We start from the raw sequence: 72,089 nt of genomic DNA, 5'->3' as shown, positions 1-72,089 counted from the left end.
GCATCCCTGGGCTATTCAAGCTTGCGTAATGACGTCCGAACTGATGATCGAACTCCACATGGTATGCCGAACGAACTGAGAAAGTTCCAGATCTCGTATAATGCCACGCCACAAAATCTTCCATAGTTTCAACATGGAGGGGGATTTGAAGTATTCTGTGCACATCCACTGGTGAGAAAACACACTATGCAATAGTGCCTCATCCCACTGTCCCGTGTGGGGGTCGATTATATCTTCCACCTTTGTTATAATTCCTACTCTGGGGGTAATAAGCTTCCTGGTTTCGCTAGAAGGGATCCAAGGGTCCTCCCAAATGTTAATTTGGCAACCAGTGCCCACTCGCCAGATGCAACCCCTTTTGAAAGTTTGTATCACAGCAACAATACTTTGCCAAGTAAAAGATGAGCCTTTCTTTGGACCAGCTTTGAGGATATCGCCATTAGGATAATATTTTGCACTCAGAACACGTGCACACAAAGAGTCAGGATTTTGAAGAAGTCGCCAACACTGTTTTGCTAACATAGCAAGGTTAAAACTGTGAAGGTCTCTAAACCCCATGCCTCCCTTCTTCTTTGGGACACATATTTTCCACCATGCAAACCAATGCATTTTCCTTTTCTCCTCTCCATCGCCCCACCAGAAACCCGATATTTCATCAGTGATTGATTTATCCCTTTCGGTAACTTAAACACAGACATAGCATAGGATGGAATTGCCTGCACCACAGATTTTAGGAGAATCTCTTTACCTTGCATTGATAAAGTCTTTTCTTTCCATCCCTTCGTCTCTAGCACACTCTGTCAACTAGGTGCTGAAAACAGTCACTACGGTCAACCCCAACCATAGTTGGTAAACCCAGATAATTATCTGACAGAGCTTCAGTTAATATGTCCAGCATTCCACAAACACTCTCCCTGTCATTTACTCTGGTATTAGGACTAAAAAATATACTGGATTTTGGGGTACTTACACGCTGCCCTGAACTAACACAGTACATGTCGAGAATTGATACGTCTCCAACGTATCTATAATTTTTGATTGCTTCATGCTATATTATATTCTGTTTTGAATGATTAATGGGCTTTGTTATACACTTTTATATTATTTTTGGGACTAACCTATTAACCGGAGGCCCAGCCCAGAATTGTTGTTTTTGCCTATTTCAGAGTTTCGCAGAAAAAAGAATACCAAACGGAGTCCAAACGGAATGAAACCTTCGGAAACGTGATTTTCGGAACGAACGTGATCCAGAGGACTTGGACCCTACGTCAAGACATCAACCAGGAAGGCACGAGGTAGGGGGGCGCGACTACCCCCTGGGCGCGCCCTCCACCCTCGTGGTGTTGGAAATATGCCATAGAGGCAATAATAAAATGGTTATTATTATATTTCCTTGTTCATGATAATTGTCTATTGTTCATGCTATAATTGTGTTATCCGGAAATCGTAATACATGTGTGAATACATAGACCACAACATGTCCCTAGTGAGCCTCTAGTTGACTAGCTCGTTGATCAACAGATAGTCATGGTTTCCTGACTATGGACATTGGATGTCATTGATAACGGGATCACATCATTAGGAGAATGATGTGATGGACAAGACCCAATCCTAAGCATAGCACAAGATCATGTAGTTGGTTTGCTAAAGCTTTTCCAAATGTCAAGTATCATTTCCTTAGACCATGAGATTGTGCAACTCCCGGATACCATAGGAGTGCTTTGGGTGTGCCAAACGTCACAACGTAACTGGGTGGCTATAAAGGTGCACTACGGGTATCTCCGAAAGTGTCTGTTGGGTTGGCACGAATCGAGACTGGGATTTGTCACTCCGTATGACGGAGAGGTATCTCTGGGCCCACTCGGTAATGCATCATCATAATGAGCTCAATGTGACCAAGTGTTTGGTCACGGGATCATGCATTACGGTACGAGTAAAGTGACTTGCCGGTAACGAGATTGAACAAGGTATTGGGATACCGACGATCGAATCTCGGGCAAGTAACGTACCGATTGACAAAGGGAATTGTATACGGGATTGATTGAATCCTCGACATCGTGGTTCATCCGATGAGATCATCGTGGAACATGTGGGAGCCAACATGGGTATCCAGATCCCGCTGTTGGTTATTGACCGGAGAGTCGTCTCGGTCATGTCTGCATGTCTCCCGAACCCGTAGGGTCTACACACTTAAGGTTCGGTGACGCTAGAGTTGTAGAGATATTAGTATGCGGTTAACCGAAAGTTGTTCGGAGTCCCGGATGAGATCCCGGACGTCACGAGGAGTTCCGGAATGGTCCGGAGGTAAAGATTTATATATGGGAAGTCCTATTTTGGCCACGGAAAATGTTCGGGATTTTTCGGTATTGTACCGGGAAGGTTCTAGAAGGTTCCAAAGTGGGGCCCACCTGCATGGGGGACCCACATGAATGTGGGTAGTGGGGGCAAGGCCCCACACCCCTGGTCAAGGCGCACCAAGATCCCACCTTAGAAGGAATAAGATCATATCCCGAAGGGATAAGATCAAGATCCCTAAAAAAGGGGGATAACAATCGGTGGGGAAGGGAAATGATGGGATTTCTTTCCCCCACCTTTGCCAACGCCCCAATGGACTTGGAGGGCAAGAAACCAGCCCCCTCCACCCCTATATATAGTGGGGAGGCGCATGGGAGCAGCACCCCAAGCCCCTGGCGCCTCCCTCTCCCTCCCGTGACACCTCGCCCTCTCGCTGAGCTTGGCGAAGCCCTGCCGAGATCCCCGCTGCTTCCACCACCACGCCGTCGTGCTGCTGGATCTCCATCAACCTCTCCCTCCCCTTGCTGGATCAAGAATGAGGAGATGTCTTCCCAACCGTACGTGTGTTGAACGCGGAGGTGCCGTCCGTTCGGCGCTCGGTCATCGGTGATTTCGATCACGACGAGTACGACTCCATCAACCCCGTTCACTTGAACGCTTCCGCTCGCGATCTACAAGGGTATGTAGATGCACTCTTTTCCCTCTCGTTGCTAGAAGACTCCATAGATTGTTCTTGGTGATGCGTAGAAATTTTTTAATTTCTGCAACGATCTCCAACAGTGGCATCATGAGCCAGGTTTATGCGTAGTTTCTATGCACGAGTAGAACACAAAGCAGTTGTGGGCGTCAATATTGTCAATTTACTTGCCGTTACTAGTCTTATCTTGATTCGGCGGCATCGTGGGATGAAGCGGCCCGGACCGACCTTACACGCATGCTTACGTGAGACAGGTTCCACCGACTGACATGCACTAGTTGCATAAGGTGGCTAGCGGGTGTCTGTCTCTCCCACTTTAGTCGGATCGGATTCGATGAAAAGGGTCCTTATGAAGGGTAAATAGAAATTGGCATATCACGTTGTGGTTTTACATAGGTAAGAAATGTTCTTGCTAGAAACCTATAGAAGCCACGTAAAAACATGCAACAACAATTAGAGGATGTCTAACTTGTTTTTGCAGCATATGCATTGTGATGTGATATGGCCAAAAGGATGTGATGAATGAAATATATGTGATGTATGAGATTGATCATGTTCTTGTAATAGGAATCACGACTTGCATGTCGATGAGTATGACAACCGGCAGGAGCCATAGGAGTTGTCTTTATTTTTGTATGACCTGCGTGTCATTGAATAACGCCATGTAAATTACTTTACTTTATTTCTAAACACGTTAGCCATAGAAGTAGAAGTAATCGTTGGCATGACAACTTCATGAAGACACGATGATGGAGATCATGGTGTCATGCCGGTGACGAAGATGATCATGGCGCCCCGAAGATGGAGATCAAAGGAGCAATATGATACTGGCCATATCATGTCACTATTTGATTGCATGTGATGTTTATCATATTTTGCTTCTTATTTGCTTAGTACGACGGTAGTAAGTAAGATGATCCCTTATAATAATTTCAAGAAAGTGTTCCCCCTAACTGTGCGCCGTTGCGAAAGTCCGTTGTTTCGAAGCACCACGTGATGATCGGGTGTGATAGATTCTAACGTTCACATACAACGGGTGTAAGACAGATTTACACATGCAAAACACTTAGGTTGACTTGACGAGCCTAGCATGTACAGACATGGCCTCGGAACACAAGAGACCGAAAGGTCGAACATGAGTCATATAGAAGATACGATCAACATGAAGATGTTCACCGATGTTGACTAGTCCGTCTCACGTGATGATCGGACACGGCCTAGTTGACTCGGATCATGTTTCACTTAGATGACTAGAGGGATGTCTATCTGAGTGGGAGTTCATTGAATAATTTGATAAAATGAACTTAATTATCATGAACTTAGTCTAAAATCTTTACAATATGTCTTGTAGATCAAATGGCCCACGCTAATGTTGCCCTCAACTTCAACGCGTTCCTAGAGAAAACCAAACTGAAAGATGATGGCAGCAACTATACGGACTGGGTCCGGAACCTGAGGATCATCCTCATTGCTGCCAAGAAAGATTATGTCCTAGAAGCACCGCTAGGTGACGCACCCATCCCAGAGAACCAAGACGTTATGAACGCTTGGCAGCAGCGTGCTGATGATTACTCCCTCGTTCAGTGCGGCATGCTTTACAGCTTAGAACCGGGGCTCCAAAAGTGTTTTGAGCAACACGGAGCATATGAGATGTTCGAAGAGCTGAAAATGGTTTTCCAAGCTCATGCCCGGGTCGAGAGATATGAAGTCTCCGACAAGTTCTTCAGTTGTAAGATGGAGGAAAATAGTTCTGTCAGTAAGCACATACTCAAAATGTCTGGGTTACACAACCGCTTGACTCAGCTGGGAGTTAATCTCCCGGATGACGCGGTCATTGACAGAATCCTTCAGTCGCTTCCACCGAGCTACAAGAGCTTTGTGATGAACTTCAATATGCAGGGGACGGAAAAGACCATTCCTGAGGTATATTCAATGCTGAAATCAGCGGAGGTGGAGATCAAAAAGGAACATCAAGCGTTGATGGTGAATAAAACCACTAAGTTCAAGAAAGGCAAGGGTAAGAAGAACTTCAAGAAGGACGGCAAGGGAGTTGCCGCGCCAAGTAAGCCAGTTGCCAGGAAGAAGCCAAAGAATGGACCCAAGCCTGAGACTGAGTGCTTTTATTGCAAGGGAAGTGGTCACTGGAAGCGGAACTGCCCCAAGTACTTGGCAGACAAGAAGGCCGGCAACACCAAAGATATATGTGATATACATGTTATTGATGTGTACCTTACCATCACTCGTAGTAGCTCCTGGGTATTTGACACTGGTGCGGTTGCTCATATTTGTAACTCAAAGCAAGAGCTGCGGAATAAACGGAGACTGGCAAAGGACGAGGTGACGATGCGCGTCGGGAATGGTTCCAAGGTCGATGTGATCGCCATCGGCACGCTACCTCTACATTTACCTACGGGATTAGTTTTAAACCTCAATAATTGTTATTTAGTGCCAGCTTTGAGCATGAACATTGTATCAGGATCTCGTTTAATTCGAGATGGCTACTCATTTAAATCCGAGAATAATGGTTGTTCTATTTATATGAGAGATATGTTTTATGGTCATGCCCTGCTGGTTAATGGTTTATTCTTAATGAATCTCGAACGTAGTGTTACATATATTCATAGTGTGAATACCAAAAGATGTAAGGTTGATAATGATAGTCCCACATACTTGTGGCACTGTCGTCTTGGTCACATTGGTGTCAAACGCATGAAGAAGCTCCATGCAGATGGACTTTTGGAGTCTCTTGATTACGAATCATTTGACACGTGCGAACCATGCCTCATGGGTAAGATGACCAAGACTCCGTTCTCCGGAACAATGGAGCGAGCAACCAACTTATTGGAAATCATACATACTGATGTGTGCGGTCCAATGAGTGTTGAGGCTCGCGGTGGCTATCGTTATGTTCTCACTCTCACTGATGACTTGAGTAGATATGGGTATGTCTACCTAATGAAACACAAGTCTGAGACCTTTGAAAAGTTCAAGGAATTTCAGAGTGAGGTTGAGAATCAACGTGACAGAAAAATAAAGTTCTTACGATCAGATCGTGGAGGGGAATATTTGAGTCACGAATTTGGCACACACTTAAGGAAATGTGGAATAGTTTCACAACTCACGCCGCCTGGAACACCTCAGCGAAATGGTGTGTCCGAACATCGTAATCGCACTCTATTGGATATGGTGCGATCTATGATGTCTCTTACCGATCTACCGCTCTCATTTTGGGGCTATGCTTTAGAGACTGCCGCATTCACTTTAAATAGGGCTCCGTCGAAATCCGTTGAGACGACACCGTATGAATTATGGTTTGGGAAGAAACCTAAGCTGTCGTTTCTAAAAGTTTGGGGATGCGATGCTTATGTCAAGAAACTTCAACCTGAAAAGCTCGAACCCAAGTCGGAAAAATGCGTCTTCATAGGATACCCTAAGGAAACCATTGGGTATACCTTCTACCTCAGATCCAAAGGCAAGATCTTTGTTGCCAAGAACGGGTCCTTTCTGGAGAAAGAGTTTCTCTCGAAAGAAGTAAGTGGGAGGAAAGTGGAACTTGATGAAGTACTACCTCTTGAACCGGAAAGTAGCGCAGCTCAGGAAGATGTTCCTCTGGTGCCTGCACCGACTAGAGAGGAAGTTAATGATGATGATGATCAAGGTACTTCGGATCAAGCTCCTACTGAACTTCATAGGTCCACAAGGACATGTTCCGCGCCAGAGTGGTACGGCAACCCTGTCTTGGAAATCATGTTGTTAGACAACAGTGAACCTTCGAACTATGAAGAAGCAATGGCGGGCCCAGATTCCGACAAATGGCTTGAAGCCATGCAGTCCGAGATAGGATCCATGTATGAAAACAAAGTGTGGACTTTGACAGACTTGCCCGATGATCGGCGAGCGATAGAAAACAAATGGATCTTTAAGAAGAAGACAGACGCAGATGGTAATGTTACCATCTATAAAGCTCGACTTGTCGCTAAGGGTTATCGACAAGTTCAAGGGGTTGACTACGATGAGACTTTCTCACCCGTAGCGAAGCTGAAGTCTGTCCGAATCATGTTAGCAATTGCCGCATACTATGATTATGAGATATGGCAAATGGACGTCAAAACGGCATTCCTTAACGGCTTTCTTAAGGAAGAATTGTATATGATGCAGCCGGAAGGTTTTGTCGATCCTAAGAATGCTAACAAGGTATGCAAGCTCCAGCGCTCCATCTATGGGCTGGTGCAAGCATCTCGGAGTTGGAACATTTGATTTGATGAGATGATCAAAACGTTTGGGTTTACACAGACTTATGGAGAAGCCTGTGTTTATAAGAAAGTGAGTGGGAGCTCTGTAGCATTTCTCATATTATATGTGGATGACATACTGTTGATGGGAAATGATATAGAATTCTTGGGAAGCATAAAGGCCTACTTGAACAAGTGTTTTTCAATGAAGGACCTTGGAGAAGCTGCTTATATATTAGGCATCAAGATCTATAGAGATAGATCAAGACGCCTCATTGGTCTTTCACAAAGTACGTACCTTGACAAGATATTGAAGAAGTTCAATATGGATCAATCCAAGAAGGGGTTCTTGCCTGTATTGCAAGGTGTGCAATTGAGCACGGCTCAATGCCCGACCACGGCAGAAGATAGAGAAAAGATGAGTGTCGTCCCTTATGCCTCGGCCATAGGGTCTATTATGTATGCCATGCTGTGTACCAGACCTGATGTAAACCTTGCCGTAAGTTTGGTAGGAAGGTACCAAAGTAATCCCGGCATGGAACACTGGACAGCGGTCAAGAATATCCTGAAGTACCTGAAGAGGACTAAGGATATGTTTCTCGTTTATGGAGGTGACGAAGAGCTCGTCGTAAAGGGTTACGTCGATGCTAGTTTCGACACAGATCTGGATGACTCTAAGTCACAAACCGGATACGTGTATATTTTGAATGGTGGGGCAGTAAGCTGGTGCAGTTGCAAGCAAAGCGTTGTAGCGAGATCTACATGTGAAGCGGAATACATGGCGGCCTCAGAGGCAGCACAAGAAGCAATCTGGGTGAAGGTGTTCATTACCGACCTAGGAGTTATTCCCAATGCGTCGGGCCCGATGATTCTTTTCTGTGACAACACTGGAGCTATTGCCCTTGCCAAGGAGCCTAGGTTTCACAAGAAGACCAGGCATATCAAGCGTCGCTTCAACTCCATTCGTGAAAATGTTCAAAATGGAGACATAGATATTTGTAAAGTACATACAGACCTGAATGTAGCAGATCCGTTGACTAAACCTCTCCCTAGAGCAAAACATGATCAACACCAGAACTCTATGGGTGTTCGATTCATCATAATGTAACAAGATTATTGACTCTAGTGCAAGTGGGAGACTGTTGGAAATATGCCCTAGAGGCAATAATAAAATGGTTATTATTATATTTCCTTGTTCATGATAATTGTCTATTGTTCATGCTATAATTGTGTTATCCGGAAATCGTAATACATGTGTGAATACATAGACCACAACATGTCCCTAGTGAGCCTCTAGTTGACTAGCTCGTTGATCAACAGATAGTCATGGTTTCCTGACTATGGACATTGGATGTCATTGATAACGGGATCACATCATTAGGAGAATGATGTGATGGACAAGACCCAATCCTAAGCATAGCACAAGATCGTTTAGTTCGTTTGCTAGAGCTTTTCCAAATGTCAAGTATCATTTCATTAGACCATGAGATTGTGCAACTCCCGGATACCATAGGAGTGCTTTGGGTGTGCCAAACGTCACAACGTAACTGGGTGGCTATAAAGGTGCACTACGGGTATCTCCGAAAGTGTCTGTTGGGTTGGCACGAATCGAGACTGGGATTTGTCACTCCGTATGACGGAGAGGTATCTCTGGGCCCACTCGGTAATGCATCATCATAATGAGATCAATGTGACCAAGTATTTGGTCACGGGATCATGCATTACGGTACGAGTAAAGTGACTTGCCGGTAACGAGATTGAACAAGGTATTGGGATACCGACGATCGAATCTCGGGCAAGTAACGTACCGATTGACAAAGGGAATTGTATACGGGATTGATTGAATCCTCGACATCGTGGTTCATCCGATGAGATCATCGTGGAACATGTGGGAGCCAACATGGGTATCCTGATCCCGCTGTTGGTTATTGACCGGAGAGTCGTCTCGGTCATGTCTGCATGTCTCCCGAACCCGTAGGGTCTACACACTTAAGGTTCGGTGACGCTAGAGTTGTAGATATATTAGTATGCGGTTAACCGAAAGTTGTTCGGAGTCCCGGATGAGATCCCGGACGTCACGAGGAGTTCCGGAATGGTCCGGAGGTAAAGATTTATATATGGGAAGTCCTATTTTGGCCACCGGAAAATGTTCGGGATTTTTCGGTATTGTACCGGGAAGGTTCTAGAAGGTTTCGAAGTGGGGCCCACCTGCATGGGGGGACCCACATGAACGTGGGTAGTGGGGGCAAGGCCCCACACCCCTGGTCAAGGCGCACCAAGATCCCACCTTAGAAGGAATAAGATCATATCCCGAAGGGATATGATCAAGATCCCTAAAAAAGGGGGATAACAATCGGTGGGGAAGGGAAATGATGGGATTTCTTTCCCCCACCTTTGCCAACGCCCCAATGGACTTGGAGGGAAAGAAAACAGCCCCCTCCACCCCTATATATAGTGGGGAGGCGCATGGGAGCAGCACCCCAAGCCCCTGGCGCCTCCCTCTCCCTCCAGTGACACCTCGCCCTCTCGCTGAGCTTGGCGAAGCCCTGCCGAGATCCCCGCTGCTTCCACCACCACGCCGTCGTGCTGCTGGATCTCCATCAACCTCTCCCTCCCCTTGCTGGATCAAGAAGGAGTAGACGTCTTCCCAACCGTACGTGTGTTGAACGCGGAGGTGCCGTCCGTTCGGCGCTCGGTCATCGGTGATTTGGATCACGACGAGTACGACTCCATCAACCCCGTTCACTTGAACGCTTCCGCTCGCGATCTACAAGGGTATGTAGATGCACTATTTTCCCTCTCGTTGCTAGAAGACTCCATAGATTGTTCTTGGTGATGCGTAGAATTTTTTTTAATTTCTGCAACGATCTCCAACACGTGGGCCCCATGTTGCTCCACCGACGTACTTCTTCCTCCTATATATACCTACGTATTCCCAAACTACTAGATACGGAGCCAAAAACCTAATTCCACCGCCGCAACCTTCTGTACCCGTGAGATCCCATCTTGGGGCCTTTTCTGGAGCTCCGCTGGAGGGGGCATCGATCACGGAGGGCCTCTACATCATCTCCAAGGCCTCTCCGATGAAGTGTGAGTAGTTTACCTCGGACCTTCGGGTCCATAGTTATTAGCTAGATGGCTTCTTCTCTCTTTTTGGATCTCAATACAATGTTCTCCCCCTCTCTTGTGGAGATCTATTCGATGTAATCTTCTTTTGCGGTGTGTTTGTTGAAACCGATGAATTGTGGGTTTACGATCAAGATTATCTATGAACAATATTTGAATCTCCTCTGAATTCTTTTATGTATGATTGGTTATCTTTGCACGTCTCTTCGAATTATTAGTTTGGTTTGGCCTACTAGATTGATCTTTCTTACAATAGGAGAAGTGCTTAGCTTTGGGTTCAATCTTGCGGTGTCCTTTCCCAGTGACAGTAGGGGCAGCAAGGCACGTATTGTATTGTCGCCATCGAGGATAAAAAGATGGGGTTTATTTCATATTGCATGAGTTTATCCCTCTACATCATGTCATCTTTCTTAATGCGTTACTCTGTTCTTCATGAACTTAATACTCTAGATGCATGCTGGATAACGGTCGATGTGTGGAGTAATAGTAGTAGATGCAGGCAGGCGTCGGTCTACTTGTCGCGGACGTGATGCCTATATACATGATCATACCTAGATATTCTCATAACTATGCTCAATTTTGTCAATTTCTCAACAGTAATTTGTTCACCCACCGTAATATTTATGCTCTTGAGATGGCCCACGGGTCTATTTTCCATCATATTAATCTCCCGACAACAAGCTATTTCTGGCGCCGTTTATTTCCTTTTATTTTTTACTTTGCATCTTTATTATAAAAATACCAAAAATATTATCTTATCATATCTATCAGATCTCACTCTCGTAAGTGACCGTGAAGGGATTGACAACCCCTTTATTGCGTTGGTTGCGAGGATTTATTTGTTTGTGTAGGTGCGAGGGACTCGTGCGTGGCCTCCTACTGGATTGATACCTTGGTTCTCAAAAACTGAGGGAAATACTTACGCTACTTTACTGCATCACCCTTTCCTCTTCAAGGGAAAACCAACGCGTCAAGAGGTAGCAAGAAGGATTTCTGGCACCGTTGCCGGGGAGTCTACGCAAAAGTCAAGCTATACCAAGTACCCATCACAAACCCTTATCTCCCGCATTACATTATTTGCCATTTGCCTCTCGTTTTCCTCTCCCCCACTTCACCCTTGCCGTTTTTATTCGCCCTCTCTTTTCCGTTGGCCTCTTTTTCGCTTGCTTCTTGTTTGCTCGTGTGTTGGATTGCTTGCTTGTCACGATGGCTCAAGATAATACTAAATTGTGTGACTTTACCAATACCAACAACAATGATTTTCTTAGCACGCCAATTTCTCCTCTTACCGATACTGAATCTTGTGAAATTATTGCTGCTTTGTTGAATCTTGTCATGAAAGATCAATTTGCCGGCCTTCCTAGTAAAGATGACGCTACCCATCTAAATAGCTTCGTTGATTTGTGTGTGATATGAAAAAGAAGAAATATGTGGATAATGATATTGTTAAATTGAAGCTATTTCATTTTTCTCCTAGAGATCGTGCTAAAGCTTGGTTTTCGTCTTTGACTAAAAATAGTATTGATTCTTGGAATAAGTGCAAAGATGCTTTTATCTCTAAGTATTTTCCTCCCGCTAAAATCATCTCTCTTAGAAACGATATTATGAATTTTAAGCAACTTGATCATGAACATGTTGCACAAGCTTGGGAGAGGATGAAATTGATGATACGTAATTTCCCTACACATGGTTTGAATTTGTGGATGATTATACAAAAATTTTATGCCGGATTGAATTTTGCTTCTAGAAATCTTTTAGATTCGGCCGCGGGAGGCACTTTTATGGAAATCACTTTAGGAGAATCTACTAAACTCATAGATAATATTATGGTTAATTATTCTCAATGGCACACCGAAAGATCTACTAATAAAAAGGTGCATGCGATAGAAGAAATCAATGTTTTGAGTGGAAAGATGGATGAACTTATGAAATTATTTGCTACTAAAAGTGTTTCTTCTGATCCTAATGATATGCCTTTGTCTACTTTGATTGAGAATAATAACGAATCTATGGATGTGAATTTTGTTGGTAGGAATAATTTCGGTAACAACGCGTATAGAGGAAACTTAATCCTAGGCCGTACCCTAGTAATTCTTCTAATAATTATGGTAATTCCTACAACAATTCTTATGGAAATTTTAATAAGATGCCCCTTGAATTTGAGACTAGTGTTAGGGAGTTTACGAATTCACAAAAGAATTTCAATGCTTTGCTTGAAGAAAAATTGCTTAAAGTTGATGAATTGGCTAGGAACATTGATAGAATTTCTCTTGATGTTGATTCTTTGAAACTTAGATCTATTCCACCTAAGCATGATATCAATGAGTCTCTCAAAGCCATGAGAATTTCCATTGACGAGTGGAAAGAAAGAACCGCTAGGATGCGTGCTAAGAAAGATTGCTTTGTGAAAGCGTGTTCTTCTAGTTTCTATGAGAATAAAGATGAAGATCTAAAAGTTATTGATGTGTCTCCTATTAAATCTTTGTTTTGCAATATGAATCTTGGTAATGATGGAACTGAATATAAGCCACCTTTACCTAGAAGGCGTTCCAAAAATTCGGAGTCTTTAGATCTTGATGCTAAAAATAAGATTGAAGAAGTTAAAACTTTAAATATTAATGAACCCACTATTTTGGATTTCAAGGAATTTAATTATGATAATTGCTCTTTGATAGATTGTATTTCCTTGTTGCAATCCATGCTAAATTCTCCGCATGCTTATAGTCAACATAAAGCTTTTACTAAACTTATCGTTGATGCTTTGATGCAATCTTATGAAGAAAAACTTGAGTTGGAAGTTTCTATCCCTAGAAAACTTTATGATGAGTGGGAACCTACTATTAAAATGAAAATTAAAGATCATGAGTTTTATGCTTTGTGTGATTTGGGTGCTAGTGTTTCCACGATTCCAAAAACTTTGTGTGATTTGCTAGGATTCCATGAATTTGATGATTGCTCTTTAAACTTGCACCTTGCGGATTCCACCATTAAAAACCTATGGGAAGAATTAATGATGTTATTATTATTGCAAATAGGAATTATGTGCCCGTAGATTTTATTGTTCTTGATATAGATTGCAATCCTTCATGTCCTATTATTCTTGGTAGACCTTTCCTTAGAACAATTGGTGCAATTATTGATATGAAGGAAGGGAATATTAGATTCCAATTTCCGTTAAGGAAAGACATGGAACACTTCCCTATAAAGAAAATAAAATTACCTTATGAATCTATTATGAGAGCCACTTATGGATTGCCTACCAAAGATGGCAATACCTAGATCTATCCTTGCTATTATGCCTAGCTAGGGGCGTTAAACAATAGCGCTTGTTGGGAGGCAACCCAATTTTTTTTGTTTTTTGCTTTTTGCTTATGTTTAGGAATAAATATGTGATCTAGCCTCTGGTTAGATTTGTTTTTATGTTTTAATTAGTGTTTGTGCCAAGTTAAACCTATAGGATCTTCTTGGATGATAGTTATTTGATCTTGCTGAAAATTCCAGAAACTTTCTGCTCACGAAAATAATTGTTAAAAATCATCAGAACGTGATAAAATATTGATTCCAATTGCTGCTAATCAATAAACAAATTGTATAGGTCGTCCTATTTTGGCTGAATCTTTTGAGTTCCAGAAGTTTGTGTTAGTTACAGATTACTACAAACTGTTCTGTTTTTGACAGATTCTGTTTTTTCGTGTGTTTTTGCTTATTTTGATGAATCTATGGCTAATAAAATAGTTTATAAACCATAGAGAAGTTGAAATACATTAGGTTTAACACCAATATAAATAAAGAATGAGTTCATTACAGTACCTTGTGGTGGTGTTTTGTTTTCTTTCGCTAACGGAGCTCACGAGAATTTTTGTTAAGTTTTGTGTTGTGAAGTTTTCAAGTTTTGGATAAAAGATTTGATGGATTATGGAACAAGGAGTGGCAAGAGCCTAAGCTTGGGGATGCCCATGGCACCTCAAGATAATCTAAGGACACCAAAAAGCCAAAGCTTGGGGATGCCCCGGAAGGCATCCCCTCTTTCGTCTACTTCCATCGGTAACTTTACTTGGAGCTATATTTTTATTCACCACATGATATGTGTTTTGCTTGGAGCGTCTTGTATAATTTGAGTCTTTGCTTTTTAGTTTAACACAATCATCTTTGTTGTAAACACCTTTTGAGAGAGACACACATGATTCGGAATTTATTAGAATACTCTAGGTGCTTCACTTATATCTTTTGAGCTATATAGTTTTTGCTCTAGTGCTTCGCTTATATCTTTTAGAGCACGGCGGTGGTTTTGTTTTATAGAAACTATTATTCTCTCATGCTTCACTTATATTATTTTGAGAGTCTTAAACAGCATGGTAATTTTCTTAAATTGGGAAATTAATTCTAATATGTTAGGTATCCCAGACTAGTAAAAAACTTTCTTATGAGTGTGTTGAATACTAAGAGAAGTTTGATGCTTGATAATTGTTTTTGATGATTGTTTGTTAACAGAGTATATTTTCTCCACGTGAGGACAGTAAGTAGGCAGTACCAGAGGAGCTTACCTAGCTAAGATGATTTTTTTTAAAGGGGAACATATTAATATGGAGTAGATATCAATTACAATCAGTCGCTGCACCAACAAGATGTTCAAAAACATCCAGAATGCACACTGCCAAAAATGACAATGAAAAAAATAAAGAAAAGAAAAAAAGACCTTGCCACGGTGATCAATCACCGGCAATAGCAGCACTCTAACCATCACCAAAGACAACACCCGGAATACAAAAAATTTCTCCAAAAGCAACGCCTACAGGAAGGAAACAATGCATAAGGTGTGTCGTTGCCCGATCAAAGATGATAGGTTTTCACCCTGGAGAAAGGCCGCGATCCCAGAACAATGCCTTCAACATGGCCACTGCCAAGCACAACCAATAAAGGCTAGACCTTGGGTTTCCACCCTGGAAATCACGACTCGATACTGAAAGGAGCGCCACCAACAAAGAAGTCATCCAATGCTGCCGCCCCCACTTGCAAAGGTTACTACTACAAGTCACGTACCACCAGGCTCACAGGAACTTGTGCCCAATCTGGACGGGAACATATCCTGGAAGCCAAGTCTGAAAAACTGCGTGTGAATTAAAATCTTCATCGCTTCCAAGATCCCGCCTTTTATCACTTGCAGGTCCTCCAATCACGCAATGACATTCTCCACATATGTTGATCCCTTGAAAATCTTGGTGCAGACATGTCCAAGATGTCAACAAAAATAGAGCTTCGCAGTACCCCGGTGAATCTGGTTATGCTGATGTTCTGGGTGCACCTGACCGGCCCCTCCCCAATCAAGGTGTTGAAGGAGCGCCATATACGTAAATCTTTGTTTTCCTTGGAAGGAGAAGCCCGGAACTCGCTGATGGGTAGATCAAAGACGACTGATCAACCACCATTGCCTCGACATGCTGCCACACCGGAGCCGCCACCGTAGCTCGAAGGGAGGAACCCCCAGAGACGAGGAGACTCACTACACGAAGCAGGCTCGAAAGCCCTGGCTGGCGTGACCGCAACCCACGTGTCCACATGCCCGCCTAGTAGCAGTAGCACGAGAAGCATGGCTGGGCTGCGCGTGCATGAATGTGCCAAGGGACCGGCGCCAAGGCACGCCGCAGCAACACGGGTCGTGGCGCATCAGCGGAGAGGCCCCCTGCCCTACACCAAGATGGGATCTCGCTGGAGGGGGGTGAGGGCAACGCGGTGCCGCGACAAGGATGACTTCCAAGGACACCGCAGCGTCCGCCAAACCGGGCGCAGCCGCCGGAGAGAGCCACCCGAGCCACAGCACGATGGGATATCATGGAAAAAGCGGGGAGGAGGCACAGTGCTAGACGGGGACGAGAATGAGGAGGCACAATGCTAGACGGGAAAAAGAGGGGAGGAGCCATAATACGACGGGATATCGCGGAAAAAGAGGGGAGGAGGAGGCACATGTGAGGTCCTCACCTTTTGAGGGCCGGTCTGCCTTATTTCGAACATTTATGGCATCCTACATCTTCCAGGGACGACGAATCGCCTGAAATTTGATGCCAATTTTCCCCTCGCCGAACCAAGCAACATACGAGACCCGAATGAGTTAAGGTGGCCAAACGTTGCTTACGTCGTGCGATCAATCTATTGATTCACAACCGAGACGCATACATATACTTCGGACTGGACAAACGCACCTCAAACGTCCACGGACGCACCTGGCCAGTGTCTGGGTGTCTTCATTTTAAGTCTCTATTTGTCATGCATGTAGCCATGTCCCTTTTTTTCCTATACGTCCAGTCACATGCATGTGACACTACTAGGGAAAAGCCTAGCAGTAGCGCGGATTTTAGGCCAACCAGTAGCGTGGGTGGCAGCGCTACTAGTACGGTGCTACAACTAAAGATTAGCAGTAGCGTGGATTAACCCACGCTACTGCTATATCCACTTAGTAGTAGCGCTTCCTGGAAAGGGCACTACTGGTAATTACTAGTAGCGCTTCTCGCAGCCCACGCTACTACTATTATCCCGTATTATATTTCTTTTTTATTTCATGTTGTATTCATACACCTTTATACAAGTTTTCATACAGCAGCAATTTAGAGATTGTTTTTACATCATAATGAGTTATTACATCACTAGATGAAAGAACCGTGGACTAGTTTCAAGTGGATGGACATCCACTTGAAACTAATCCGCAGTTGTTTCACCCAATGATATAATAAATATCATCATCATCATATCATTAACAACTTATCATCATAATACATCATTGTCATATAACACCTCCTCATGATCATCATTTTCATCAACGAGACATCACATAACAAGTTGGTCACTAGTCATAATCACAACTCCTCCTCCTCATCATCAACTCTTACACATTGTACCACATAATAAACATTGTACCTAGGACCTACTTCTCTCTCATAGGACCTACTACATTCTCTTAGGTAAAATAGTATAAAACAAGATAGGCCCTGACTCTCCATGATGGAGAATGGAGATTATCCTGTCTTCAATTTTTGCCTTTCACACAATGTTGCTTCCAAGTAGCTCCGTACTACTGACCATACATTTTTTCCATTCTTTGATTATCATGTCTTCACCGATTTTAGAAATCCGATATGGACATGTGTGATTCGTAGGATGACATGGCTGTATGTTCAAAACATCAAGGCGACCATTCTGAAACATCAGATGAGGCACACAATCCTTCGGGATTTTCTGTTGAAAAACATAGTAATAACTTCGTAGTTAGCAATGTAGTTCAGTTTTAGAAGAATTTATGCAAAAGATGCACGGATGTCGTAATAGTAAAAAATCTTACCATGGCATCTCCATGGATGTTACTGTAGTTCAACACGTGCACTAGTGGCACGTATTGACCATAATGTGGAGAAGTTTGATAATAGATATTTTAATTCTCAAGATCAATACAAAATGCGATCATATAATTTTTCTCCTGATAAGTTAATTCTGAGCCATCGGTGTAGTAGGTTCTGTCTACCATCTTCCGCACATTGTTTGAAGAATGAAAATAAGCTGTAAATGGAAATAAGCTGTCAACTATTTTGAAATAAACAATATAAATTAGTTAATAACTATGTTTGAGAAACTCACATAGCGGTAGAATTGGAAGCGTATCAACAAGGACCCAAATGTCCATATTATCTTGGTCGATGTCAGGATCACCAAGATCCATGGTGACAAGCATACCCTCGTAAAAATCATACATCTTGCAAAGTGCTTCCCAATTTGTGCAAACAAAATGGGTTATGCTCTGAGAATTGTACAGATTTACTTCAAAATCCATATCATGATGGGTCCTTAGGTGAATTTACTTTGTTACGAAACTTTCATGGTCTTCAAAATCCATCCTCTCCAATACATAGCGTCTTGCATGGCATGGGATAAGCTAGTCGAATTGTAAAATATAAAAATTACACGTTAAAATAGTTGAAGTCATGCTTAATTAGGAAAAAAACACTTGTCGTCGTTGCGTACCATTTCAACATCGAAGGTCTCCTGGAGCTTAATGCTGAAGCGCCGATCTTCATCCAGGTGAGGCCTGTCGCACAGACCTCGGTCGTCATTGCACCAGTCGCACTCCCCGGGAGACTTTCGTCGTCCGATGACGACATTTCCTATGTTCATAATTCAAAGATTAAACTTGTATAATTAAATATATGTACTAGAAAAACTAAATTAGATCATTATTATTTAGCACGAAGGAGAAGCGACCTCCACGACAACAGTCGGGATTTTTCGTCCTCTCATATATGGTGGAGACTCGAGAGACTTAAATTCAACCCGAAATGTCGTTTAATTATCTTTCTAGAAAATCCAGGCCACTCGATATTTCCTACATAATCTAGCACAAGTCATGCCAAAATTCACGGAAAAATCCGGCATGACCTTTGCTAAAAAAGGACATACCGAGCACCTGAAATTTGTCGGAACAGAAATTAATCAACACTCCGGCAAAACATAGGCCACTCGGAGGTGTAATCTGCAAACATGACCGGCCACTTGGGAAAGCACATATCCTATTTGCGTAACTCAAGATGTACATGTTTTTATTTGCATCATATGAGCATTCAAACTTGATGGTCATTGCATTTCAATGGTTGAAAATATGAACAAAAACATTTTGAAATATCTTATAGGACTCATATTGACATGGAGATTTGGCTGGTCTCACCTCGAGGTCGGAGGGGGTCGGTGACGGGGACAACGGCGGGGATGATGGAGGGGCTCCTTGATTTCTGCAAAAACAAAAACCCTATAAGCTATCAACTAATCAAATGCATACGCCTTGCATAGTGGGGTCCAATTTGAGCATTCAAAATAGGAGTACTTCTCCAATTTGAGCATTCAATAAGCAAAACCAAATCATAAAATAAATAAGTATTCAAATTAGCATGCATTCAATAAGAAAAACTAAATCATCTCTTGCGTCCGTACATCATCGAATATTGTCACTAATACATCTCGAATAGTATCATACATATAACATCAGTAATACAACTAAAATTCTAGCGAACGACGAGTATCGGCGCGGGCGGTGGACACCCAAAGAGAAGGAACCATCACAGGATCATAGCTCCAGTGTGATCCCTGAAGAACCTGCCAGGTATTGGAGAACCTGCCCTCCAACGCAACCATGTAGCGACGGACGTGCTCGTCCTCCTTGCTGACACGGTGACGTACCACCTATGCGGGGTCCTCAAGCCTCTGCACCGTCACTAGCCCACGCGACCGCCACCAAAGAAGGTTCGGGTCAACGACGGGCTGGCTCCTCACCAAGCTGCACCCCTCGGTAGGTAGCACCTCCCAGTACCAGCCCGGCGGAGCCCAGTCCCGGACATGGCCCCTCTGATCAAGCAGGTGTCCTCTGCCGAGTCGACGACGAGGATGCGGGATAGGCATCTTCGACGTCGATGCGGGAATAATCACTTTAACTAAAAAATAACAACAAATGTGACATGTTCAAAATATGACATGTCCACTTCAAAACGAATCAACCTAGAATACTGTTAAATACACCTAAAAATAAACTAGTTCTATTAATTTTCTTACTAAAAATAAACTAGTTCTATTAATTCAACTAGTTCAACTAAGCACTTACTATAAATGAAAATAAACTAGTTCTTAATAAAAATAAACTAGTTCTTACTAAAAATAAACTAGTTCAACTAGTTTTATTAATTTTCTTACTAATTCTATTAAACACTTACTAAAGACAGTAAAAAATAACTGCATTATACAATAGTAAAAAAACTACAGTAAAAAATAGAGATGGAGGGAGGAGGGGGTAGGAGGAGGGAGGAGGGGGAGGGAGGAGAGAGGAGGAGGGGGAGGAGGCCGGTGGGATCAGAGGACGGAGGGGGAGGAGGGGGAGGAGGCCGGTGGGATCGGAGGAGGGAGGAGGAGGGAGGGAGGAGGGGAGGGAGGAGAGAGGAGGGAGGGGCGGCCGGAGGAGGAGGAGGAGGGAGGGGGCGGTGGGAGGAGGGCTGCCGTCAGAGGAGGGAGGAGGGACGAGGGGGCGGCCGAAGGAGGAGAGAGGAGGGGGCGGCCGGAGGAGGTGGGAGGAGGAGGGAGGGGAGGAGGGAGGAGGAGGGACGGAGGGAGTACCTCGGTGGACGACGGCAGCGGCGGACGACGGGTATCGGCGCGGGCGAGAGTGAGTGAGAGGGTCAGCCGCGTCGGGAGGATAAGGTAAGGTTAGTAGTAGCGCGGGTTCGTGAAAAACGCTACTGCTACGGAGCATAGCAGTAGCGCTGGGTACGGATATGCGCTACTGCTAAGTGGGGCTAGTCATCTACGCCCCGTTCAAACATAGCAGCAGCGAGTTTTGCTAGTATGCGCTACTGTTAAAATCTTAGCAGTAGCGCGGTTTATTTACACGCGCTACTGCTAAGTAGCAGTAGCGCATGATTTTGTCCAGCGCTACTGCTAGGATGCTGTGTATAAGGTTTTCCCTAGTAGTGTGATTGGTTGGAATGGAAAGAGAGAGAAAGAGTAGAAATAATAATGAGAAAAATGATTGTCCGTCGTGTGGCCAAATCTTATGTGACTATGCATGACCATTTATGGGACGCGATCGGGCACTTCTCATATTGCCTCTGTATGTGGGCTGAGTAGATGAGTTCTGGACAGCCCCGACTAAGGAGGTTTTGAGGGGTACAGTTGGATCAACTTTCTTCTTCTTTCTCTTGTCTGGTTAGTGGTTCTGTACTCACCTGATTAATTTGAAGAGTCCGGTTGTAGATGCTCTTTCATACGTTGTCCGAGTAGAAGCTCGCTAGCTAGTCAAGGACGAGCGCTCAACTTGAGGTAGTCCAAAGTCAACGACGCCGGCGGCATCCCTGCACACCGCCGACGTGACATGCAGCAGCGAGCTTCTATTACCGTGGCTTGTGTACTAAAGCAAGCCTACTAGTACTTGTATGCATGTACGTACGTACCGCTCCTCAACGGCCTGCTCGCCGACATCTCCATCTTGTGCCCATCGTGATCGCCAAGATCGATGGCGAACGCTGGCACGTGCGCCGTCGTTTACACCAAGGCCTCCCTGAGGACCTCCTGTTTGGTTTTTTGCTTTTGATAAATCTTGCTAACTTTACATAAACTTCGGTAATGTTCAACAGTAAAATAATTAGGTCATAAGAAATGCTTAACCAAATGTGACGGCCTATTTCTAGAGTACAAGCATATTGAGCAAAATTATGAGCTTCAAAATTATGATTCCGACTCTCATGGATGAATCTACATGACTGAAACTTCATCATCCGTCCCTTGACTTTCCGCGATAATTGCACCATGTGATCCCTCTGTATGAATATCCTAAATCATTCCGAGGCAATCAGAAGCAAGACAAATATTGTCCAAATCTAGATCATCGGCCAAGCACAGAGCTTCCCTGCAAGGCTGCAAGCATAAGTTTCCAGTAGAGTTGGGTCACAAATGTCAGCGTACAATATGGCAGAAGAGCCTAGGTATATATATATATATATTTTTTTTGAGAAAAAGAAGAGCCTAGGTAAGCTGAGACCTCCTGTTTTGGGTCTGACTATATATCATCTAGATGTGAGATAATATCTCACATCTAACATAACATTACCTTCTGTTGACTAATAACTAAACAATCTCTTATATTGTTTGTTTGTCGGGAAATTTTACATCGTGACGCCGCACCGCGACCTTCCTGTGGCGGGGCGCAGCAAGCTGCGATTTGTCTTCGCGCACTGTGGCATTTTGTGCGTGCCTTGTACTGCTACTGCATGCATGTGTCGTTGTCCAGCTATTTTTTTTCTGCTTACTTGTTAGGCATTACTACAGTGAGCAGTGTCCCTTTTCTTTTCTTTTTTTTGTGATCGTACCTAGATAGGTCTAGCTTTTCTCATTTTGGTTGTCAACATCTCCCACGAAAAAGAGAGATATAGTAAGGCCTAGTTCTACAACACCTCACACAGAAAACAAATCAAATTAAATGGGAAAAAAAGTGCTAAACAACGAAATGTTAGTAAATTCTCCGCATAAAAATGTTAGTATTTAATTACAAAAAAATATTTTTGAAAAAAAATAAAAGCATTTGTAAATTTTAAAAAAGTCATGAAACTCCAAATGTCCGTGAAACTGAAAAAAGCTCACAAATTAATTGCTCATCACTTGTTTCAAAAAGATGTTCACCATGCGTTTAAAATTTTACAACATTATTTAGAAAAAAATCACAGAGTATTAAAACATTGTTCGTTGCGCATTTAATATATGTGTAGGTCGAGCTGCAAGTCAAGGGTGGAGTTGCAATTAGGATGAAACACACTACAATCCTAGTTGTGAGTCAAGGGTGGACTTGCAATTCGGACAACTACACAAAAATACGATACCATTTGCGTGTCGAGGGTGAACTTGCAACTGGGACAACAACAAAAACCAAGACCAGTTGCGAGTCGAGCGTGAACTTGCAACTGAGATGAAAAAACACGTCCTCAGTAGGATACAGGGGTGGACTTGCAACTAGGACAACTACGAGCTCATTTGTGACCCGAGGATGGACATGCAACTGGGACAACTACAAAACTACGAGCTCAGTTGCGAGTCAATGGTCGGCTTGCAACTGGGGCCCCTGGCAAAACACACACATACACCCTTAGTTGTTGAGTCGATGGTCGGCCTACAAATGAGGGGCCCTCGACAAAACACACGCGCCCTTGGTTGTTGAGTCGATAAACCCATAGAAAGACACTCCCCTCCCCTTCCCCCCCAGTTGCGAGTCAATGGTTGGCTTGCAACTAGGAGCCTTAGACAAACACGCACGCCCTTAGTTGCGATGGTTGACATGCAACTAGGGACATCGACAAACACGCAAATACACCTGGTTGCGAGTCAAAGGTCGGCTTGCAACTGGGGCCGTGACAAAACACACACACACACACCCTAGTTGCAAGTTGGATGGTCGGCTTGCAACTGGGGGCCCCGACAAACAAACATACACCTTGTTGCGAGTCGACTGTCGGCTTGCAACTGGGCCGTGACAAACACACAACACATGCACATGCACACACACACACACACACACACACACACACACACACACACACACACGTCCTAGTTGCGAGTTGAATGGTCGACTTGCAACTAGGCGCCCCGACAAACAAACACACACACACACACACCTTGTTGCGAGTCGACTGTCGTCTTGCAACTGGGGGCCCGGACAAACACACACACCCCTAGTTGCGAGTCGATGGTCGACTTGCAACTGGGGACCCTCGACAAACCCACACACACCCCTAGTTGCGAGTCGACTGTCGGCTTGCAGCTGGGGGCCAGGATAAATATACACACCCCTAGTTGCGAGTTGATGGTCGCTTGCAACTGGGGGCCCGGACAAACACACACACCCCTAGTTGCGAGTCGATGGTCGACTTGCAACTGAGGACCCTCGACAAACCCCCACACACACCCCTAGTTGCGAGTCGATTGTCGGCTTGCGATTGGGGGCGAGGATAAATACACACACCCCTAGTTGCGAGTTGATGGTCGCTTGCAACTGGGGCCCACAACAAAACACACACACCATTAGTTGCGAGTAGATGGTCGACATGCAGCTGGGGATCCTCTACAAACACACACACACACACACACACACACACACACACACACACACACACACACACACACACACACACACACACTCTTAGTTGCGAGTCGATGGTGGACATGCAGCTGTGGACCGTCGGCAAACACATACACCTCTAGTTGCGAGTCGATGGTCGGCTTGCAACTGGGGACCCTCAATAAACACACACCCCTAGTCGCGAGTCGATGATCGACATGCAACTGAGGACTCTAGACAAACACACAAAAGCACCCTTACTTGCGAGTCGATGCTCGACCTGCAGCTGGGGGCACCGACAACACACACACAGACCCTAGTTGTAAGTCGATGGTTGGCATGCAACTAGAGACCCTTGACAAATACACACACCCCTAGTTGCGAGTGGATGATCGGCTTGCAACTGAGGGCACCAACAAACGTGCGCGCACACACACACTTAATTGTGAGTCGATGGTTGACATGTAACCGCGGGCCCAAACAAACAAAAACACACACACACACACTTATTCATATTTTTTTAATGTAAATTCAAATAAGTGTTCACAAATTAAAACTTTGTGAATTTTAGTAAGTGGTCACACAGTTCAAAAAATGTTCATGTACTTAAACTATCATGAATTTGAAAAATGGAAAAAAAATAAAAAAGAGAATAACAACAAAAAGGAAAAAAAAAGCAGCTCAAAAAATGGGACAGATGAAGGGAGAGAAAGTGCCCAAATAGAGAGTGAGTGTGAGCATAAGCTAACACCAGATCCTTTGTATATGGTGTCCGTTAAGTCTTCCTATTCTCCACGATCCAGAAAATACAAGCAACGATCCTCAAATCAAAAAAAAAAGACCCACGATAGCAGGCCGGCAAGAAAAACGGAAGAAGGGGCCAACGAACCAACGGTAAGCGGCTGCACGTGACAAACAAACGGCTGACCAAAAGCTGCCTGAGATTTACATACAGGACGGGCAGAGACTTGAGACACGGACGAGGTAAACAAAACGATTAACGGCCCGCCAATATCGGTGTGCTAGATCAGCAAGACAAATACGACGCGGGTAACCACAGGATCAACCCCGTACGAATTTTAAAGACAAACAATCAAACGATGGAAGATTTAGATGTGAGATAACTATTTCACATCTAGATGTAAAATAGCAAATCCGTTTTTATATTCGTCCAAGCATAGGGACCTCACGGGCTTGCTTCTATGCGTACAGGCCAAGCTGGGCCGTTGAAGACCAGCGCCGATAAATGGCCGCAGATCCGCAACGAACAGAGAGGAGATCGGGGCTCGTACGGATCTGGAGTTCGAGAGATATTGACGGCGCAAGCGAACGCGAGCGATGGCAACACCGAGTCGTCGTCTTCGTCGGCGACGGGATGGCACAACCTTCCCGACGACCTCGTCGGCATGGTTCGCCGCAGGATCTCCTCCCCGCGCGACCGCGTGCGCCTCGCCGCCGTCTGCAGGCCATGGCACGACGCGGCGTCGCGGCTCCCGGCGCAGCCGGCCGTCCCAGCTCTCATACTCTCGCCATATGGACGTAGCAAGAAGAAGCACATGTGCGGCCCCTGCGACAGTTGGGTCCTACGCGTCCCGGGCAAGGCGGTCAGGAAGCGGTTCGTCGGTTCCCACCATGGCGGCTGGATCGCCGCCAAGGATGACCACCAGCTCGTGATTGTAAATCTCTTCTCCGGCGTCGAGGTGCCGCTCACCGCCAACCAGAAGATGATTGCTTCTATACCCACGGTCAAAGGCCCTCACAACATCAAGAAAATCATCTTCTCCGAAGACCCAGCCTCCTCCGATGGCTGCGTTCTCGCCGCCATTACACATGAAGGTAATAGTATTGCTGTGTGCAGAGTAGGTTGCCGGGACGGCAGATGGTCTGCACATCTTTGACGTGGGAACTCGTTCTGGGACATCGCCTTGTACGACGGTGAGCTCTATGGCCTCACAATGCTCTCTGAAATACTCGTCAAGATTGAAATCGTTATTAAGGAAGACAGAACGTCGGAGGTCATGGCTAGCCACCCTTACCCATCCAATCGCATGACTGGAGTTGTTACAACCCCATGTACTACGACGCTTACATCGTGGAGTTGCATGGCGAGTTGTTGATTGCGGCGAGGGAACGATGGTTGAGCGACGAAAAGTATTTCTTCAGGGTATTCAAATCAAGCTAATGGCAAGGCTCACAAGCAGAAGTGGGCACACGTGACGAATTTCGGCGAGTATGCATTATTCTTGGGTTTGTCCAGAGCAGTACATGTGCCGGTTGGTGGGCATCATGGTATAAAGAGAAATCACATCTACTATTATAGCCCTACAACTGAAGAAGAGTTGCCTGATGACAAGGTGTACTCTATAAGGACAGGGAGGTTCATATAGTATTGACGATGGTGTAGTAAGGACAGGACACTATTTAATGCATTGTTATAATCGTCCGACATGGCGGGAACGTTGTAATTCTGCCAGGTGGCTTTACCATCCGGACTTCTAGCCGAGGTACTCCGTGGCCTCTCGCCAATCTTGCTAACAACTCATATGTAACTCTTTGACAGTGTTTGTAACATCTTACTATATATCGTTTTGTCGAATTTTACTCATCCATTGTATGACATTTCATCTTTTCTCGACTCAAGAGATGCGCACCTAAAGTTTATAGGGATCACAAAACATAAAGAGAAGTCTCGACTCAAGAAGTTCAGAGCAGCGTTGCATAGACAAGCTAGTACAAGACATGATCCTGCACTAGTAAAGGTTTTTTGTATCATTTCAGTTAGTAGTTGTTCTCAGAGGTATCTATGTTGCATTACTGTTGTAATAAATAAATGCAGATCAAGTTGCAGAGAGTTTTAGAAATCAAGCCCATTCCCAGAAACTGTACATATGCAGCCAATATTGCTTCATGCTTCATGTTCTAGAGAGTTTCAGAAGTCAGTTTATGACATGGAGGGCCCGCTCGTCAGTTCCACGTGGCAAAAAAAGTAAACACCGTTACGTAAACAGTTAAGTTGACCGTTATGACCGGGTGGGGCCAACATGTCAGCTTTTTCTTCACTCTTTCTCTTCTCTGTATCGTGACTACTGCTGTCGCCGCTGTTGCTGCTGCTGCCTGCCGCTGCTGAGTGCTGCTGCCATCTCCGCCGCTGCTGTCGCCGCTGCCGCTGCGTGCGGAAGGGACAGACACAGGTGCGGCGGCGGAGGCCAAGGAAGGGAGAGCTTGAGAGTTTCAGAAGTTCTTTTTTCGTTCCTATATTTTCTAAGCAAAACGACACGATTCTATTTGTTTGTATTACGAAAATGTAGTACATCAGATGAGATCAAGAACACTAAATAAACAGATCCTTCATTCATTAATTACTAGTGATCAGGCAGTACAAACTAAAGTCGTCACCAACGCTCCCTCCAATTTACTAGTGATCAGGCAGTACAGATACATACATAAAGATAGAATCTGCGAGTGCTTGGTTTCTGTCTTGACTCTTGAGGTAGTACACTCAGGCTGCTCGTTAACAAAGTATATACTTTCCAATTTTCCATGTCCACAGATAGATACTCCCTCTGTCGCATAATATAAGAGTGTTTTTTACACTAGTGTAGTGTCAGAAACGCTCTTATATTATGGGACGGAGGGAGTAGAATTTACAGCACAAGGAGCCTGCCCAAAATCTGATCATCAGAAAAATAAATCAGTTTGTCCAAAAGATAATCAGAAATCAAAGAGTAGAAAGCATCAGTACCATTCATCATCTATTAATTCCTGTAGTAAAATGTGGTACAGGTACAAGATATGTAACTAGGAGGATGTGAATCTGGAGAGCATTTGTTTGTACAAGTACAACTAACTAGCATTGCTTTTGTGATCATATGAGGAAAAAAATGTAATTTAAAAACATCCCAATGTTGCAATAGCACTGTAGCAGCAGTGCCAGACGAGTTTTCTTCTTATTTGTTAAATCGCAAAAACAATGCGCTCCTGGTGAATCAAACTAGAACCGCTCACATTTTACCACGCACGCTTACCAACCCGCAACCAAGCCGGACATGCTAAGAAGCAACGTTTCCATTCTTTTATTCTTTTCTTCTTCTTTTTTCTTTTTCTGTTTTCTGTTTTTTTCTTTTTTCTTTTCATTTTTCAATTTTCATGTACTGTTTACAAATTTGATGAACTTTTTGTCAATCCGCTGAACTTTTTTTCAGATTCGATGAACTTTTTTCAATTATGATGAACTTTTTTCAAATTTGATGAACTTTATTTTAGATTCGATGAACTTTTTTATAATTCGATGGACTTTTTGTCAATCCGCTGAACTTTTTTCAAAATTGATGAACTTTCTTCAGATTCGATGAAATTTTTCCAAATTCGATGAACTTTTTTAGATTCAATGATTTTTTTTAGATTCGATGAACTTTTTCAATTATGATGAACTTTTTTCAAATTCGATGAACTTTTTTTTAGAATCGATGAACTTTTTTTCATAATCGATGAACTATTTTCAAATCGAATGAGCTTTTTTCAAATTTTCTAAACTTTTATTGAAGATCAATGAACCTTTTCCCTTTTTGTGAGTTTTTTTCTTTTAAATTCATCAACTTTTTGTAACCAGTGAACGATTTTTAAATTCCTAATTTTTCAAAAAACTTACATATATTTTTTGAACAGTCAATGGTCAACTTTCCAGACCTGTCAATTGGTGAAACTTTTTCCCATATTAGTGTACTTGTTTTCTTCCAATTAGCGCCGCTAGAATAGTTCTTAAGTCGTACGCTTTGCAATTAATCACTAGTGGGCGACTAGTCCAGTGGTATCCATTCTCTTGCGCGAGAGGTGCGGCTCCCGGCCGACGCACGCCATTTTTTTGTTGGTTTTTGTGGTACAGCATTTATGTGCGCTACGGGCCGGCCCACTAGTTCTTCTGTGAGCGCCAGTTCGCTTCGGGGGCGCTTAAGGCGCCGAGTAGGACCTCCCGGCAGTCATGTTGCCGTCTTCCTAGCAGCAGGGCCTGCGCTCTTGTGGACTGGACCGGTTGCTGGGCCAGATAAGCCAGGTTTCTTCTTTCCTTTTCTCTTATGTTTTTTGCTTTTGGTTTTTATTTGAATCCTTGCCACTGATTTAAAATCAAACAAGATTCAAAACCAGTGCCAAACTTCTCTGAAATATATATGTTGCCACAATGGACCTAGTCAAATGCACATTAATTATTTCAAGGCATTTTGAATTTATATTCTAATTTTTATGAATATAAATCTAAACTGAAATAGAATATTTATTTAAATTCATAGCCCAATTAATTCCTTGAAAATGTTCACTATTTTTGGATTGGATCAAAACCCTTGTCCAAATGAACAAACATCAATGAAGGAATTTATGGAATCACTAAATGCATTTTAGGGTGCTTTTCCCTTTTATTTAATTTTAGGTTTTGAAAAATTCCATCAATTCCATTTTCTTGTATTTAAACATGATGCAATGGTATTCTAGATGCAACTATTTGCTGGCAATATTCTAAGGCTGTGACACCTCCATGCTAGATCGGGATCCATGGCTGGCTGGAGGTGGCCGGGGAGGGATGGGGTTGCATGTTACAGACAAAGGGGTTTTGTGCAAAAGCCAATAGCGGAGTGGTGGCATTCTTTTTGTAAAAGTACCACCTCTAGCCTTGTGTGCGCTACATATAGTCGGACGGTCGAAAGTGTGCTCGGACCCCTGCTCCTTCGTATCTCATGAAATAAATTCTATCCAAATTTGATCCGATTTGGTATGGTAATACTTGGCTTCGTTTCCTTGTGATGTACGATCCATAGATTTCCAATCACGCGTTGCCCCGCCTCAATAAATAAATTCCCCCGGATCCTAGCTCGCCCCACCCCGCAGCAACCAAATCTTTCCTCTCCTTCTGCGGTCGCCGCTGCGTTTCTAGGGCTTCCCCAATCCAAAATTCATCCGCCCTACCCCAATCCCGGATCCAGCAGTGATGGCAACCTCGAACGCAGGCGAGAAGAAGATGATCATGCTCAAGTCGTCCGACGGCAAGGAGTTTGAGGTGGAGGAGGTGGTCGCCATGGAGTCGCAGACCATCCGCCACATGATTGAGGATGACGGCGCTGACAAAGCCATCCCGATCCCCAACATCAACTCCGAGATCCTCTCCAAGGTCATCGAGTACTGCAACAAACATGTCCTGGCCAAGCCAGGCAACGTCGCCACTCGATCCCCCGGTGCCGTTGCGTCTAACACCGTGGCTCCCGCCGCCCTGGCCGAAGACCTCAAGATCTGGGACGCAAAATTCATCAAGGTTAACCATGCCACCCTCTTCGGCCTCATCCAGGTATTATATCCTTTGATTCGACCGTTTTCTTTTTCCAGATCTACTTTTTTTCATGTTCCCCTTCTGGCACTCGGATCTAGATTGGGCTTGCGGGTCTTGCTAATATTTATATTAGATTGGACGGACTCCTCATACAACCATCAAGGTAGATTCAATTCGATTCGAATGGACTAGATTAGGTTTAGATTATACATGATTGTGCTTTATTAGCGAAGTACACATTGGCCGGCCATACAAAATCCTAGTAAATAGGTTAGAGCATCATCTTGTGGTCTGATATGTTTCACTGACATGTGTATATCATTGTTATGCGTATCCTAGGAAGCTTTATTATGATCAGTGTGAACTTACTAGATGCACTATCATTGTGCCAACAAATTGTATATTATTAACGTGCGGAAACATCAGACTACTCATAACAATATATGGTTTTTATGCTTATGCTACATATATTAATGCTTCTCTCTCGCACGATAGGTGACTTCATGTGCTGTTTTGTGTTTTATTGGCTTGTAACACATCTTAATGCAGGACAATCTATCTAATTATCCATGTTCTTGTGACGCCCCCGATTCAATCGTACACTAATCATACACGCAAACGTGTACGATCAAGATCAGGGACTCACGGGAAAATATCACAACAAAACTCTAAAAATAAAATAAATCATACAAGCATCATAATACAAGCCAGGGGCCTCGAGGGCTCGAATACAATTGCTCGATCATAGACGAGGCAGGGGAAGCAACATTATCTGAGTACAGACATAAGTTAAACAAGTTTGCCTTAAGAAGGCTAGCACAAACTGGGATACAGATCGAAAGAGGCGCAGGCCTCCTGCCTGGGATCCTCCTAAACTACTCCTGGTCGTCGTCAGCGGCCTGCACGTAGTAGTAGGCCTCCGGTGTAGTAAGAGTCATCGTCGACGGTGGCGTCTGGCTCCTGGGCTCCAGCATCTGGTTGCGACAACCAGGTAGAATGGAAAGGGGGAAAAGAGGGAGAAAAGCAACCGTGAGTACTCATCCAAAGTACTCGCAAGCAAGGATCTACACTACATATGCATGAGTATATGTGTAAAGGGCCATATCGGTGGACTGAACTGTAGAATGCCATAATAAAAGGGGGATAGCTAATCCTGTCGAAGACTACGCTTCTGGCCACCTCCATCTTGCAGCATGTAGGAGAGAGTATATGGTAAGTTCACCAAGAAGCATCGCATAGCATAATCCTACCCGGCGATCCCGTCCTCGCCGCCCCGTTAGAGAGCGATCACCGGGTTGTATCTGGCACTTGGAAGGGTGTGTTTTATTAAGTATCCGGTTCTAGTTGTCATAAGGTCAAGGTACAACTCCAAGTCGTCCTGTTACCGAAGATCACGGCTATTCGAATAGATAAACTTCCCTGCAGGGGTGCACCACATAACCCAACACGCTCGATCCCATTTGGCCGGACACACTTTTCAGGGTCAGGCCCGGCCGCGGAAGATCAACACGTCGCAACCCCACCTAGGCACAATAGAGAGGTCAGCACACCGGTCTAAATCCTATGGCGCAGGGGTCTGGGCCCATCGCCCATTGCACACCTGCATGTTGCGAACACGGCCGGAAGCAGACCTAGCCTAGCAGGCGTTCCAGTCCAATCCCGCGCGCGCCGCTCAGTCGCTGCCGTCACGAAGGCTTCGACTGATACCACGACGCCGAGTGCCCATAACTGTTCCCGCGTAGTGCGTATAGACCAAATGGCCAGACTCAGATCAAATACCAAGAACTCGTTAAGCGTGTTATTTTGAAGTAACCGCGGATGCCGACCAGGGCCAGGCCCACCTCTCTCCTAGGTGGTCTCAACCTGCCCTGTCGCTCGGCCACAAAGTATCAGTCGAGGGCCGTCGGGAACCCAGGCCCACCTCTACCGGGATGGAGCCACCTGCCCCTTCAGCCCCCATCTCCGAATAGTATCATAAGTAATGTAACAGTATAAAGTATATAGTATATGCCCGTGATCACCTCCTGAAGTGATCATGGCCCAGTAGTATAGCATGGCAGACGGACAAGAGTGTAGGGCCACTGATGGAACACTAGCATCCTATACTAAGCATTAGGATAGCAGGTAAAGGTATCAACAATTGTAGCAACAATGACAGGCTATGCAGCAGAATAGGATTAACCGAAAGCAGTAACATGCTACACTACTCTAATGCAAGCAGTAGAGAGAAGGAATAGGCGATATCTGGTGATCAAGGGGGGGGCTTTCCTGGTTGCTCTGGCAAGTAGGGTTCGTCAACAACGTAGTCGATCGGGGCACCAGCAGCGGCGTCAGTCTCGTAGTCTAACGGAGAGAAGAGGGGGGAAGAACAATGAATACAATGCAAACAGATGCATAACGATGCATGACAAGACAACAAACAGTGCTAGGCGTGCCCTAACGCGGTAGGAGGCGATACCGGCGAAGGGGGGAAACATCCGGGAAAGTATCCCCGGTGTTTTGCGTTTTCGGACAGGTGAACTGGAGGGGGAAAGTTGCGTGTTTGCTATGCTAGGGATGTGTGGCGGATGAACGGGCTGCGTATCCGGATTCGTCTCGTCGTTCTGAGCAACTTTCATGTACAAAGTTTTTCCATCCGAGCTACGGTTCATTTTATATTAATTTAAAAAGGATTTTATCTTTTTCTAGAATTAACAGAATTAATTTAATTAAAAAAGGCAATTATGACGTCAGCTTGATGTCAGCATGACGTCAGCAGTCAACGTTGAACGTTGACCTGGTCAACCTGACAGGTGGGTCCCACCTGTTAGGGACTGCTTAGCTAGTTAACAGTAGTTAATTAGGTTAACTAGTTATTAGGTTAATTAATCTTAATTAGTTACTTTAAACAGAATTAATTAAGTTAATTAATTAATTGATTTTATTTATTTATTATTATTTTTAATTCTTTTTTATTTAAAACGTTCTGGGCATGGGCCCCACATGTCAAAAGCCCATAGGCCTAGCGGGTCGGGCGTGCAGGCGACGGGCGCCAGCCCGAATGGGCGCACACCCAGGGGCGGGCAAATCCGGCGCGGCGCCGGAGTAGGGGGAGGCCAGTGGCCACGGCGTCGGCCAGGGAAGGTGCGGGCCTCGCGTGGGGAGCGGCACAGCAGCGCTAACCGGGCGGCGTGCGGCAGCGGGAGGTCACGGCGGAGCGGGACAAGGGGAGCAGGGGGCGCGGTCATGCGCGGGGCGCTGGCACTCGGCCAGGCCGCGGTGCGGCTATGCGGTGAGGCGGGCGCGTGCAGGGGAAGGTGGGGCGAGCGACGGGCATGCGCTAGCGTCAACGGGCGCTAGCGGGGCAAGGGTATGGCGAGCAGGGGGCAAGCGCGACCGGACCCTAGCGGGCGACGAGGAGCCGAGGCAGAACGCGGGCGGCGACAGCGGGCGAGCGGCGTGGGTGGCGACAGTAGGCGAGGCCGGCGCGTGGGCGCCCGGGCGGCGGTACTTGCCGCGCTGACCGAACAAGGAAAGAGGAGGAGGGGAGGACGGGGCTCACCGAGCCCTGTAGTCTAGCAAAGCGGGCTCGAGGAGGAGTCGGGGAGGTCCGGCGAGGCGGCACCGGCGACGGAGAGGACGGCGGGACAGCTCCGGCGATGTGGCTGGTGGTGCTCCGGCGGTCGACGGCGTCGTGGTTGTGGCGGCGTTGTCCAGGGGCTATGGGCGACGCGGGCGGCGCGACGAGCGGGCCGATCCCACAAGGGAGAGGCACGGAAGGTCCGGTGACGGCAGTGGTCACCGGGGCGCCGGCGAGGTGGCGCGCGGCATCGGCGTTGACGGGGTCGGGGGTGCGGTTGCCCCGATCCAGACGGGGGAGGGGAGCGAGGGGAGTGGGGGATCGAGGGGAGTGGGGGTAGCAGTTAGGGTTTCGGTCGGGTGTGGGAAAATAGGCCATATAGACCAGGGGCAATGGGGTGGGCCAGCTGGCTGCCGGTTGGGCCGAGAGGCCCAGGGAGAGGGGGGTTTCGGCCTTTCTTTTATTATTATTTCTTGTTTTGTTTTATTTTCTTTATTTTATTCTGTTTTATCTTTGTTTCCTATTGTTTTAGTTTTTTGTAAAACATATACTTGGCATCTAATTTAGTATTTCAGTTTAGTCCACTGTCACAAAAAGTCTAGTCCCCAAATAATTTAGTTTGATACTTTATTAATTAGTAAAGGCATTTAAATAATTAGGTTTGCTACTATTTAAATTATTTTAGTGCAGTTAAGCATTTCATAAAAGTTTGGTTTCACCACCATAATCACCTATGCATTATCTGGCACAACCCAAACATTTTAGTTTTAAAGTTTGAAAACTTTTACCGTTTGATTTGATTTTGATTTTGAATTTGAATTTGAATCGGTTTCGAACTAATGCGAGATTAGCAACAGTAACTGTGGTGACGTGGCACCATTAGCAGAGAATTACTGTAGCTTAATTATCCGGGCGTCACAATTCTCCTCCACTACAAGAAATCTCGTTCCGAGATTTTAAGAAGGGGAGTAAGGGGGAAAGGCCTGGTTACGATATTCTAACGGATCTTCTCGTCTTGGTTGAGCTTCTTGAAGAGGTCTATCCACTATGTTGATGTCTTCACTTCTCTGCTTCAGGTCATCATGATGAAGCCGACATCCTTTCTTAAGGATCTCCATCGTACTTACGAATAGGAAAGGGGCAGCTTGACAACGATAGAACGCTACCAGGGGTAATCACCGGGGGTTATCCCACGAATGAACATATGAGTATCTCTCGAGTTGAACAAATGAAACACATCGAGAGAAAAGTAGGACAGTGCAATAAGAAGTTTCGAGCGGATAGGCAATCGTTCATTGCCTGAAACAGAGTGTGAAAGGGGTTCAGAGCAACAGGAATAAGTATTGTGTCTGATACCAGAATTGATCACTAGGAAGGTGGCTCGCAAATTACATACGAAACGAAGCGCAAGGGATAACTTCGAACAGGGATGTACATGAGAGTCAGGTTTCGATCCTGTGGAACTGTGGGTTATGGGCCCACAATGTGGGTTAAAATTAGGAAGGGGGCTGACATGTTGCACGGTCATGATAGCAAGGCATGTCAGAGGGTAGCCTGCCAGCTATGTTGGCAACAACGTTGGTACCATGGGCGAGGGACGAAGAGAACCATTTTCCTGCTCGTTGAACGAGGCAGACCAATAGGCAAGGTTCTCGTCCATCGGTGGCTATCGGAATGTCATCAACAATAGTAACAGGGTCTTATTGATAGAGTAGTACACCGAGGTGTTTACATAAGCAGTGAATTATTACTGCTTAGATCATATAGATCACAAGAAAGATTAAATAAAATAATGGAAAGGAAAAGGGTGATCATCAGATTAAATAGAACAATGGAAAGGAAAATGTGCTTAAACACATATTTCAAGGGTATATCCTTCCCAAGGACAAGCTGAGCATGATATCCATGACAGGATATAATGTAGAAAAATCTTTAGGTAGGGGAGAGAAATTTCATGACACTACCCATACAACGGTGTTTGGATAATTGAGCAAGAATCATTTAGCATTGGGCTTCAAATGTTCTTGAAAAAAAATCGGAGTACCACAGACATGCTTCGAGATAGCATTGGCATGGTCTTCAAGCAAAGGTCGGACTTTGGATACAAAGTATCCATTAGGAACAACTTGTAGAATAAGTTTTACAATTTCCTCATGGAAGAATGGATAACCTTGCTGAAAGGAAGAACTATAACAATAGGTCCTCCGGTCAAGTGTGCTAGGCATGACATCACCTTACCGGGTCATATAAAGACCAATGTTATAACTCTTGAAAATATGCTCCAACCATCATAGCTGACTGAGATTCAGATCTGATCGGTGTTAGGAAACCTCAGACTCAGGATGCCTGAGAAGAAAAGGTGCCAGACAAATTGACGGGATGACACTGTAAGATTCTCAGGAAATGAACTATGAAGTGATTTCCGTTAACAAGAGTTCATCATTAACCCAAGGAGAGGACAAGGAGGTGGCTGATGGGCTAAGGACAATTCATCGAGATTTCCAAAAGATGGTTTTCCACACTTATGTGAACAAGGAGATAACATTCGTCAAATCAAATGATATAATGATGTATGCTCGAGGAAAACATACACAATCAAACATTGATTGAAAGGTGCACCCGAAATATGGGCTTTGGTAGCAAGATCAATGTTAGAAGGGTGATACGATATCCAATACACAAAGAACGTAACTAACGTTCATTAACTTACAAGCAATAGGGTTGCTAGAAGTTTTGACTTCACACATCATAGTTAAATGGCTGGTATCCCGGTTAGAAACAACACGGGGACCAAAATATGAATGGAGATGGCGAGAAGTATTACTATATCAAGAATTCTTAAGAGGTGGTGAAATTCTCACGACATTCTTTACATAAAAGATGGTAATACTCCAAGGTAAAGAACAAATGCTGGATAGCAAGGATCCTAAGGTATAACACGAAACACGAACAAGTTTGTGTTGGAGGGAAGGCAGTAAAGTGGCCGATGATAACACAAATCATCGAGGGAAAGGATGGTCTTTCTCATCATGAATTCAATTGATATTCTGGAAGGACTCAGAATGCTCATGATGATCACGACACATTTGTCGAGAGAGTCCATGAAGATGTAATCGATCGGCGATGACATCAAGTTAAAGGAATGATGAAGCGAAAGGTTATTGGAACCCTGGGTAAGACACAAACTCGAAATCAAGTTTGCTGTTCAAGGAGGAATGATATGACGAGGAAGATCGACGTAAGATTAGCTCACCGTCGAAGGTTGTGCTCCGTGATTAAGGACCAGGTAGCACAGTTAAAATCAGCACGATAATGATGTAGCCGAGTAGGCTAGGAATGACATGATCGAGTTCAAACTCGTAAGTAATGAAGGTTACCAAGAGTTGTTGAATCGCAGTGCGGACTCGATTCAGTTGTCGGTGTCCTTCAGGGGTTCTAACAACTCAGAACCCGTTGGAAAAATGGAATCGTCAAGAATATTATTTGATGAAGAACTCATAAGAAGTTATGTTGCTCCTGATAATCTCGAGATACCAGGGGGTAATACTCGGCGACAGATCAAAGTAGAGGTTGGACTGGGGTATTGCTCCGTAGAAGACAAGTGCTTAAACTTGTCCGCGAAATGGGATCAAAGAAGAACAATCATGGCCAAAACCACGATTGCAAAGGACCAAAACAAAATACAAGATGATTTTAAAACAAGGGAAAATTATTATTACAAGAAGCTTTCATGTTAAGTTCCACATCGGGTCCATGGGCATGAACACAAAGTTCAAGGTCGACTCCCACTTCTTCAATGCCTAACCTATCATTTACTTCTCGTCTTCGAAGAAGTTGTAGAGCAGAAAATTATCTGGTAAAACACCAGAATGGTATGACTTGTGTAAACTTTCGGGTGCATACGGTTTTAGGGAAGGTATAGGCTCAACCCATCGGGGCATCTTAGAAACATATACTACAAAGTTCAGAAGTAAATAACTCAAGCTCGAAAGCAGAGCATCGTTGGCCATATCAAAGAATAGGATTTAGCAATGACATTATGTATCAGGGAAAGAACTTCTCAAGGTTTTTGTGTACAAAGGACACTGTCGGATGAAAATTCAACAAAGGATCTAACGGTCCATAACGGAGTTGATGTGAGCATTTGCACACCACCAATGGAAGAAACAATGCAAAGGTATTTAATTATAGAAACAACTAACTACATCAAAGCTCAAAGGCAAAGGAATTAAGATTTCTAGATCAAGGGATCAGAAGCAATCGTTCTGATCGAAAATGAATAAGTTCAATAGACTTAGAAGCACAACCGATCAAGGCATTGATTGGTCAAGAACCAGCTCATATCCAAATGACGTCTGAGCCAGAAGGATAATCCTAGGATTCGACTGATGATGGTGAACATTCGCAACTTATTGAATCAACGGACTCAAAATGATAATGACAAAGGATGCCAATAAGATTACTAGACTTATGGGGTTAACCATAATGCAAGCAAGTAAGAATTTCAAGAGCAATAGGCTCCTGAGGATTTTCGGAAGATTGAATGGTATTTCGAAGATTGGTGACATACATGAATCAACTGGGGATGAGTGGATACTCGGTGAGTGCGAGAAATTATCCGTAGGGATATTCATGTGGCAAGAACTGCAAGGCAGTAGGCACAAAGTATTCTCGGAACATTAGAGAGAATTTCGGGGTATCTTGGAATAACAAGATCAACTGGGAATAAAAGTAAGAACGATAGGTGTAAGTATTTATCCATAGGGATGTTTCGGTGGTAGCGAATTGCAAAAGCAACAAGCTCAAAGTCTCGAGAGAACATCGGAGAGTATCTTCGAAATCCTTCAGTGGACCAAGTAATCATCTGGAGTAAGGGGCTCTCCGGGTGGAAGTAGTTACGAGAACCTAGAGTCGGCGTTAGTAAAATCATTTAACCCGAATAGAAGAGAGATCAGAGTCCCAGAGTATAGATCGAGGAATAAAAGATCCTAATACCACCCAATGGCGACGTGGGCCCATAAGCCGCACAGCCATGTTCTTGTGATGCCCCCGATTCAATCGTACACTAATCATACACCAAACGTGTACGATCAAGATCAGGGACTCACGGGAAGATATCACAACACAACTCTAAAAATAAAATAAGTCATACAAGCATCATAATACAAGCCAGGGGCCTCGAGGGCTCGAATACAATTGCTCGATCATAGACGAGTCAGCGGAAGCAACAATATCTGAGTACAGACATAAGTTAAACAAGTTTGCCTTAAGAAGGCTAGCACAAACTGGGATACAGATCGAAAGAGGCGCAGGCCTCCTGCCTGGGATCCTCCTAAACTACTCCTGGTCGTCGTCAGCGGCCTGCACGTAGTAGTAGGCACCTCCGGTGTAGTAAGAGTCGTCGTCGACGTGGCGTCTGGCTCCTGGGCTCCAGCATCTGGTTGCGACAACCAGGTAGAATGGAAAGGGGGAAAAGAGGGAGAAAAGCAACCGTGAGTACTCATCCAAAGTACTCGCAAGCAAGGATCTACACTACATATGCATGAGTATATGTGTAAAGGGCCATATCGGTGGACTGAACTGTAGAATGCCAGAATAAAAGGGGGATAGCTAATCCTGTCGAAGACTACGCTTCTGGCCACCTCCATCTTGCAGCATGTAGGAGAGAGTAGATGGTAAGTTCACCAAATAGCATCGCATAGCATAATCCTACCCAGCGATCCCCTCCTCGTCGGCCCGTTAGAGAGCGATCACCGGGTTGTATCTGGCACTTGGAAGGGTGTGTTTTATTAAGTATCCGGTTCTAGTTGTCATAAGGTCAAGGTACAACTCCAAGTCGTCCTGTTACCGAAGATCACGGCTATTCGAATAGATAAACTTCCCTGCAGGGGTGCACCACATAACCCAACACGCTCGATCCCATTTGGCCGGACACACTTTTCTGGGTCATGCCCGGCCGCGGAAGATCAACATGTCGCAGCCCCACCTAGGCACAACAGAGAGGTCAGCACGCCGGTCTAAATCCTATGGCGCAGGGGTCTGGGCCCATCGCCCATTGCACACCTGCACGTTGCGAATGCGGCCGGAAGCAGACCTAGCCTAGCAGGCGTTCCAGTCCAATCCGGCACGCGCCGCTGAGTCGCTGACGTCATGAAGGCTTCGGCTGATACCACGACGCCGAGTGCCCATAACTGTTCCCGCGTAGTTGGTTAGTGCGTATAGACCAAATGGCCAGACTCAGATCAAATACCAAGAACTCGTTAAGCGTGTTATTTTGAAGTAACCGCGGACGCCGACCAGGGCCATGCCCACCTCTCTCCTAGGTGGTCTCAACCTGCCATGTCGCTCCGCCACAAAGTATCAGTCGAGGGCCGTCGGGAACCCAGGCCCACCTCTACCGGGATGGAGCCACCTGCCCCTTCAGCCCCCATCTCCGAACAGTATCATAAGTAATGTAACAGTATAAAGTATATAGTATATGCCCGTGATCACCTGCCGAAGTGATCACGGCCCAGTAGTATAGCATGGCAGACGGACAAGAGTGTAGGGCCACTGATGGAACACTAGCATCCTATACTAAGCATTAGGATAGCAGGTAAAGGTATCAACAATTGTAGCAACAATGACAGGCTATGCAGCAGAATAGGATTAACCGAAAGCAGTAACATGCTACACTACTCTAATGCAAGCAGTAGAGAGAAGGAATAGGCGATATCTGGTGATCAAGGGGGGGGGGCTTGCCTGGTTGCTCTGGCAAGTAGGGGTCGTCAACAACGTAGTCGATCGGGGCACCAGCAGCGGCGCCAGTCTCGTAGTATAACGGAGAGAAGAGGGGGGAAGAAACAATGAATACAATGCAAACAGATGCATGACAAGACAACAAACAGTGCTAGGCGTGCCCTAACGCGGTAGGAGGCGATACCGGCGAAGGGGGGAAACATCCGGGAAAGTATCCCCGGTGTTTCGCGTTTTCGTACAGGTGAACCGGAGGGGGAAAGTTGCGTGTTTGCTATGCTAGGGATGTGTGGCGGACGAACGGGCTGTGTATCCGGATTCGTCTCGTCGTTCTGAGCAACTTTCATGTACAAAGTTTTTCCATCTGAGCTACGGTTCATTTTATATTAATTTAAAAAGGATTTTTATCTTTTTCTAGAATTAACAGAATTAATTTAATTAGAAAAAGGTAATTATGACATCAGCATGATTTCAGCATGACGTCAGCAGTCAACGTTGACCGTTGACCTGGTCAACCTGACAGGTGGGTCCCACCTGTTAGGGACCGCTTAGCTAATTAACAGTAGTTAATTAGGTTAACTAGTTATTAGGTTAATTAATCTTAATTAGTTAATTTAAACAGAGTTAATTAATTAATTAATTGATTGATATTTTATTTATTTATTATTATTATTCATTTAGTTTTTAAAACGTTCTGGGCATGGGCCCCACATGTCAAAGGCCCATAGGCCTAGCGGGTCGGGCGTGCAGGCGACGGGCGCACGCCCAGGGGTGGGCAAATCCGGCGCGGCGCCGGAGCAGGGGGAGGCCGGTGGCCACGGCGTCGGCCAGGGAAGGCGCGGGCCTGGCGTGGGGAGCGGCACAGCAGCGCTAACCGGGCGGTGTGCGGCAGCGGGAGGCCGCGGCGGAGCGGGACAAGGGGAGCAGGGGCGCGGTCATGCGCGGGACGCTGGCACTCGGCTAGGCCGCGGCGCGGCTATGCGGCGAGGCGGGCGCGTGCAGGGGAAGGTGGGGCGAGCGACGGGCATGCGCCAGCGTCAACGGGCGCTAGCGGGGCAAGGGTATGGCGAGCAGGGGGCAAGCGCGACCGGACGCTAGCGGGCGACGAGGAGCCGAGGCAGAACGCGGGCGGCGACAGTGGGCGAGCGGCGTGGGTGGCGACAGTAGGCGAGGCCAGCAAGGCCGGCGCGTGGGCGGCGATACTGGCCGCGGTGACCGAACGAGGAAAGAGGAGGAGGGGAGGACGGGGCTCACCGAGCCCTGTAGTTGAGCAAAGCGGGCTCGAGGAGGAGTGGGGAGGTCCGGCGAGGCGGCACCGGCGACGGAGAGGACGGCGGGACAGCTCCGGCGATGTGGCTGGTGGTGCTCCGGCGGTCGACGGCGTCGTGGTGGTGGCGGCGTTGTCCAGGGGCGATGGACGACGCGGGCGGCGCGACGAGCGGGCCGATCCCGCAAGGGAGAGGCACGGAAGGTCCGGCGACGGCAGTGGTCACCGGGGCGCCGGCGAGGTGGCGCGCGGCATCGGCGTTGACGGGGTCGGGGGTGCGGTTGCCCCGATCCAGACGGGGGAGGGGAGCGAGGGGAGTGAGGGATCGAGGGGAGTGGGGGTAGCAGTTAGGGTTTCGGTCGGGTGTGGGGAAATAGGCCATATAGGCCAGGGGCAACGGGGTGGGCCGGCTGGCTGCCGGTTGGGCCGAGAGGCCCAGGGAGAGGGGGGTTTCGGCCTTTCTTTTATTATTATTTCTTGTTTTGTTTTATTTTCCTTATTTTATTCTGTTTTATCTTTGTTTCCTATTGTTTTAGTTTTTTGTAAAATATATACTTGGCATCTAATTTAGTATTTCAGTTTAGTCCACGGTCACAAAAAGTCTAGTCCCCAAATAATTTAGTTTGATACTTTATTAATTAGTAAAGGCATTTAAATAATTAGGTTTGCTACTATTTAAATTATTTTAGTGAAGTTAAGCATTTCATAAAAGTTTGGTTTCATCACCATAATCACCTATGCATTATCTGGCACAACCCAAACCTTTTAGTTTTAAAGTTTGAAAACTTTTACCGTTTGATTTGATTTTGATTTTGAATTTGAATTTGAATCGGTTTCGAACTAATGCGAGATTAGCAACAGTAACCGTGGTGACGTGGCACCATTAGCAGAGAATTACTGTAGCTTAATTATCCGGGCGTCATAGTTCTATATCCATTATAGACTAATGCTTCTCTCTGACACCCTATGGTTCTTTTTGCCCCCTCTCAGGCTGCAAGTTACCTCAAGATCGAGGGTTTGTTGGACCTGACTTGCCAGACTGTTGCCGACATGATTCGTGGCAAAACTCCAGAGGAGATCCGTAATTTCTTCAACATCAAGAATAACTACTTGCCAGAGGAGGAGGAGAAGATCCGCAGGGAGAACCAATGGGCATTTCAGTAGAGGAGAATCGAGGTCGTGTTGAATGAATGCTTAGTACTCACCATCTCAACCTTTTAGCAGCACTATTTATGTTTTAATTGGTTGTACTTGTACTGGAGTCTATGAGGTGATTGTTAGAGTAGTCATTATGGTATACGACTTCTAGTCCAAGTCAGTTTTGTACCCCTACCCCAAGTCGGTTTGTACCCTCTTATATACTCTTGTATGCCACACCAAATCATCAATAAGCAACAATTTTATTCAGCTTTCATGGTATCAGATACCGGCCCCAGGGTTTAGGGTATGGCTCCTTCAACGCCACCGCCGCCGCCGCCCGGCTACTTCGAGCGCCGGGCCGCACTCATCGCCAAGGCTGCCAACGCCGCGGCCGCTTCTCTCTCGGCCCTCACCATAGCTCCACAAAACTACCCTGCACCCATCCTCGCCGCACCAATATCTCTTGCTGACACAATCTCCGACATCAGCCCCTACATCCCCATAGTTCTTGATCTCGCCGCCCACAACTACTACCATTGGAGACATCTCTTCGATCTCCACCTCGGCCGCTGCAACCTACGCTCGCATGTCACCGCCAACTGTCTTCCCTGCCCCGACGATCCGCAATGGTTGAAAGACGATCTCGCGATCGTCCAGTGGTTCTACACCCGCATCACCACCGAGATCTTCAACATGCTCGATCACGACGGCGCCACCGCTGCCAACATCTGGCACTCCCTCCGTCAGCTCTTCCAAAGCAACACCGACGCTCGGAAAAACGCTCTCCACACCGAGCTTCGCAATATGGTGCAAGGAGACGCCCTGGTGAACCTGTTCTGCCAGCGCGTTAAAACCATTGGCGATGAGCTCCGCGAACTCGGCGATACAGTTAGCGACTCACAGCTAATCAATATTGTCGTTGTCGGCCTCAGCGAAGACTTTGACAAGCAAGCCTCGTTCATACCGATGATACGGCCCCCTCCTACCTTCGCTGAAGTACGTTCCTTGCTACAACTCGCGGCGGAAACACAAGCTCGCAAGGACTCTCGCCCCAAGGTCTTTCATGCTGCGGCTCGTCCTCCTCTGTCGTCTACACCAGCGCCGCCTTCCAGGCCGGCTCCTGCCGCCGGGCCGTCCGCATCGTCATCTGTTGAACCGCCCCCAGGCTGGCGTCCTAGTCCGAACTACCGCGGCAAAAACCCTATCTACAGGCCGCCGCCGACTCGTTCGGTTCCGCCTACGACATCACCAGCACCGAGTCCTGCACCACCCACCAGTGCTCCATCTGCGGTTGCATGGCGGCCTCCTCATGATCCTTGGACGGGGCTTGTTCAAGCATGGCCCATGCCCTGGTCCGCTCCGTCCACCCTCGGTGCTCCGCCGGCATACTCAGGTGCCTGGCAACCCGGCCTTCGGCCGCCTACTGGTGCTCTCGGGGTTCTCAACCCCCGACAGCCGGCCAATGCCTATCACGCCGCCCCGACGTATGCTCCTTATGGTCATTACAGCACCAACGGCGGCGCCTACTACACACCTCAGCCGGCCCTGCTCCCGACGCCACCCCCACCACAGCCGGCCAATGCCTACTACACTCCCCAGCCGGCCCTACTGCCTTCACCATCGTATCCGTCGGCACTGCTTCCGACGCCACCCTCACCTGCGACGCCGAGCTGGGATCAAGCTGCCTTTCTCCAGGCCATGAATAACTTTGGTGCACAAGGAAACTCAGGTACGGATTGGATCTTTGATTCAGGGGCCTCTAGTCATATGTCTGCATCTAGTAATTGGTTATCTTCTTGCACTAAATCTCCTTTCCCTTCCATTATCCTTGGAGATGGATCATCTATTCCTATATATTGTGTTGGTCAGGCTCAACTTCCCTCTTCCACCAAACCTCTTTTACTTCGCGATGTTCTAGTTGCACCCGCCCTCATTAAAAATCTTATCTCTGTTCGCCAATTTACTTGCGACAATCTAGTTTCGGCTGAATTTGACCCTTTTGGTCTATCTGTGAAGGATTACCTAACCAAGGCCAAGATCGCTCGCTTCAATAGCTCCGGTGATCTTTATTCTCTTAATGGAGTTCCTGCCGCCACCCCTCCAACATCCATGCTGGCCTCCGTCGATCTCTGGCATCGTCGCTTGGGCCATCCCAACCCCGCCGTCTTAGCTTCTATGCTTAGTGAATTTACCATACCATGTAATAGGGACTCTCATAATTCTGTGTTTTGCGAGTCTTGTCAATTAGGCAAACATGTGCGTCTTCCCTTTAGTTCCTCTAGTTCTTGTAGCACTTATCCCTTTGAATTAATACATTGTGATTTATGGACCTCTCCCATTGCAAGTGTTTCGGGTTTTAAATACTACCTTGTTATCCTAGATGATTTCACCCACTTTGTCTGGACTTTTCCTCTACGCAACAAATCCGAGGTCCATTCTCTTTTCCTTAATTTTCAACGCTATGTGTCTGTTCACTTCTTCCTCCCAATTCGCTTTATCCAATGTGACAATGGTCGCGAGTTTGATAACATTAAAAATCGTACTTTCTTCTTACAACATGGCATCCTGCTTAGGTTCTCATGTCCCTACACCTCCCCTCAAAATGGTAAAGCAGAACGCTCTCTTCGCACCCTCAATGATATAGTTCGCACTCTCCTCATTCAATCATCTATGCCTCCCAACTTTTGGGCTGAAGCCCTACACATGGCCACCTTCCTTCTAAATATTCGACCTTCTAAAACTAAACCCAACACTACTCCCTATTATTCCCTCTTTCTTTCCCACCCCGCCTACTCCGCGGTTCGTGTTTTCGGCTGTCTCTGTTTTCCCAATGCCTATGCCACTTCTGCAAATAAATTGTCACCACGCTCTATCCCATGTGCTTTTCTCGGCTTCTCTGACGAGCACAAAGGCTATCGCTGTCTCGACCTTCACACCGGACACGTTCATGTCTCTCGTCATGTCACGTTTGCTGAGCACATTTTTCCTTTCTCACAACGCACTACTACACCATCCAACACCCCTAGCTCCGCAAACACCCCCTCTCCCCGTCCTTTCCAACTATATACTCCCCTACCTGCCGAACACAACTTATCACCACCACCATTAACACCCACCATAGCCAATCCCAACCATACACTCACCCCACCCGAGACGTCCCCAACACCCCCGACCCCTGCTCCCTCCCCAACACCCCCGGCCCCTCCTCCCACTCCACCACCCAGCCCTGCTCCCACTCCACCACCCAGCCCTACTCCTTCGTCCGACTCTTCCGCTGCGCCGGACTCACCAGTACTCACCTTACCCCCTCGTGCTATTCCTACAGCAGCCCCGATTAATGATCATCGCATGCGTACTAGGGCCAAATCAGGATTTCATCAACCCCAAGACCGCCTAAACCTTCATACCTCCGTATCTCTCACTTCTCTTCCAAAGAATTACAAAACTGCTCTACTTGATCCCAATTGGGCCGCTGCCATGCAAGAAGAATATAATGCTTTACTTCAAAACAACACCTGGCAACTTGTTCCTCGTCCTCCCAATACAAATATTGTTTCTGGCAAATGGATTTTTCGCCAAAATTTCCACTCCGATGGGAGCCTCTCACGATATAAAGCCAGGTGGGTTTGTCGTGGCTTTTCTCAGCAACAAGGAATTGATTACGAAGAAACCTTCTCTCCTGTTGTTAAACCTAGCACCATTCGCACCGTTCTTAGTGTTGCTGTCTCCTCTTCATGGCCCATTCACCAACTTGATGTGAAAAATGCTTTCCTCCATGGTTCCCTTCAAGAAACTGTCTACTGCCAGCAACCTCTGGGTTTTGAAAATCCATCCTTTCCAACTCATGTATGTCTTCTTCAAAAATCTCTCTACGGTCTTAAACAGGCCCCACGAGCTTGGTTTCAACGCTTCTCCTCCTTCATTCAAACAATAGGCTTCACTCCATCTCTCTCCGACACCTCTCTTTTTGTGTATCATCAAACTTCTGACACTGCCTATTTACTTTCTCTATGTAGATGATATCATTCTTACCGCCTCGTCTCAAAAGTTCTTAGATCATATTGTCTCTCTTCTTAGATCTGAATTTTCTATGACTGACCTAGGACTCCTTCATCATTTCTTAGGCATTGCTGTTGTTCGAGATTCCTCCAGCCTTTTTCTTTCCCAACGCCAGTATATTCTTGATCTTCTTAATCGTGCTGGTATGCTTGACTGTCAATCATCTCGCGCTCCTGTCGATACTAGTTTTAAACTTTCGGCTACCGGTGAACCCTTTTCCGATCCTACTCTCTATCGTAGCCTAACAGGTGCTCTCCAATATCTCACCATTACTCGTCCTGAAATCTCTTTTGCTGTTCAACAAGCATGTCTCTATATGCATGATCCCCGGGTTCCTCACTATAATCATGTTAAACGCATTCTTCGGTATTTAAAAGGAACTCTCAATCATGGTCTCCACCTCAATAATTCTTCTCCAAACTCGCTTACCGCATACTCTGATGCAGACTGGGCTGGTTGTCCTGACACTCGAAGGTCCACTTCCGGTTTTTGTGTTTTTCTTGGTAACAATTTGATTTCTTGGTCTTCGAAAAGACAGGTTACAGTCTCACGTTCGTCGGCCGAGGCTGAGTATCGCGCTGTGGCACATGCCGTTGCAGATACAATCTGGATTCGGCAGTTACTCTCCGAGCTACATAGGCCTATTGAGCAGGCCACTATTGTCTACTGTGACAACATATCAGCAGTCTACATGACCAGCAATCCAGTTCAACACCGACGCACAAAGCATATTGAGATTGATATTCATTTTGTTCGTGAAAAGGTTGCTCTTGGTCAGGTTCGGGTGCTTCATGTTCCCTCTACGGCTCAGTTTGCTGACATTTTCACCAAGGCACTGCCTACTAAGCCGTTTCAAGATATCTGTTTCAGTCTCAACGTCGTCGAGCCTGTCGTTGATACTGCAGGGGGATGTTAGAGTAGTCATTATGGTATACGACTTCTAGTCCAAGTCAGTTTTGTACCCCTACTCCAAGTCGGTTTGTACCCTCTTATATACTCTTGTATGCCGCACCAAATCATCAATAAGCAACAGTTTTATTCAGCTTCCAGTGGTGTCAGTTAACATATCCAGTGTTTATGCTTGCGTGAACAATTTTTTTAATTGTGGTCAGTTGTCATCACTTGTCACACATCTTAGCATTTTCCTGAGCTTAATTTATCCATTCATCTAAAGCACTCATGTCAAGCAACATTTTCTCTCCAGCCAATCCGAACCCATAATTTAGTTGTTTAACAAGACAATATGCTTTATGTCTTATCTTCAAGATAGATGACATGATGTTGCATAAACAATTTGAAACGGAACATACCCATAAATTTTTTATAAGCGGTTATTGATGGTACAACGTAATGTGGGTGGCTCATATCCTGGGAAGCCAGACGATAGACCAGCTTCAGGGCCAACCACGCACATGGGACATGATATTATCCTAGGCTGAGGAAGTCGATCTTCCAAAAGAATTTTTTAAAATCATGATGAAGAAATATGGAATTTTTTAAAATCATGAGATTCACCCAACGGGTGCTATTCCATTATTTGAAATTCTTGCTAGTACCGAGAATACTAAGAAATTCATTGTTCACAATATAAAACCATGAGGAATCTAAAATAAAGCGGAGGTTAAAAGACAACCAAAGACAGAATAACCTCTTAATAGAGAATATATCGTTTTCAAACGATCACAATGATAACTCTCAATTTTGTCAAATATGTGGTTATATAAATATCATACCTATGATTCCCAAACCCTCAAACATATGGTCAAACCACACCACAAAGTTATTAATAAGGCAAATAAGTTCATTGGGATAAATTGTAAAATTTGCAAATATACAACCAGAAAATATTCTGGTAAATGATTATTCTCAAATCTTCATCTGAAGGAGAACCAAAAATCTAGTGCAATAAAATGATGGTGAATTCCATTGCATTGATGATATGCCAACTGAAATAAATTGTACTGCAGAGATATCATATCGCCAATGCAAGTGTGTGGTTATTGTACCTCTTGTTTACTGGTAAGAATATTGGGGAAGATGGTGCGAAAAGGTGTCTCAGCTCGAGACATTCAAGCTAGAGCTATATGAGACTGCAATAACACAAGCCGCTTTAGTTAGCAAGCATTTGTTTGCTATTGGCACCATTTTCTATGCATCATATCAGAGAAAATGCAATGTGAAATGATAAAAATTACCGAAATGTTGTGCAAAAGCAATTTTGCAACGGCAGTTTCCAGTATAACTTCTGAAAAATCCTCGATCCAATATGCTGGCAACATGAATGAGTTTGTGGCTCCAAGCGAAATAACCACATAAACCCTTATAAATTTTTCACATACATTGAACAGCACAAGCAGTTTTGTTAAAAAAAACAGGAAAGGTGTTAGAATAAAACGCTAATGCATGATCATAGACAACACATCCAGACACAATATTTGTTAACGAGGTTCACCGATATGGCTACATTCCGGGGCATGACTACGGGCGCTTTTCCCCAAGATACCGCAACACCGGTCGTCTGGCCGCCGGCACAAGCCGTCGGCTCCTCCGCGTACCTGCTGCTATCAAGTCGTCATAGGTTACAACGTTTGGTGCCCCTCCGTATATAAGAGGCCTAAAATACAGCGTGTCCGACTTCTACGCGACTCGTACCTAACCACACAAATTACAACTCCAAATCCACGTAACCCTTTGCGTACATAATAATATTCGTCACAAATATAACAAACTCCACCTTGGCAAATATTCTCCACCACCTAAAGGTCGTCCATACTCGAACCTCCATGTACTCCGGACTTGGGTTGTTTTCTTTGTAGCTTACTGAGAGCTACCCGACGGGTCAGGCCCGCTGCCACCGTGGGACTCCACTGCTACTCCTGCAGCTCCACTCTTCATGGCTCCACCTGCAATAGTGCTCCCTTGCAACTTGTAAAGTTGCGAAGCCGTCCTCTCTCCTATCATCACGGTCACCCCATTTTTCATTATTTTCATGGTCTTCTTATCTTGATTAGCACGGAATTTCATACCACCATCATGAAGAACACCAAGCGAAATTAGATTCCTTCTTAGCCCTAGCACATGCCCGACTCCCCGAAGCATCCGCTCAACTCCGTCAAACATCTTGATTTTGATGTCAACTATTCCAGCAACACGATAACCTCTGTCATCGCCCACTTAGGCTAAACCGAACTCACCAGACTTGTACGAAGAGAACCACTCCCTGTTGGGTGTCGCATGAAAAGAGCAAGCTGAATCCAACATCCACGCTTCACTTTTGATTGACCGTCAGTCTGATACTACGAGAACATCACTACTGCTGTCTGAGTCATCACCATAAGCAGCCGCATTAGCACTTGCCCCACCCTTCAGTTCTGGGCATTCCCTCTTTATATGTCCCCAATCCTTGCACCTGTAGCACTGCACCTTTTTCTTCTTTTTCGTCTCCGCCTCTTGTCCCTTCTTGAGCTGATAACCTTTAATTGCCAACCCCAAACCTTGAGTACTCTCCTTTTCTGCAACATTCTTTTGCTTCCTCAACTCATATCCAAGCAACGCTGCAGTGACTTCCTCATTATTGACGGTTGTCTTTCCATGTGTCAATGTAATGACTAAATGCTCATAGGACAGTGGCAACGAAACAAGAAGAAGTAGTGCCTTATCCTCGTCCTCAATCTTCACATCCAGATGCGCTAGATCCGTGACCAATTGATTAAAGGCATTCACATGCTCCACAAGATCCAACCCCTCCTGCATCTTCAGCCCGTAGAACTTTTGCCTCAAATACAGCTTATTGGTCACTGACTTGGACATATAACGACTTGCAATCTTATCCCAAATTTCCCTAGGAGAATCTTCGTCCATGACATGATACATGACCTGATCTGCAAGACAAAGCCGTATGGTAGCGGCCACCTGCACATGCATATCCTCCCACGCATCGTTGTTAACCTTGGCCGACTTCGTCTCCTGCAAGCCCTTCAATATTCCCTCTTTTCATTTTTATTTGAACCGCTCATGCATGTATCCCCTTGACTCCTGCACTAACACGTACTGCTGATTATTTCCTTCCTTGCGCGATGCATGCCATCCACGGAGACCTGCTGCTGCACGCAACCAAGTGCTTGGCGCGTCTCTCATACGCAGCACAGTAACTTTCCTTCTCTTGACCCGCTCGCTTCGGAAAAACTCGCTGCAAATTCTGACGAACAACTAACGCCGTCTCTGATCTTGGTTCTCGCCAGCAATCTGTTCAGCCCTGTCGCACGTACTCACCAACGCCAACCCTGTCGCAACAGTCGCCACCTCACGCATCTTCCGTGCACGAGCCGTGCCATACCTTGGCCATCCGCGTCGTCGACACAATCCGTCGGCAGTGCCGCGTCGCCGCCTTTGTACAACACCGAACGCATTATCTCAATGCTCTCACACTCCGATCTATCCGACCGCCCTCACGTCTGGTCACAAGTCTGATCGCGAGCCGAATCCGTCATCTCCGCAACGTCTTCAACAGCCACTACGCCAGTCCGATCGCCATGTGTAGCCGATCCTTACCGACCGCAGCCCATTGAACGTTCCAGGCCTCCAGCCCGTAGTGTCCGACACCACCGACCTCGTCCGCGATCGCCGCCATGCTCCACCTTGCATCAATCGGACGTTTCCTGGCACCCGTCAAGCATGATCCTCGTACCTAAAGATGATCTTCCGCATAGCCTTCTCGCAACCTTACTCATGATACCACTTGTCAGAATAAAATGCTAATGCAAGATCATAGATGACACACCGCGGAACGATATTTGTTAACGAGGTTCACCGATATGGCTACATCCCCGGGGCATGACTACGGGCGCTTCTTCCCAAGATAACGCAACACCGGTCGCCCGGGCGCCGGCACAAGCCGTCGGCTCCCCGCGTACCTGCTGCTATCAAGTCGCAATGGGTTACAACGTGTGGTGCCTCTCCATATATAAGAGGCCTAGGATATAACGTATCCGACTTCTACACGACTCGTACCTAACCACACCTATTGCAACTCCAAGTCCACGTAACCCCTTGCGTACATAATATTCGACACAAATATAACAACGTGTTGCATGCCTTCACTCATGGGCTAACGTGGGTACACACGTTTGGCCAGGTCATGTGCGTGTGTTGTTGGGCCACAATGCCAAGTCGTGGGATGGCACGATTCATATGCTGTCATGGCATAACTTTAGGGTCTCGACTCTGTTTGGAATAAAAGGAAGACAGCGGAAAGCAGGGGAAGTTGCACGGCACAAAATCAGTTTCCTTGTGTCGTTCTGTTGTGAGCGTCTCTCACAACACCAATATTGCATGGAATTGTTGTTTCTCATCTAACACCGAGGCTCTGATGGGGGGCCAGAGCTGACTCAGCAGCCACGTGGCTGTGAAGTGGGTGAAGACTTTCCTAATCCATATCCCTATCATTTCTTTCTTACAAACAAATGATATTGTACTATGAGCTAGGGCGGGAGGGGGGGCATGGCCCCCTCTGGCCCCAACTAAGTTTTGCCACAACACACACTTAACATTTGCAGATGGGAGCAATCTTCCGTATGCAAGGAATTGATCAAGCTTTTATGTTCAAGCTCATCGTCAACAATCGAGAATTAATGATCAAGGATGTTCGGTTGATGCCAGAGGTCATAATTTTTGCACCAAAATTACTCACAACTAATATTTGTGGAGTCTAGGGTTTTTTGTGAGTGATTAAGCTGTTGAAGTTGTTGATTTATACTTTGAGTTTCATTGCAATTTGGTCCAAAGTAAACAGAGATTGAGGTTTCTTGGCTACTTTCCTCACACAACCCCACCATGATTGGTTGATCCACAACATCTTCCATGTGATATGCCAATCTATGGTTGGACTTGATCAAGCTTGAAAAATCCATGCTTCGTGGACTTGATCATGAGAGCCCTTACTGCCAGTGTCCATAAGCATGCTTGCATAACTCCAGTTCATTTCTTATCAGTCTCATGTCGTTTGAGATTTTCTGCCATGACCACTGCTTTGTTTGCAGTTTGCAGGGATTGACCAGCCTTTAGTACCACAACCATGCCAATCTTTTTGTGTAACAAGAAGAAGAGCAGCCTCCCCCGTTTCTCTTTGTGCAAGTTGATTTCAAAATTCCTGCAAGAATATCCAACAGACAACATATGTATTTTGTAGCAGCTTCTTAATGCTATATTTTCATATACTGCTATGTGCTGATTTAGGTGCACATGCGTATGGGAGCTTTGGCCGGTTTGTAGACCTGAGGGTCAATCAACTGAGACAAACATCATCATTATCTGAGCTTTTGCAGGTATGATTTTTTCTTGTTCACGTCATAACATCTCAACTTTTATCCAGTTACAACTTACAAGTAATATCTTGTTGACGACTCAATGGCTCACAAAAGAGACTCCTCCCTATTCGTGATTTACATTGGCTCTACAGTAGCATGTCAAATCCTTTTCCATCTAAGATATAATTCTCACAGCAAGGTCTACATGTTTGCGCAGCAAACATGCAGAGTTCTCGATGAGCACGAGCTCCACCGGAAATGACATGCCCAGAGCTTAGCATATGCTATCCAATGGCTTTACCTGTTTATGCATGATCCATGGCTCCGCTGCATGCTCATCCCAGTTACTTAGGAATCCTCACCAGAATAAATGTTTCTAATCTCTATCCTCGCGGCCTCGCCTCATTGGTTCCTGGCTCTTGGAGTTCATATTTTTTGTCAATAAGTACTGTTTCTGGAAACTAATCGTGCAGTGCATCTTTATGTTGTGCATATGTTCCGATCTTCAAAATTTTATAGCCGTAAAAAGGAAGAGCAGGCTAGTAAGGGTGTTTCTAACCGATCCCCTATAACCGGTTAGTGGAGTAAAATTTCGATTTTACTCCACTAACCGGCACCTAGCCCATCCCCAATCCGCCGTTGGTGGAGTATATTTTTACTTCGTCCCTAATTTTTTTTTCTATTTTTACTCCATTAGTTGGCGGCCGAGTAAAATGTTGCGCCCTCTCTCTCACGTCCGCCCCACCACTGCATCTTCGCCGGCGCGCCTCCCGCTGGCCCCGCCGCTACCTCATTCCATCCCTTGCCATCCACCACTGTTCTGCCCGTCGGCCAGCCCGTTCGGCCCCCATCACTGTCGCCGGAATCATGGTGAAACGCTGCCGCCGTCGCCATTGTTGATTGGTCCGATTTCTTTTGAGTTTCTTCTTCTCTAGCGGCCACCGCATCTCACCTTGCTTGTGCACCGCTGCAGGTCATCCGCCGCTCGCCAGTTCGGTCTAAGCCACGCCGGCCGGCTTGTGTACCATCACCGTGACCCTCTCTACTCTTTTGCACATGCTATGCGGGTGAAATGATGATACCATGCCAAGTTCCAACATTTTCAGAGTTCATTTTGTAGTGATTTTCAATTTCACGGTCATTTCGCTCTCTAAACAAATCGGTAAATGACTGAAAAACAGCAAATGATGTCAGAACGTGTTGGAAATTGATGACGTCGCTTTGAATGCTGCATACTGAACCCAAAATAGTCTGGACTTCAAATAAGTTTAAAAAACATTGAAGTGCCGTGTAACAGATGAGTCCTCGTCCGAAACCCTGATACTCCGAAAGAGATTGTCCAGTTTGTACATGAAGTGCGTCCAGTTTTCGCTGTGACCCTCTATACTCTTTTGCACATGCTATGCGGGTGAAATGATGATACCATGCCAAGTTCCAACATTTTCAGAGTTCATTTTGTAGTGATTTTCAATTTCACGGTCATTTCGCTCTCTAAACAAATCGGTAAATGACTGAAAAACAGTAAATGATGTCAGAACGTGTTGGAAACTGATGACGTCGCTTTGAATGCTGCATACTGAACCTAAAATAGTCTGGACTTCAAATAAGTTAAAAAACATTGAAGTGCCCATGTAACAGATGAGTTCTCGTCCGAAATCCTGATACTCCGAAAGAGATTGTCCAGTTTGTACACGAAGTGCGTCCGGTTTTCGCCGTGACCCTCTCTACTCTTTTGCACATGCTATGCGGGTGAAATGATGATATCATGCCAAGTTCCAACATTTTCAGAGTTCATTTTGTAGTGATTTTCAATTTCACGGTCATTTCGCTCTCTAAACAAATCGGTAAATGACTGAAAAACAGCAAATGATGTCAGAACGTGTTGGAAATTGATGACGTCGCTTTGAATGCTGCATACTGAACCCAAAATAGTCTGGACTTCAAATAAGTTTAAAAAAATTGAAGTGCCGTGTAACAGATGAGTCCTCGTCCGAAACCCTGATACTCCGAAAGAGATTGTCCAGTTTGTACATGAAGTGCGTCCAGTTTTCGCTGTGACCCTCTATACTCTTTTGCACATGCTATGCGGGTGAAATGATGATACCATGCCAAGTTCCAACATTTCCAGAGTTCATTTTGTAGTGATTTTCAATTTCACGGTCATGTCGCTCTCTAAACAAATCGGTAAATGACTGAAAAACAACAAATGATATCAGAACGTGTTGGAAATTGATGACGTCGCTTTGAATGCTGCATACTGAACCCAAAATAGTCTGGAGTTCAAATAAGTTTAAAAAAATTGAAGTGCCCGTGTAACATGTAAAAATATACATAAAAATACATTGATTATCATTGATCTTTTTGTGTACAATCTGAATTGTTAATATGAGTCCTCAACGATTTAGAAACCGGTGAAGACTCATATTGCGACCACAAATTCTACACATAGAGTTCAATGAAGACCAAGTGCTTGTGATAGTTTGAGAAGTAACATATTTAAGGTGGTAAAAATCTTGCTAGGGGAGCGAGGTGGGACTAAAAACAGTCTGCCACAACATCTTTACTACCGGTTCATGCCACGAACCGGTGGCCAGCCCCTTTAGTACCGGTTCGTGGCATGAACCGGTACTAAAGGTTCGCACTAAATCGGTACTAAAGATCTCCTCCCGCCTAGCCGTTTGAACCGACACTAATGGACACATTAGTGCCGGCTCATATGCAAACCGGGACTAATGTGTCTCACATTTGACCCTTTTTCTACTAGTGCCCAAGTGTTTGAAGAATTGCCTAGGTGATTTTTCTTTTGTTTGTTTCTCTTTGAATCGAGCCGTTCGGATTGAACCGAACCATTTGGATTGTAGATGAGGAGGTTGAGGGAGATGGCGTTGGAGGACTCGTCATCATCCGAAGAGGAAGAAGAAGACGATGACTTTGGCACCATTTTAGCCATGATTATCAATGATGATGTTCGGCGGCAATGGAGAGGGTCACAATTTGGCCGCATACACATCAACCGTGATAGAGCAGAGGCCATGCAAAGATTATGAGAGATTACTTTGATCCAAACTGAACCTATCCGGAGAAGTACATTCGCCGACACTTTCGGATGCACACAAGTCTTTTTCTGACCATTGCAAAAGCCGTTGAGAGATATGATGACTTGTTCAAGCTCTGGAGAGATGCACGGGGAGAGATCAGTGTAATACCTCTGATGAAATGCATTGCGTCTGTTCGAGTCATGGCATATGGGTGTTCTGCCGATGCAATTTGATGACTATGTACACATTCGATGACACAATCTTGGAAGTTGTTTGAAGGTTCACCAAAGTAGTGATCGCTGTCTTTGGCCCGGAGTACTTGAGAGCACCAACCGAGGAAGACACCCAGAGGCTAATGACTGAGAGTGAAGCAAGAGGATGGCCAGGATGGTTGGATCACTTGACTGTATGCATTGGACATGGAAAATTGCCATGCAGGGTGGAAGGGTCAGTACAAACTCCAAGCCTTTTCCTCTGTTGAGGTCTCAGAGGGACCCCCTCGCCCCTCCAACCAACCTTCTCTTTCTATCTTTGTGCTGATCATCATTTTGTATACTGAGCTGAACGAGAAAACACCTTTCTTATCAGGATACCACGCCCAAGAATCAGGAACATCTCGCGTGCACACGGGTATTTTCAAAATCTCTTCCGCGTCAACTGACAAGAATATGCTCCTGACTAGCTCCAGGATGCCATCGCTGGGAGGAGTAGTTCATGTACAATGCGTGGGGGATTAGCAACCAATGATCAAATCGGTCGGCGTGAGGCCTTTTTTGGTACCCAGATGTCAGACCATATGTTTGTGCTCTATGCATTGCCAATTCTGCTAATGATCCCTTGCTTCATAATATCCCTGCCTTCCAAAATTGCTCTCCAAATTTGTGATGGTCTAGAACCCAGCTCTGTGGAAAGAATAGTTCCATTGGGAAAATAAGAGGCCTGCAAAATCCTGGCACTCAAAGAAGTTGACTCCAGAAGAAGTCTCCACGCCCGTCGTGCCAATAACGCCAAGTTAAACAGCTCCAGATCTCTGAAGCCCAAACCTCCTAAATATTTAGGTCTAGTCATCACCTCCCAGGACACCCATGCTGGTTTTTGTTTGACTTGTCTGCATCCCGACCAAAATTTGCGGATAATGGAATTTATATTTTCACACAGCCCCGTGGGGAGTTTGAAACAAGACATTGAAAATACTGGAATAGCCTGTGCGATGGACTTAATCAATACATCCTTTCTTCTTGCAGATAGCAATTTGCCCATCCATCCTTTTACCTTCTCCCATACCCCGTCACTCAGATATTTGAAGGTTCCCTTCTTGGAGTGCCCCACATCCGTAGGCAGTCCCAAATATTTATCACTCAAAGATTCATTGGGCACATGAAGATGACCTTTCACTGCATCTCTTACTATCTCAGGGCACCCTTTGCTGAAAAAGAGTCCTGATGCTGCACAATAGGTCTTTAGTAGGTTTGATACCTCTTTAGCTCCATTAACACTTGCCCTAAAAAACAGCAGGCTATCATCCGCGAATAATAGGTTGTTTATCGACGGTGCCGTCGGTGCCCTTATGATACCTATTACGTCTCACTTCTCGTGTCGGCGCGTTTGGGCCTGCCTAGAAATGAGGTCGTTGCTCGGGTCCGGTTGCTTGTGTCATTGGATTTGTCCTGGTTTTTTGGCTTCTGCTGTCTAATTGTGTGGACGGGCCCGGTTATTGCTCATTTTTTTTCTTTCCCAAATGGTAAGTGCCAAATATGTGGCACAAAGTAACACCGTCATGACGTTTTTATAACTAAACTTGTCATACCAAAAAACCCAAAAAATTAAACTTGTCATCCAAACAGAAAGTTGCCATGCTTCACAACTAAAGTTGCCATCAGAAAACGTCAGGGTGAAATTGCTTCATGCCACATGTGTGGCACTTATCAGGATCCTTTTATTTTTCTATGTTTTTCTTACGGTATTCTTTTTTATTGAATTTTTCTTCCCTTTCCTCTTTTTATTATTTTACGGTATCCAATGGTTTTCATTGTTAATTATTCTTTGTTTTGTATTTCTATACATTTTCCTTTTTTCTTGGTTTTCAAGGATCATTAGTTTTTTTTATTTTTCTAAGGCTTTCTTCTATTTTTCTTTTTCCTTTTTTGTCGAAGTTGATTCTAGCATATCCTTGGTACGCTACCCTGGGGAGGTGAGTAGATCGGAGCGGAAACGTGAGACCAAATTAACCAGGTTCAGGCCCTCTATATGAGGTAATACTCTACCCTTAATCTTGTGTATATTGCAACTGCGGTGTACAAATTACCCATATTACCGAGAGATTCTAGCTTGTATTGTTCTATGTATCAACTAACTCAAACCTGATTTATATAAGATATCGAGGCCCCAAGGGTTACACGAAACTAGTCGGCTACGTTGATGGAGGGGAGTCCTGCATGGCTTCGGCTTCCTTTTTTTGAACCACAAGGCCTGTAGAGTTTTCCTTTAATATGGGTCATGTGCTGGCACGATGGCCCAAGGTTGAAACCGATGTATGGAACCTCGGGTCGGCCTACTTGGGACGACAGCTAGAGAGGTGAGGCAGGCCATAATACCATCAGTAGACACCGATCCGGTCTTCAAGCTTGGTTGCATCCTGTTTGGCACTTATCTTCAACACCTTCTTCACAATTTCCGAGGATGAAACTGGTTCTTCAAAATTCCTCTGAAAGTAAAGGCTTGTCGTCGAGCACCTATGGTTAGTTTGCTCCCGAAGTCGGATGAACCACTCTGATCTTCATTTGTTGATGAAGGCAGCCATCCTGCGCATGTGAAGTTTCGGCATAGGCGGCCTCCATAGGTAGATTCCTTGAGCAACAGCTATGAATGTTGCTAACCCAGTCTTGTCAAATCAAACCAGCCCGGATTCTCTAGCTGGTCGAACTGGACCACGTGTCGGGTCTGACTGTCAGTCAACATGGCATGTTGGAGTGGGTTGGGACCCACTCAAGCCACGTCCCATCAATACTACGGCGTGCACCTAGACCGTCGAACGCTTTAAGCGGCATTAGTGAGGATACAAAGCTACATATTGCCACGTGGGAACGAGTTGCTTCTGCTGTTCCACTCTTGTCCACATATAAGATAGAGCATGAACTGAGAGGAGGGGTTCTTTATGCATTCTTCTCCGTTGCGGACGCCTTTTGAGATCTGGTTTAGATAACACCAGGTTCTCGTGCCTTTTTCCCAAGGAGTGATAAGGTTCACGAGAGGATGTGCCTTTTTCCCAAGGAGTGATAAGGTTCACGAGAGGATGTGCATTATCGAATTCACGAGAGGATGTGCACTATGATAAGGTTCTCGTGCCTTTTCCCAAAAAAGTGTTTGCTGGCAACTGAAATTTCAGTTTTTTAACTGGACCTTTAACAACCTTTAAGGCTGAAAACACTAGGATTTAAATAGGTATGGGTATGAGCTTTTACTGTCATAGCCTTATATTTGTGTGTGAGGTCTTATCTAGATAGTCAACATGGCTCCAGAAGACAACCGTTATGATGTGCTTACAAAACAATTTAGTGGGTGGGTGGGGGGGGGGGGTTCAAAGTAGTCGATTGTCTTCTCCATGAGACTGCTTTTGTGCCCTTCATGTCAAGCGAGAGACGCACATGGTGGTGAAAATTGACATCCTCCACGCGCATGTCGTGGAACGCAAGAAAGGAAGCTGGGGACGCAATCTGCAGAGGAAGAAGCTGGCTATTGGTGATTGGCAAGGAGGCCGGTGAAGAGGAAGAGACCAGAAGAGCGGAGGAGGCCAACAGAGAAGAGGGAGAGGTGCTCGCGGGCAGGCTTGCGACACCAGCTGCGGACTCGGTGGACATGGCGGAAGCATAGGACTAGGATTAAAAATCTGATACCATGTTGGAATGTAAACTAGGGATCAAAATGCATTGTCATTGTATTCCTCCTCAATGACGTGAAATAGGTACACACGTAAAGAACAGACAAACAACTGATCCTATGCACGCACGAGTCTAGCATTATTACATGCATGTAACCTAGCTCTTTGTATGCGCTGATGTGTAGTTCACGTTAAACTCCAATATCATGGCACGGCAAATCTCACCTTACTCTTCTAGTAATCGTCTATCGTAGCTAAATTTGAAGGTGGAGAGAAGGGACCATGCCACGGTCACCTGCATCTCACAGGAGCCAACTTTAAGTGTCCCCAGGCTTCTACCTGCTTTCTCGGGTGTAAAAGCTACAGCATGTCTCCATACATCATTTTCCCTGTTGATACGCATAGCTTGCGCTGAAATCTTGAGCTTTGGCTTCTTCACCTTGGCCATCTTTGGCCGACGGAGTTCGACGCAGACAACGCGGCGTGAAAGCTTGACCACATTGCTATGGCCGTCCATTGGTAGTAATTTACCGTCTTCAAACACTGGTAGAAAAAAGCCCTTTAGTCCCGGTTCGCAACAGTCTTTAGTCCCGGCTGTGCAACCGGGACTAAATATGCGCGACTAAAGACCCCCCTTTAGTCGCGCCTCTTACGGACCGCGACTAAAGGCTTTAGTCCCGGTTCTTGTGGCTGACCGGGACTAAAGGCCCGTCCACGTGGACGCCCGTGGTCCGTCGGGGCGGAGGACCTTTAGTCCCGGTTCTTGTGGCCACCCGGGACTAAAGGGCTCCTCCGCAGGTTTAGGGTTTTAGCCCCCCTAAACCTGGTTTCTTTTTAGTTTGGAGTGTTTTATTTCTTTTATATTATATTTTGTGTTTTATTTTAATTTTGATAAAGTTTCAGTACACATATTCTATGCTACTATATACATGCATATGAAATTTCAAACAAGAAGAATTCAAGAGGAATATATAATATATATTCAATCTCGGGTGACCATATACAACTTCGAACAAGTTTCCATACACAATTAGGATGGATGACCATATACAACTTCGTACAAGTTTCAATTTCGGGTATGCATATAAATTTCTTCGTCCTCGGTATAGTGTTCTCCTTTAGGATTGATGACTTCCCCCATGAAAAATCCTGCTAATTCTTCTTGAATTGGTCGGAAGCGAGCTTCTGGACTAAGCCTCCTCCGCAAGTTATCCGTCGGGTTCCGCACGCTATCCGATGCCTTCCGCTCAGAGGTGTGTCTCCGGATGTTCTCACAAACATAGTATCCACATAGATTGGTCCCCGGTGGCTGCTTATCCACATTAACTAACCTTCTGAAATCTAGCTCATGTTTGAATTCACCGACAATTTCTTCTGAGAACCGTCTCCAAACCCTACAGGGCAAAGAAAATTAAATGAACAAGGGAGTTATTAGTTACTTGATATTAGGAAATGAACGAAAGAGACCGATCCATATAGAGCTCAAATGATTGAAAATAATTACTTTTGCAGCATTTTTCTCATGTCGGCCCAACGCTTTAGATCCGAATCCATAGAGTCCATGATTAGAACTCTGGAGGTGTGAAGTTCAATATTTAGCAGAATCCAGTGGAACCCGCGGACACGTTACATGCACAGTCATGCATAACTCATCGATTAGACATACCATGCATGGAGTAAACAAAAGAGAATGGGCACAAGAGAGAAACACTCACCCAAAATGGTAAGGAAATAGAATATGACTTTTGAGTTGATGCTTTCTAAGAAACTTGTACAAGTCTTTCTCCACGTCTTCGGGGTGATGTTGTAACACATGTCCATTAACGATATGTGGGTCAATGAACCCAACATCATGGATGTTTCTTATTTTGCATTCCCAAATCTTCAATCTGCATAATAGCGTACGCAACAATATAGTTAGGACAATATATATATAGTGCAGGCAATGAAGAACGAGATGAGGTAGAAATAAATCACTTACAGAACGTAGCAACTCAGCATAGATTTGTCGAGGTCGCGCAGATTGAACAGCTGGAACAATTCACTCATATGAACTTCTACAGAGTACCGTTTGGTGTGATGCTCATCTGTAACATCCGCATAAATATATTCTTTGTCGGCCCATGTTATGAATTGCTTGTACCAACGTAGCAGATTTCGCATTTGTGGTGGTAGACTCTTTTCCCACGCAGGCTCGACGAGAGGCCCATTCCGCACATATTGTAATGCTATCTCACATACTGGCGCATCCTCAAGGCCTAAGAAGGCACGAAGAGTCAAACCCATCTCGGACGCTTGTTTCATGGCACTCGCTACAGTCAATCCAAGTGTTGCCGCAGCTGCTATGATCTCGGGGTCCTCTTCCGGACCGGCTTTCACTATGAGCGGGGGGATCGATTGTTTCTTCTGCATCCCGAGCTGGTCAACTTGTTTCCCGCTTTTTTTACTTTCTTCTTTATCCTCCTTCAATATTTTTGCTTGCCTACGAAGTTCATGTCCATAGTCGTCAGGCATATTCAGCTCGGCTTGGGACGGTGTCGTCAAAAAATCCTTAGCCCACTTCTTTTGCTTCTCAGTGAATACTTGCTTGGGCTCAGGCTCTTTTTTCGCCTTCATATCCGCCTTCCATTTCTCATAATCAGCAGACGCGGCCAATTTGGTTTCAGCTTCACTAAGTTCCCCAGGCCTTGGGAGGAGAGGCTTCAGTGATGGCTCCGGTACCCTTGTGGTCTTAGGTACATAAGGGTCCGGGTTAATAGTCCAGGAGCGGGTTTCCTTGCTGTCCGCCTGCTTCTGCTTCTTCGCCGGAGGTGGATTGGGGGGCGTCGTACCCGCCGGAGGAGGATTGGGGGGCGTCGTACCCGCCGGAGGTTGTGGATCGGGGGACGGCGTCGAATGGCGTGAAGGAGGTGTAGGTGAACCACCACGACCACCACCACCGCCACCACCGCCACCACCACCACCACCATCGGAGGGGGGTGGACTTGCTAGCCTTGGCGCCTCGCCTGGAAACACTATGTACTTCTTTTTCCATAGAATGAACTGGCGCTTGACATCTCCAAGTCTTCTCTCCCCTTCGGGTGTAGGTTTGTCAATCTCCAGGTCCTCAAACCCTTGGACTATGTCTTCCACCGTGACACGAGCATAGCCATATGCAATGGGGTTGTTGTGGTGGAGTGCTCCAGGTGTACAGGGTAAAGCACTGCCGCTAGCTACCTTCGTGGAAACGTTCCCCACGGGATAATGCAGATCACATTCTTTCATCTCCTTTACATCATCCACGGGGTAGTGAGGCTCCGGTGCACGAATCTCGATCATCGGTGCACTAGCACCAGGCGGGGCATCCGTGGAAGCCACGCTGCTTCTCCGCTGCTGGCTTCCGCGATCCGCTTCATGATCTTCATGCGGCCCTACAGCCGATTTTTCTTTCACTAGTTCATGCACGGTCTGCTTCAACTCATGGAGTTCCGATGCAAACTTCGTCATAAGATCTGCATCCCGGTCCGTCTTTCTCTTACGGCTTCTGTAACAGTACGGGTCATTGCCCTAGGAAAACCCTACTTTCCACGGAACTTTGCCTTTGCCTCGTACACGTCCTCCGTGTTCATCATTCCCGAGGGCTGTTGTCAGTGCGTCTTTCTCTCTGTTGAACTTGATCAAGCCCTCTTGAGCTTGGGTCATTGCGTCAATAAGGGCTTGGGTGGGAGCAAACTGTCTCTGCCGGTGAACACACACCCCTGTCTCCGGGTCTAGCGATCCCCCATGCCCGTACCACCAGCTTTTGGCCCTTGGGTCCCATCCCTCTGTACCTAGAGGGATTCCTCGCACCCTCAGGTCCTCCTCCATCTTCTGCCACCTAGGCTCCGAAAGGCGGTATCCTCCTGGCCCCATAATATGATGGAACTTTTTCTTACTCGCATTATCCTTATTTTTTTCGATATTTCCTTGAAATGCTCCGATTGCTTTTGTCTCACAAATTCTGGCCAATCATCTTTCAGTTTCTCATGTTGTCCATTGAAATCCGGAGTCTTGCCCTTGTTGACATAGTCACGGGTTAAATTTTTCTTGAAGTTCCGGAATGCTTCGCCCATCTTCTGAAGAGCGAACTCTTTAACTAGCCTCCTCCTCTGACGTCCACCCGGAACCTCGTTACCGAATTCATCGACTTTGTTGTATTCCGGAGGTAGAATGAAATGTTCCATAAGCTTTCTCCAGCAATCCTTTTTCGTTCTCTTGTCGACAAAACTGAAACCAAGACGTGCCTTCTTTGGCTCCTTCCATTCCTGGACGGTGATCGGGACGTTGTCTCTAACAACGACTCTGCATTGGTTGATAAACTTTGAGGTGTGCTGTAGGGGCTTGCCGGTTTCACTGACAAACTCAATGGCATATGTTTCTCCTGTTTTCATCGCCTTGGATTTGCCACGCTTTGTCGTACTCGATCCGGAGGGCTAAAAAAAGAAAGAGAGTCGCGCGCGTTAATACATATGTATTCACATTTCAGTAAGTTTGTATCACGAGAGGCTCAATGTATATATATACCTCGCCGGAGGTGGTTGCTACTTGCAATTCGAGATCGTCGGTTGTTGACGGTTGACCTCCGTCGACAATGTCCGTTCCTTCACCTTCTTGATCATCGACAATCTCTGTTCCACCGTCAAGGTTCAGAAAAGAAGAGACTACATCCTCTTGTTGCTCATATTCTGAGCCCGGCACATAAGGAATCTCGTTGTTGATGATGTCCATTAAATAACGTTCAGCCTCCGGATCCCTAAGCGGCTCGGTTCTATCGTCCGCCATATGTCACTCCTGCATGTAGTAAAAATTCTTTAAGTATAAAGGAATAGAAAAATAAGATTAAGGGGACATAGAGGAGGAGGAATTAAAAAATAAGATTCTTTAAGTAAAAATTCTTTTTTTCTTCTTCTTCCTTTCTTCTTCCTCTTTCTTCTTTCTTTCTTCTTCTTCCTTTCTTCTTCCTCTTTCTTCTTCTTCCTTTCTTCTTCTTCCTTTTTCCTTTCTTCTTCTTTCTTTCTTCTTCTTCCTTTCTTCTTCTTTCTTTCTTCTTCTTCCTTTCTTCTTCTTCCTTTCTTCTTTCTTTCTTCTTCTTCCTTTTTCTTTTTTCTTTCTTTCTTCTTCTTCCTTTCTTCTTCCTTTCTTCTTCTTTTTTTCTTCTTCCTTTTTCTTTCTTCTTTCTTTTGGTTTTCATTTTTTTCTTCTTCTTTCTTTCTTCTTCTTCCTTTCTTCTTCTTCCTTTCTTCTTTCTTTCTTCTTCTTCCTTTTTCTTTTTTCTTTCTTTCTTCTTCTTCCTTTCTTCTTCCTTTCTTCTTCTTTTTTTCTTCTTCCTTTTTCTTTCTTCTTTCTTTTGGTTTTCATTTGGTTTTCATTTTTTTCTTCTTCCTTTTTCTTTCTTGTTTTTTCTTCTTCCTTTTTCTTTCTTCTTTCTTTTTTTCTTCTTCCTTTTTCTTCTTTCTTTTTTTCTTCTTCCTTTGTTTTTCTTCTTCCTTTGTTTTTCTTCTTCCTTTTTCTTTCTTGTTTTTTCTTCTTCCTTTTTCTTTCTTCTTTCTTTCTTCTTTCTTTTTTTCTTCTTCCTTTTTTTCTTCTTCCTTTTTCTTCTTTCTTTCTTCTTTCTTTTTTTCTTCTTCCTTTTTTTTCTTCTTTCTTTTTTTCTTCTTCCTTTGTTTTTCTTCTTCCTTTGTTTTTCTTCTTCCTTTGTTTTCTTCCTCCTTTGTTTTTCTTCTTTCTTTTTTTCTTCTTCCTTTTTCTTCTTCCTTTCTTCTTTCTTTTTTTCTTCTTTCTTTTTTTCTTCTTCCTTTGTTTTTTTCTTCTGTTTGTTTTTCTTGTGTTTTCTTTTGTTTTCTATTTTCTTTCTTTTTCCTTTTTCTTTTTTCTTGTGTTTTCCTTTTTTTTTGTTTTTTTTCTTTTGTTTGTTTTTTTGTTCTTCCTTTGTTTTTCTTCTGTTTTTTTGTTTTCTTTTGTTTTTTTGTTATGTTTGTTTTTCTTGTGTTTTCCTTTTTTTTCTTCTTTCTTTTTTTCTTCTTCCTTTGTTTTTCTTCTGTTGTTTTCTTCCTTTTTCTTTTGTTTTCTTTTTTTCTTCTTTTTTCCTTTTTTCTTCCTTTTTCTTGTTTTTCTTCTGTTTTTCTTTTGTTTTCTTCTTCCTTCTTTCTTCTTCTTCCTTTTTCCTTTTTCTTTCTTCTTCTTCTTCCTTTTTCTTCTTCCTTCTTCTTCTTCTGCCGGCGCGCGGAGGACGGCAGGCAGGGCCAGCGGGCGGCGGGCGGCGGGGCGGCATGGCGTCGGGCGGTGGCCGGCGGCCGGCGGGCAAGGGCAGGGCACGGGCGGCGGGCAAGGGCAGGGCACGGGCGGAGGCGGCGCTCACTGGACGGAAGCGGCGGCGCGCAGGGCTTCGGCGTCGGCGTCGGGGCAGGGCTTCGGCGTCGGCGTCGGCGTCGGGGCAGCGCTTCGGCGTCGAGAGAGAGGAGAATGGGAAATGGCGAAACTGCTAAGTGCAGTATTTATAGACGTACCTTTAGTCGCGGTTGGGGAGGAGGACCGCGACTAAAGGTACCCTTTAGTCGCGGCTGGCCACACCAACCGCGACTAAAGGGTACCCTTTAGTCGCGGTCCGCCTCCCCAACCGGGACTAAAGGGTTTTGGCGCCGCTTTCGTTCCCGCGCAGAAAGACCCTTTAGTCGCGGTTGGGGACAACAACCGCGACTAAAGGGTACCCTTTAGTCACGGTCCGCCTCCCCAACCGGGACTAAAGGTCTGTGCTGGAACTGGCGCGGTGCGGTGGGATGTTTAGTCCCACCTCGCTAGCCGAGAGGCTTCGACAGTGGTTTATAAGCGCGGCTGCGCTCACCACTTCGAGCTCCTCTCAAATGCAGGCTTACGGGCCTATTCTGTCACTATGTGCCTATTGGCCTATTGGGCCTTCTGCGGGCCTAAATCCTGGCCCATTAATGGGTTTCTAGTCGTATTCAGGCCGTGGTGGCCCAGTAGGTGGCATATTTTTTATTTTTTGCCTGTTTTTTGTTTTCTTTTTTGCTTTATTTATTTTGTTTCTAATTACTTATTTATTTTACTTTATGATAATTATTTTTGCTATTAAAGTTTCTAATTACTTATTTATTTATGTTATTAAAATTTATTTTATTTTGTTTGTACTTATATATTTTATTAAAGTTTATATTATTTTGTTTTTCTTCTGTTTATTTTATTCTTGTTTTTCTTCTGTTTTTTTCTTCTGTTTGTTTCTTCCTTTTTCTTGTTTTTCTTCTTTTTTTTCTTCCTTTTTTCCTTTTTCCTTTTTTCTTCTGTTTTTTCTTCTGTTTTTTTCTTCTGTTTGTTTTTTTCTTCTGTTTTTTTCTTATGTTTTTCTTCTGTTTGTTTTTTTCTTCTGTTTTTCGTTTTTTCTTCTGTTTTTTTCTTCCTTTTTCCTTCTTTCTTCTTCTTCCTTTTTCCTTTTAAAATCAGAAAAATGAAACTAATTCATTTTAAAATCTTAAAAATACAATTATATATCAAAAAAATTAGAAAAATAAAACTAATTCATTTTAAAATCCCTTGAAGGTTTGACAAAAGGTTTGATACATCATTCAGTTCATCGACCAAATACAAAGTTTGGTACAATAAATTATTACACATCAATTCTTCCCTTGTGTCCCTGCTTGCTTACGATTGTGCCGTATCCATGGAGCATCCTCATCATTTAACTTAATGCTTGGGTCAGTGTTCACTTTGAAGGGCGGAATTTCACCAAACATATTATAATCTTCTGACATGTCTGTCTTGTCCTCCACTCCCACGATATTTCTTTTCCCTGAAAGAACAATGTGGCGCTTTGGATCATCGCATGATGTACTGATCGTTTTCTTATCTTTCCGTTTACTCGGTTTGCTACTCATGTCCTTCAAATAAAAAACCTGAGCGACATCTTTGGCAAGGACGAATGGTTCGTCAAGGTAACCAAGATTGTTGAAATCCACCATTGTCATTCCGTATTGCTTGTCCACCTTTACCCCACCTCCTGTTAGCTTGAACCATTTGCACCGGAACAAAGGGACCTTAAAGGAGGGTCCATAGTCAAGTTCCCATATCTCCTCTATGTAACCATAATATGTGACCTTTTGCCCATTCTCGGTTGCTGCATCAAAGCGGACACCACTGTTTTGGTTGGTGCTCTTTTTATCTTGGGCGATGGTGTAAAATGTATTCCCATTTATCTCGTACCCTTGGAAAGTCGTTATAGTCGAAGATGGTTTCTTGGCCAACATGTACAGCTGATCTCCAACATCATTGTCATTCATTAAATGTTTTCGCAACCAACTGCCGAAAGTCTCCATGTGGGCCTTTCTAATCCAGGATTCAGGCTTCCCCGGGTTGTCCGAGCGTAAAATATTCTTGTGTTGCTCGAAGTACGGAGCCACCAAGCTGGAATTTTGCAGAACTGTGTGGTGTGCTTCAGTCATAGAATGACCGTCCATACATATCGTGGATTCCCTTCCGATCTTGCCTTTTCCACTTAGTCTCCCCAGGTGCCGCGATTGAGGAATACCAATCGGCTTAAGGTCAGGAACATAGTCAATACAGAACTCAATTATCTCCTCATTTCCATAGCCCTTGACGATGCTTCCTTCTGGCCTAGCACGGTTACGAACATATTTCTTTAATACTCCCATGAACCTCTCAAAGGGGAACATATTGTGTAGAAATACAGGACCGAGAATGGAAATCTCTTCGACTAGGTGGACCAGGAGGTGCGTCATAATATCGAAGAAGGATGGTGGGAACACCAACTCGAAACTGACAAGGCATTGGACCACATCGTTCTGTAACCGTGGTAGATCTTCTGGATTGATTACCTTCTGAGAGATTGCATTGAGGAATGCACATAGCTTCACAATGGCTACTCGAACATTTTCCGGTAGGAGCCCCCTCAAAGCAATCGGAAGCAATTGCGTCATAATCACGTGGCAGTCGTGAGACTTCAGGTTTTGGAACTTTTTCTCCGCCATGTTTATTATTCCCTTTATATTCGACGAGAAGCCAGACGGGACCTTCATACTGCTCAGGCATTAAAAAAAATGACCTTCTCTTCTTTGGTAAGAGCGTAGCTGGCACGACCTTGAAACCATTCCGGATGCCGGTCATCTGGGTCTTTCAAAAGTTGCTGGTCCTGCCGTGCTTCCTTTGTATCATTTGTCTTCCCATACACGCCCAGGAAGCTTAGCAGGTTCACGCAAATATTCTTCGTAACATGCATCACGTCGATTGCAGAGCGGACATCTAGGACTTTTCAATATTCTAGCTCCCAAAATATAGATTTCTTCTTCCACATGGGTGCGTGCCCGTCAACTCCCCGCGGAACTGATTGTCCGTCAGGAGCCTTTCCAAAGATGACTTTCAAATCCTTGACCATATCAAATATCTCAGCACCAGTACGTTCCGCAGGCTTCGGCCGGTGATCTGCCTTGCCGTTGAAATGCTTGCCTTTCTTTCTTACGTTATGATTTCGGGGAAGAAATCAACGATGACCCAGGTACACGTTCTTCTTACAATTAACCAAACGTACACTTTCAGTCTGATGTAAGCAGTGCGTGCATGCATTGTATCCCTTATTTGTCTGTCCCGAAAGGTTACTGAGAGCAGGCCAATCGTTGATGGTTACAAAAAGCAACGCTCGTAGGTCAAATTCCTCTCCTTTGTGCTCATCCCAGACACGTACACCAGGTCTGGCCCACAACTGTAAAAGTTCTTCAACTAATGGCCTTAGGTACACATCGATGTCGTTGCCGGGTTGCTTAGGGCCTTGGATGAGAATTGGCATCATAATGAACTTCCGCTTCATGCACAACCAAGGAGGAAGGTTGTAGATGCATAGTCACGGGCCAGGTGCTATGGCTGGAGCTCTGCTCACCAAAAGGATTCATGCCATCAGTACTTAGACCAAATCTTATGTTCCTTGCGTCAGCTGCAAAATCTTTGAACACTCTGTCGATCTTTCTCCATTGTGTTCCATCAGCGGGGTGTCTCAACTCCCCGTCGGACTTACGGTCCTCTTTGTGCCATCGCAACGACTTGGCATGCTTTTTGTTCATGAACAGACGTTTCAACCGTGGTATTATAGGAGCATACCACATCACCTTGGCGGGAACCCTCTTCCTGGGTTTCTCGCCCTCAACATCGTCACCAGGGTCATCGCCTCTGATCTTATAACGCAATGCAGTGCATACAGGGCATTCATTCAAATTCTCGTATTCACCGCGGTAGAGGATGCAGTCGTTAATGCATGCATGTATCTTCAGAACCTCTAAACCTAGAGGGCAGACAACCTTCTTTGCTTCGTACGTACTGGCGGGCAACTCGTTATTCTTCGGAAACATATTCTTCAACATTTTCAGCAAATTTTCAAATGATGAGTCACCTACACCTTCCTGTGCCTTCCATTTTAGCAAATCCAGTGTGCAGCCCAGCTTTTTCAGACTATTATCGCATCCTGGATACAACGACTTTTTGTGATCCTCTAACATGCGATCCAAATTCTCCCTCTCCTTGTCAGTTTCGCAGCGTCTCCGTGCATCAGCAATGGTCCGACCAAGATCATCAGCGGGCTCATCATGTGCCTCTTCTTCACCTTCACCTAACCCTTCCCCACCTTCAGCATCATCCTCCATGAAAGTATCACCGAAATGATCATGATAGTTGTCATCGATATCATCCCCTTCTTCATCTTCTTCCATTCTAACCCCTCTTTCTCCATGCTTGGTCCAACAATTATAGCTTGGCATGAAACCGTGCCGAAGCAGGTGCATGTGAACGTCTCTTGAGGAGGAGTAACCCTTCTGATTCTTACAGACAGCACATGGACAAATAATAAAACCTTGCTGCTTGTTCGCATTTGCCACTACGAGGAAATCTTTCAAACCCGTAGTGAACTCGCCGAAGACTCGGGGACCGTACATCCATTGCCGATTCATCTGCATTATTATTATATAAAGTATATAATTAACCATCATGCATTTGTTAAACTAACTAGCTAGAAATAATACAAATTAAACAATGAACTACACACATGCATATTTTATCAATGACACATGAAAGGTTCAAGTTGCTAACCGCGATCGCGGAGGAAAAATAAATGAGAAAGCTCAAGTGTGGCTCGGACACTTCATATCATGTTTGTTTCAGGCTCTCGGGCATTTCATCAAACACCTTGTGTGCATAGGAGGAACCAAAAGCAAACCCACCACCCCCTTCTGAAAATTGTGAAGTGAGCTGAGTGAAGTGAAGTGAGCTGAGTCCTATATATAGGGATGGGCCTTTAGTCCCGGTTGGCCTGGCCAACCGCAACTAAAGGCCTTCGGGGACCTTTAGTCGCGGTTGGCCAGGCCAACCGGGACTAAAGCCCCTCCCGTCCGCCAGCTGGATGGGCCTTTAGTCCCGGTTGGCCTGGCCAACCGCGACTAAAGGCCTTCGGGGACCTTTAGTCCCGGTTGGCCAGGCCAACCGGGACTAAAGCCCCTCCCGTCCGCCAGCTGTCGACCGAGCGCGCTGGACCCAGATAGTTGGTCGCGGGTCTCCTCCCGAACCGCGACTAAAGACCCCTTTGATCGCGGTTCAATTGTTTTGGGGACTAATGGGGGCGTATGGAAGCCTCTTTTTCTACCAGTGAAATGCAAGCAACGTGACTTTCATGTGATCCATGCTGGCGGTGTTGGCGGTGAAAACTCCTCGAAAGCCACGCGGCCAATCCCCACAAACGACTTCCACACTGATCGTGGCCTCCACAGAGTTGACGATGTGGGCAAATGCTAGCTCTAGCG

The 72,089-nt window shown here is 45.3% G+C and overlaps 2 protein-coding genes across 2 annotated transcripts; both read left to right on the top strand.

Annotated features, from left to right (window-relative positions):
* The first annotated feature begins 25,176 nt into the window (after positions 1–25,176).
* LOC141027404 (uncharacterized) lies at positions 25,177–25,872 on the top strand. Its single transcript, XM_073504434.1, has one exon. It carries the CDS (start codon positions 25,177–25,179, stop codon positions 25,870–25,872), a length of 696 nt encoding a protein of 231 aa, XP_073360535.1.
* A 3,788-nt stretch (positions 25,873–29,660) lies between these two features.
* Positions 29,661–43,255, top strand: LOC109777916 (SKP1-like protein 1). Its single transcript, XM_020336479.4, has 2 exons — positions 29,661–30,305; positions 42,839–43,255. The coding sequence occupies exons 1-2, from the start codon at positions 29,952–29,954 to the stop codon at positions 43,010–43,012; spliced, it is 528 nt and encodes a 175-aa protein (XP_020192068.1). The 5' UTR covers positions 29,661–29,951; the 3' UTR covers positions 43,013–43,255.
* The last annotated feature ends 28,834 nt before the right edge of the window (positions 43,256–72,089 follow it).

This window comes from Aegilops tauschii, chromosome 7, assembly GCF_002575655.3.
Source record: "Aegilops tauschii subsp. strangulata cultivar AL8/78 chromosome 7, Aet v6.0, whole genome shotgun sequence".
NCBI lineage: Eukaryota > Viridiplantae > Streptophyta > Magnoliopsida > Poales > Poaceae > Aegilops > Aegilops tauschii.
The sequence above is the reverse complement of the archived record's forward strand: the minus strand, read 5'-3'. Positions and strand labels throughout refer to the sequence as shown.

Coding starts and splice junctions, on each gene's coding strand:
- LOC109777916 (XM_020336479.4), top strand. CDS start 29,952: ATGGCAACCTCGAACGCAGGCGAGAAGAAGATGATCATGCTCAAGTCG. Junction 30,306..42,838: donor CCCTCTTCGGCCTCATCCAG/GTATTATATCCT, acceptor GCCCCCTCTCAG/GCTGCAAGTTACCTCAAGAT.
- LOC141027404 (XM_073504434.1), top strand. CDS start 25,177: ATGCGTACAGGCCAAGCTGGGCCGTTGAAGACCAGCGCCGATAAATGG.